Raw genomic sequence first — 72,089 nt, 5'->3', positions numbered from 1 at the left:
TCTTCTACGTCTTGAATGATCGAGATCATCTTGCAAAATTTGATTCAAAAAGTGACAAAAGACTATTTCTTGGATACTCAATGAATAGTCAGGCCTATCGTGTATTTAATTTGAGAACTAGGATAACCATTGAATCAATTAATGCGGTGTTTGATTATTTTGCATACCTAACAAGAAAAACCAAGGAGTATGACACTGAAGGACTGCTGAATGTAAATGAATCTCCGACCAAAAATGGTGTTGAGTTTGGTGTTGAGACCAGTGAGACAACACCCAGCACAAAATCTTCACTGAACCGAACAGAAACACTAGATGATGAGGACAATGATGATGGAGTTAATAATGACGGAAAGGACATTCCCAGAAAGATTCAGAAAAATCACCCATCATCTCAAATCATTGGTGAAGTGCATGATGACATTCAAAGAAAGAAGAAAGAAAAGGTTGACTTCCGCAAAATAATTGGATTAGTCTGCATGAGCTCCACATTCTCTCAGGTAAGTGACTCTTGTTTTGTGTCTCAAATTGAACCTAAAAATATTAATGATGCACTAAAAGATGAATTCTGGGTCAAAGCAATGCATGAATAACTTGAACAATTTGTGCGCAATGATGTATGGGATCTAGTTCCTAGATACCAATGTGACAGGATCGATTAGGGGGTAATCGTTGAGCTACAATAGCTCGTTTCTTGAAATATTGAACATCGATGAATTAAATCGAGTTTGGTGTCAAACCAAGCGGAAAATACTCGAAATAATCATTCGTAGAAACCGATTAAATATTTTGTAAACCATTTAAAATATATGCAAGTTGAATGAGTAAAACTATTTTAGTTGAAGCATTTTATCAAACACTTGGTATGCAATATTTTGATATTTGAAGAACATATAAAATGCCTCAACAATTCTTCTTTAAAACTATCAAAATGATAAGTAAATGCAATAAACAAATAGACACGAATTTGTTTATGGATGTTCGGAGACTTCAAATGCTCCTACGTCACCCCTTCTTCCCCTTGGGAAGGATATTCACTAGAAGGCTTTGATTTATACAACTCTTTGTACAAACCCACTCAGCTAGGACTTACCCACTGCCTAAACTGAACTCCTAGCACTCAAGATTGTAGGCAACACCTCACAATTAGCATATTGTTTAATGTCTTATATGCAAAAACTACAAACAAATTGTTTTACGTCTTTGTGTGAAGACTCACTCAACTAAACTTTGAAGTTCAACTCTCTTGTATATGTGTGAGTGATTGTGTGTGAGGAATTTATCCTTTACAGTGTACATCTCAAATGTATCCTCACACAAGGGCTTGTGCTCTCAACTAGCTGATTTCTTCATGCTAACTACCCATGCTTTGAATCCTCTTCCAAAAGCTCTTGTTTGATCTTCAAGATGTTGTATTTATATGCTCCAACAATGATATATACGTTAGACACAAGAATATGACCGTTTGAAAAGTTTCTGTACTGTTTCTGGAATTGCAACGGTCAAATTCTTCTTGCTGGACATTTTCCCGAGTGGTCAACTCAACTGGTCGTTCAGTTCAGTTCAGTTGGTCAACTGTTGGTTCAGTTCAGTTCAGTTTCAGTTGGTGTGCTGAAATCAACCTAACTGATTTCAGTTTGCGCAGAACCAATAACTTCATCTTCATTTATCAGCATTTTAAGATTCGATTCAGACTTTGACTTCTGAAGATGATTTGTAGATCATTGTCTTATCTTTCCAACGCATACTGAATCGCTTCATTTCGATAACCGAGCTGAGAGATATTATCAAAATACAGCAACTGATTAAACCCAACTGATTGTTGTTTTCATGTGATTAGTTTGGTAATTAAGCGATCAGTTAGACCATGATAACATCCGAATTTTCCCAACTGACGTGAAATACGACTTGTTCCAAATTGAGTTTTCTAATCAGTCAATTAGCGGATTTTCATTTGGATCATGCAGTTGAGAGATGTTGTCAAAACACCGAAGCTTGCCAGAAATTCAGTTTGTGCAGAATTCATTTCCAGTTTGCTTCTTGTGTTAATAACTTCACACTTGAGTAAATATGTTAGAAACACAATAACAAGTTTTGTTAACATCAAAATCAAGATTGCGAACTTGAAAAGTTCCAACACAATGTTATTGGAACAAAATGGATTTTCAAAAATAAAATAGATGAGTCCGGTAACATCATTCGAAACAAGGCTCGGTTGGTAGCTCAAGGGTATACACAGATTGAGGGGGTGGATTTCGATGAAACATTCACATGTAGCCTGAATTGAGTCAGTACGACTGTTTCTTGCATTGGCATGCCACATGCACATCAAATTATATCAAATGAACGTAAAGAGTGCCTTTTTTAATGGAATTTTGAATGAGGAAGTATATCTAAGTCAACCTAAAGGATTTGAAGATCCTCATCACATGAACCATATCTACAAGCTGAAGAAGGCTCTATATGGACTGAAATAGGTTCCACGAGCATGGTATAGTAGGTTGGTTGATTATTTAATCAACTTGAGCTTTAAGCGATGTGATGTTGATAAAACCATTTTTATTCAAAAATTGAAGCATGATATTTTGATTTGTCAAGTCTGTGTAGATTACATTATCTTTGGGGCTTCAACACAAAAGCTTGTTGATAACTTTGTTGAGTGCATGTCATCGCAATTTGATGAGCATGATAGGAGAGTTGAATTTCTTCATTGGATTGCAAGTTAACAATTGCATGATGGTATATATCTGTATCAATCCAAGTATGCTAAGAATCTGGTTAAAAAATTCTCAAATGATAGTTCTAAGCATATGAAACTCTCATGGGGTCAAGTGAAAAAATGTTTAAAGATGATGTTGTCGACGGTGTTAACAATATCATGTACTGCAGTATCATCGGAAGTCTTTTATACTTAACTGCTACACGCCCCGCTATTATGTTCAGTGCTGTTTGTGTTCTAGGTACCAAGCAAATCCAAAAATATCACACTTAAAAGTTGTGAAACGTATACTTAGATACATTGCAGGTACGCTAGAGTTATTATTGTGGTACACACAAGAGACAAACACAAATTTGGTAGGTTTTTCTGATGCTGACTGGGTTGGAGATTTAGATGATAGGAAGAGCACATCGGGTGGGTGTTTCTACCTAGGGAATAACCTTGTGTCTTGGTACAGTAAGAAGCAAAATTGTGTGTCCCTATCCACTGCCGAGTCTGAGTATGTAGCAGCTGCTAGTTGTTTCTCACAACTTGTTTGGATGAATAAAATGATTGAAGATTATGATTTTCAAAGTGATATCATGATTGGATATTGTGACAACTCCAGTGCTATAAACATTTCTAAGAATCATGTTCAACACTCTCGAACAAAACACATAGACATAATATATCGCTTTATTCGAGATTTGGTTGAAATTTATTAGGATTAATAACCATCTGGCTGACATATTCACGAAATATTTGGACTTTGAGAGATTTTCCAATATTCGAAAGTCTCTCAGCATGTGTGTACAATGATCACACACACACATGTTGTCATTGGTGTTGGCAACACCAGTGACAACACCTTTCATGCATGTCTATTTTTAGGATGCTAGGCATATTGCATATTCACATTTATCATGTTTCTGTGTAAAGTCTGAACGGTGAAGACAATATCTAACCCTCTGAATGTTCATACTTCCAATCAAAATACTGTAGAATGGATTATGCTCAATCCAAGACATCGAGTAGTTGAGGATGCTTATGAAAATCATGATCTTGTTCAATGTGAAAAAGTGACTTGTAGGATGCGAGCATAAAGAGAAAAACAGAAATAAGGTTAATAAAAAGGTGCCTAGAAGAAAATAGAAAAACTATCTAGAAGAGTCCATTGAAGAGCGTTTTTCTAGTGTGAGAGCTACCACTTCAAAGTAAAAATAGAAATGGAAAAAGTTACTTGGGAAGTCCTTTGAAGACCGTTCTCCTAATGTAAGAGCTGTCATATCTAAACCAAAACATTTGATTATGAAAGTGTTTACTCCTAAACAGTGGTGTTGTCAGCACCAAATTCAGACACATCATAATTTATACACTGCCTGACATTCCGATATTTCATCATATTAAAGGCATATTAAGAACATGCATATTGATTTTTGTTTCGTGAATCCATTATGAGCATTGACAATGTCAGTTGATGAAAACCTTAATTACGAGAATTTTTGAATTTGTGTGTCTAATTATGTTAGTGGGTTACAATCAACGTAGGTCTAAACTGGATAATCTTCTGGAAACGTCGTAACACAGGATTGAATCAATGTTACCGTTTGAATTAGGGGTAAAATTTTTATTAGTGTTTCGGGTGAATTTCAGAAATATTACCGTTGCACTATCTATTTATGCTGAAAGCGATTACTCTGAAATTACTTTATAATTTAGCGTTTTATTCTCAATTCCTTCACGTAATCGAACATTCCTTGCTAGTTCTTCGCATTAACTCTTTACTTCAATATTTATTCAACATATATAAATGTACGAGAATCAATTTGATCCCTTGGATATCCGCAGCGAAATGGCTGCTAGTCGTTGTGTTCCTCCGTTTGTGACAACACCACCAGCAACACCAACAGAACCCCCTATCGAGAATCCAATACAGATGGTTGTTGCTGCCCCAGAGGCCATTCCACTGGAAAAAATAGCCCCTGGCGAACCAGAAAATCCAATTTACATCGACAATCCAATAGACTCAGAGGCTTATCGGAGGGCATTTCCCCCTCAATATATGCAGAGACGACCAAAAGGCAAGCATGGTATGACCCTGACTTTGCACCTACAAAGAAGCCCCGCTCTGCCTCCTTCACAAAAAACATTTTGGACCCAGATTTCTTGTCTTGAGATGACTTCGATGACGAAGATTTTGAGTTGGTCGCAAGACCACGTGATATGAATATGATTGGGCGTGACATTCTAATGGTTGAAATGATACTCAAGGAAACATTGCATGGATTCATAAGCGGTCAAGAAGAGTTTACAAGCAAGGTTCCAAGCCTCAAAGGAGTCGTGATGCATGGGAGTGAGCTTCGAGGCCATATGAATGTTATTAGGTGTGAAACAATGTGGACGGACCAACGACACAACGCTAAAGAAGAAGCGCCACAGCGCTTGCAATAAGAAATCAAGCGCCTAGGCGCTACAATCTAGCGTTGTAGCGCCTAGGTGCTAGTTCAGCCTAGGCACTACATACCGGTGCCTAGGAGCTACCTCTGCGTAGCTTCATCGCCTAGGTGGTTCAAGATCAGCACCGCAGCGCGCCGCACTGCAAGACAAACCCTAGCTACGGATTTTGATGTATTTTTCCATATAAGAACATATTTTATACCTTGTAAACAATTATTTTGGAGTTTTAATATATTTTGTGAGTTTTTCTCTCAATTTCAGAGCTTGGCTTTGTATATACTTTTGTGTGTTTCTCAAATAAAACTTACCAAAGTTTAAAACTTTGTGACGTTTGTCGATTGTTCTTCAATCGGATTGTAAAAGACGAGTTCTTTGAAAGTTCGCTTGAGATCGATTGTTTATCTCGTTAATATTTGTTGCTATATTATTCGTAATTTAGAGGTGAATATTACAACCTTACTTGTTCAAAAAGATTGGGACAACACAACCATTTCTTTGTTTCATCGAATCGAGGGCGTGACTATGTTTTTTGAGCGTGTTTGCTTTCGTGGTCGAAGAATCGCATCATTTGTTATCAGAGCTTTAGGTTCAATTTGATTCAAGTAAGTTTATCATTTTTTATTATCAGATATGTGTTTATCATTCTTTTTTTATCAGATCTGTTTTATCCTATCGTTCTTCATCTTTCGTGAATCTTGCAATTCTCGAAATTTTTGAGTTGTGATTTTTTAAGAGTGCACAAAAAAAATCATGTTGCAATCCAAAAAAAATACCAAAAATTCCAAAATTTGTCATTGTTTGGTTTTGAATTTTGTTTTATTCTCTTGTGGGAGCTATATTCAAGTGTCCGTCACAATAAATAAATAATATTTTAAAATTTCGTGTTTTACGCAGTCCATATAAGTCAGATTGCAAGTGTCGTTAAGTTTGAATTTGTGAGTTTGATGCACACAAGCTACAGAGCCTAAAGTATACCCTACAAGAGAACTCTCAAAATCGAGTGACATACTTGAGGGCGAGCGTTTATTTCTTGGAGTGACGTGTGAGGTATTTGTAGTGAGGATAAAAAAAATGAGAGTCGAGAGAATATTCATTGGAGTGACTAGTGAGGATTCGTGGTGAGGAACTTTATTCTTTATTCTTTTCTACTAACATTTTCTTGCAGGTATAATGATCGACGCTCGTCAATTTCAAACAATGTTAAGAGGGTTGGATAGAATATGAGAGAAGGAGTTTAAGTCTCTACGTGAGAGGTATATGAGGTGTGAAGAAAGAGTAGACATATGATAGACATGTTAATGAGAATAGACGAGGTAGTGGAGTTGAAGGAAGTAGAGCGCTGCATTTGCATCGTGATGATGATAGACGATGTGAGGAAAATAGTCGGTATAGAAACCGAGAAGAGAAAATAATTGCTAGGCCAATGGAGAAGTTGAGACATGAAACTACCATATATGAATATCAAGGTATATTTAAAAATTCAATTTCTCGTACTTGTGATGTTATATGTTGTTGGTGTTTAGAGGTCGGGCATGATATCAGCCAATGTCCATGTGAGGAGGTTACCATAGTAGAATCGACTGTTGAGCTAGAAACCTCAAATTTTGGGTAAGGTTGTAGTTGAGCCTGAATCTGAGGTTGTGATTGAGAAAGTTGTTCAAGATAGTAATCCACTAACTGAAGATTCGAATGTCGTTGAAGGATGCGCTGTGGAGAGTAAATCATTAGGTAGGGAAAAGTGCCTAAGTTGTCTACTATGGAGGGGGAGAGTAGACATGTAGCAATTTTAACTCATGAACATGTTGAGGAACAAAATATTTTAGTTGTTCAATTAATTAAAAAAGAAGAAGTTCTCGACAATCAATTGACAAGCCAAAAAGTTAGTGAAAATAAATTTCAAATGACCTAAAGAAAGAGAGAACAAATAAGAAAGATAGTCATAGAAAAGAAAAAAGAGAGAAAAGATAAAAAAAAAAAAAGAGGCAAAGAAAAAGAAAAATAAATTAAAGATTCAAAGAATGAAATTGAGAGTTATTTGTTCTTGCATAAACCATTTTATGTACCTTTGTACAAAGTTATTTATTCTCGTTGTGATGATATAGCCGATTCAATCCCAAGCAATGTTATTTCTTCTTTACAGGATTTTGGAGTTGTCATAACAAGGAAACAAACGAGTCTTGTTGAAGAGAGAATCCCGTGGTTTGAGCCGGAAGAATTCAAGTGCAATCGTAATGAGATAAGGTTAGTTGTCAACGCAACAACCGAGATGTATGATTTGCTTCTTTACCTTAATTCGTTGTTTTGTTCTTTCAAGGAATTTGGAGGGAGTGTTGAAAATGTGATGTCGAAAGGGTCTAACTGTGAATTAACGTTGTTGACGAGGAGTCATGGAGGTGGGAGTGGAGAGGTATTGATTGAGTGAAGCTCTAATGTTATTGATTTTGGTTTCTCAAAAGCTTTCAAATTGAAAAACTTAGTAATGACCCAAAATAATTCAAAACTTAATAGTTTCTTCCCAAATTTAAAACTCAACTTATTCGACCCTTTCTTACCCCCGTGAGCCATGAATCAAACCACAAAAACCCATGTTCGAACCCTTTCCTTTCCTAAGCCATGATCGAGCCCTTCTTCTCTCCCCATATCCATCGCACCTCACCTTGCACCTCACCATCTACGGACCCGACCACATTCACGGCTACACCAAAGCCCAGACTACTCCTAGGACCACCACAAACCCTTGAACCAGCCTAGTCGTGCACCAAATCCAATAGCGCGCTCCTTCCCATCTTTCCCCATTCATGGTTTTCCTTTCCTTGAACCACCAGACCACCAGCGCCTAGCCATCCTGAGCCGACCCTCTAGCCCCTGCCTAGGACCCTACCGAGCCCCTAGTTCAAGCTTACATCATGCGCACTCCTTCCGGATCATAGCCTCGCCTCGCCCATAACAATGGCGCGACCTCGGCTGCTTCCCCTCCATCCATCACTGAGCCAAACATTCCTAGGACTCTTCCTAACATTGAGTCGCAGCTAGCACAGGGCCCTGACCAAGTGGTGCAGCTCCCTTAACTGAGCCTTTAAATCCAACCAAAAACCCTTAAAACCCTAGAACATAGCTCTTCATCCATGTGTTCCCATATGCCAATGTCCAGCCATCATTCTCCACTTAAATGTCTCTCCTCCCTTAAATGTATCCATATGGCAGCAATCCCCTTAGAATTCATAACACGTTTCGTATATGCATAGAATCGTCAAAACTTTGAAAATAAACCTTTAAACATTAAATAATTAGATCTAGACATTTTTCATGCTTAAAAACATAAATCATGAATAGTAAGATTTGACACGTTCATTTGCGTTTAGAACGCTCGAAATTCAGTTTTTGAGTTAGTTGTGGCTCATGATTGTAGAAATATTTTTTGAATTTTCACATTCTTGATTTAATTGAAAACTTTTGTATTTTCATATTTTTGAGTTAATGGAAAGATTAAAATGATTTTTACAGACACTTAAGATCTCTCTCAAGCATTCACTTGTATTTCATATTGTTAGCTTTTTATTTGGCCTCCGATAAATTTCGATGGTAAAGTGAATGTACGTTTTCAGTTCGCCGGTGTAGTTACTTCGTGCTAAGTTACTGCAAGGTTTTGTTGTTGTATCCCGGGAAACAGTTATCCGTCCAGATTCTCGAAGTACTGTCGTAGGGGACAAATCTGTTTTAAGAAAATTGTATTTCGAACATGCCTCGGTTTGTGTTACTGTTTTTTTGTTGTTCTTTTTATACGCGATATTCATACTTTCAATAATATACTTATATTCATTTAGTACTTTGTCTTTACAAAATTGCATTCGTTCCCTGTTTTTATATTTTTTGCTTTATATTTTTGTTATTAGCAATTTGACTAATAAAAAAAAAGTAATAAGTCAACATTCGTTAAAGGACAATAATTTATCTTCGTTTTCAAGAATAGGTTTTTTGCGAGATCGTGAGACTATGTAACAAGAGTTTTTATGCGTTTCAAAGGCAGAGCACTATTGTTAGTAATTTCAAGAGTCGTGTCAATCCCCGTCACCGACGCCAGAGCTCTATTATCAATAATTTCAAGAGTCATGTCAATCTCGTCACTGACACAACATATGTTTCGATTTTCTCTATCTTCCAATAAACCATCTCAATGAGAATTAAAAGTATTTTTATTTCTTTTCCAGTAAACCATCTCTATTTGGTTTTAAATATTGAATTTGAATTCATATATATTGATGTTGTGTATTAGATATTGCAAGCAATTGATGGATTAGAATGTAATTTAATTCTACTTTATGTACTTTCATGTATAACAATAATAATTGTGGAAACAATTTGGGCTCAGACATGGATATTGACTTGATAGTTTTATATTTGAAACTGTAACATATTTGGACAAGCTTGTCCATAGGCCCATAAAACTTGTTTCTGTAATTTGGCTATTGGGCCCAAGTAGTAAGCCCAATACAAAACATTTCTAGAAAGGCGTCTCTCACCCAACCGAGGTGTACCCCTAACACGCGACAAGCATGTGACACCGCGACAACATTTGATCCAACGGTTCAGATCATCGCGTCAGCTTAAAGCTACTCGGTTTAGCACAAATTCAAGACTACTCCGCATTAGGGCTTCCGAATCCCTATATATATGCCACGCATATAAACGCACCACCATTCGCAGATTATACGCATTCTTCCTCTTTCGAGCATCGTCTTTTTACTTTCAACCGCAGAAAATACGCATGGTATATGTTTATACGTAGATTCGTGTAGCAGAATTATATTTTTGTTGATGTGATTTTTCTGATTTTTTTTCTTTTTGTGATGTTCAGGCTTTGCCGAACCAACAAACCGTGGATTACCCGAGCTTCAAACTCGTAATTGTCGGCGATGGTGGCACTGGTAATTTTTTAGATTTATTCAAATATTTATTCTTGTTTTTGAGTGTTTGTTTAGCCGACTATGTGATTTTTGCTATGTTTCTTTCACCGATAATAGATTAATTAATGATGGTTTAGGCAACTTATGTTATATGTTCGAAGGCGTATCAGTAGTTAGTTCGGATCTGGATTTAGTTTTTTTCCAGTTTTACTAATTGATGATTATGATGTTAGACTGCTTCAAAGCCTTCAACATGTACATTGATTTGATAATTAGGGTGGTATGGTTTGCGACGACGATTGCATTTTGCTTTTTTGTTAATTTCTTAATCAATTGATTATCTGTTCTGTTTATGAAGCAGTTTTATACGCTTTAGTTCAGTAATTACGATGACGGTATCTCTGTTATAAATTCTTGTGATGTCTTGTCTAACATCTTAGAACCTTGAATTTACTGTTTTATGACAAGGTGTTTCTGAGCAGAGTAAAGTAAATTGCATTAGCAAGAGCACGTGATTGAGGATTCTTTTTTGCAACTTGGTCGTTGTGGTTTTATATATTTCTTTTACTGTTGTAGGGAAAACCACTTTCGTGAAGAGGCATTTGACTGGAGAATTTGAGAAGAAATATGAGCGTAAGTTCCAGTGGAATATGTTCTCTTTGTACTTGTTTCAGAATATTCTTTTTCTGTGTGATTTTTATTTCTGAAGAGCCTCTTTTTTTTTTGTGCAGCTACCATTGGCGTGGAAGTTCATCCACTAGATTTCCATACTAACTGCGGGAAAATCAGATTTTACTGCTGGGACACGGCCGGACAAGAGAAATTTGGTGGCCTTAGGGATGGATACTAGTAAGTGAATTTTTTTTATCTCATGAACTCATAGTTATTTATAGGAGACAAGTCGCGCTAAAGTGCTAGGGGGCCCTGGAGGCGCAAAGCTTAGCACACATTTTCTTGGAGGAAAGTGCATTTGATATAAATTTTGAAATTCAATAAAATACATTAAAACAAACCGCAGTTTGGAATTTTTGATAAAAAGGAGTAGTGGAGTACCTTACTACGTGATTCAACAATGCAAACGAGATATGGGCGTGCCTGAGTAACAAGCCAAGCACAATGTCGCCTAGGCGCACGCTTTTAACAACCATGCATGAACTGTTACTTTGCTTCTTGATTATGCTTTTGTTTGTTCACAATTGGAGACTTTTTGGGAAGAAAGGATAGCGTTTGAAATATTTAATCAGCGATTCTGTGGATGAGTTTGAATAATAAGTGAAATTAGCGTCTAGAACGGATGGTTGATATCTTTTTGAGCTGTGTGCTTCAAATCGTAGTAGGTTTGCGACATTTTCCTTGTATATTCTTCCCATATTTGTAGAAGATTATGAATTTTATAAATGAATCTGTATCTTGTATCAAAGGAGGGTGTAGTGAGTAAATTTGGTCGATGAGAAATACCAAGGTCCATTTCGTCACCTAAACTCGGTTGGATGTGGATATATTTTAGACTTCCTTGTGTATGCTATCGCTGTTTATCTTGTTTTGACCCACTGTTTTAATTTCTAAGAATGATTCTTATATTGTGTTGTTGGACTGTTTCAGCATCCATGGACAGTGTGCCATCATTATGTTTGATGTAACAGCTCGACTTACATACAAAAATGTCCCTACATGGCACCGTGACCTTTGTCGGTATGTTTTATTCTCAACTAAAATTGTGTGAGGTTTGGACTTAAAAATGGTGATGGCAAAATAACATATATAATATTTTCTACTGCCTAAAATCAAATTCAGGGTTTGTGAGAATATTCCAATAGTGCTTTGCGGAAACAAGGTTGATGTTAAGAACAGGCAAGTCAAGGCAAAGCAGGTCACCTTCCACAGGAAAAAAAATCTGCAGTATTACGAAATATCAGCGAAGAGTAATTATAATTTTGAGAAGCCCTTCTTGTATCTCGCCAGAAAACTTGCAGGGTGCGTACACAGTTTATTACATTTTGAGAAACTACTTGTTGTAGTGTTTTTTCAAAGAATTGGACTGTTTACTATGTTTCTATTTGCAGCGATGTTGCTTTGCATTTTGTTGAGTCTCCTGCTCTTGCTCCGCCAGAAGTGCACATTGATATGGCTGCACAGCAACTGTAATTATCTCTCTCTCTCTTTCTCTCATCCGGCCATTCTTGGCTAAAGTTCACACATCCACGCATAAACCTAGCCCAGTCGCATGACTAATTGTGAATTTAAACTCAATTTAAAAACAAAGACTTATTTTACCTCGTATTTAATTTTTTGCAGACATGAAGCTGAGCTTGCTCAAGCTGCTAGTCAGCCGTTACCAGACGACGACGACGAGTCATTTGACTAGAGGGAAGTTGTAGAAAGAAACTGGAGTTGAGATGTTGCAATCTTCATGGATTTAAAGACTTGGTTTTGGGATATATGTAGGTTGACTACCAACTGTGTTTGTGATTTGATTTGGTTTAAGAGAAGTTTTTACTCTTCGGAATGTTGGAGTTGTCGTTTTAGCCACTCGAGGATGTGAATGAATTGTGTCTATCATGTATTCTGCGCACTGGACAAAATAGTCGTATCAGGCCACCCACTCTGTCCGCTTTTTTCAGCATCACTTCGACAATGTTATTTTGAATGGTTGGTTGATACAACTGAAAATTCGATTGATTTTGCCTCCAAATTGAGTTGTTTTGTGGACCAGCTTATATTTTTTGACAAATATTAAGTTATATTTATAAAAATCGAGAGATTTCAATTAGTAAATTTTAGAATTTATGTTGATATTTTAATTAATTTATTCTTTCCTATTAACGTGGGAGTGGCAAATCATACATTAGCGTACGAGATGGTAATATATTGATGTTCCCAACACTATCTTGGTTGAATTATGTATACTACATTATTGAGATGTTATGACTCGATTCCAAATTTTCTGTTAAGAAATTTAAAATATTAAGCATTAAAAAAAAATATATACTCAATTATAAACGAAATATTTTGACTAAAAAATATAAATAATAGAAATAATAAAGCTAATTTGAAATTAACCAATAATATATTACCTGACAACATAAATGTTTCAATGTCATTTAAGAAAACCAATAATTGATATTTAATATAGCATCATTTAAATACATCAACTAAGATATCTTTTTTTTTAATTCTAATTATCAATGTATAATTTTACGAGTAGGTCTCTTGTGAGACGGTCTCAAAAATCTTTATCTGTGAGACGAGTCAACCCTACTGATATTCACAATAAAAAATAATATTATTAACATAAAAAGTAATACTTTTTCGTGAATGACTCAAATAAGATATTCGTCTCACAAAATAGTGACAGTTTAAACAAAAATCGTCGTCAACCAGCTCGATCTGGAACAACCATCGGACCCAGCCGATCACCAAGCTTGATATGGAATAGCCCGATCAACAATAAAATCATATCAATCTTAGAAAATGGTCAGCAACTCAAACATGGCTGTTTCAATGTCAGAAACCATACAAAACATTTCCAAACTGTCATATTCTTGAATATAATGTCTATATCATTATTTAAAGTCATATATACATCACTTTGAATATCAAACATAAGCTTTTGATGGGGATTAAAAGCATGAACATATTATTCAAGAAAAAAGCTAGAATGAGAGCAAACCCAAGAAGAGAGTGTGATGATACATTTGAGAAACATACATTGTAATATATTAAATCCTCACACAATCATTGACACATATATTTATGAAATTTGAGCTTTAAAGAATATTTGAGTGATAGTCTTTACCCAAAGACCTCAAACACCGTGTTTGTAATCTTGGCATAAGAGACGTAAAATATTGTACGGATTATGAGGTTGCGGCCTACAATCGAGAGTGTTCTAGGAGTTTTCAATTAAGAAGTGCTAAGTCTTAAGTAGAAGTGAGTTTGTATAAGGAGTTGTACCAATCAAAGTGACCAAATACCTCCGATCTCTACCGTAGGTGCCAAAGAAGAATGTCTATAGAAGCAATGACGTAGGAGTTGCTAATATCCGAATATCCATAAACAAATTCATCCATGTTTATTCATTGCATTTAATTATTATTTTTGTTTTGCTCGGAATTGTTTAAGCATTTCATATGTTCATTTTTAAACATTTCAATAACGAACTATTGTAGCTCAAGTTTTGCAAGATGCTAAAATAGTTTCACCATTATCTAAACTATTTTTCCGATCCCAACACACTCGTTGCTCGATAATTCAAAATTAAATTCCATAATAAGTTGTGTGAAAAAATATTGCTATTTAAGCAAATCAATTATATATACTAGCGGATTGTAGTATACCTAATGCATGTTTTCCTTAGAAATACTAAAGAATGAAGTAGTTTTTTAAATTTTAAAATGAAGCTTATTAATTTACAAAATTACAATAGTATGACAAAAAAATAAAATGCAAAAAAAAAAAGTGATATATATAGTTGGATTGTTAGATGATGTTTTTAAAAAATGATTAAAAAAATCAGCCCAAGTTAATTTGTATTAAATCTATTATCAATCTCAACATATATCTAACAGTTGTTTACAATCTTTTTGATCAATGACGATATTTAAATTTAAAGAAACTTAATATTATTCTTCTATTTTCTATCTTATTAGTTTTTCAATTTAATGTTTTTACAAACTAAAAAATATATAATCCCAAAAAATAAAATAAAATAACTACCAAAACGTTTATGTAATCACAAACCCAGCCGTGAATAAGTGTAATTAAGCTTTCAAGACTGTAATCCAAAATTTAAGATCAACAACTAATTGATTACATATTTCAAATCACCACTGAAAACATAGTCATTATATAATTATTATATCTTCTCTCAACTTTTTTCACATCAATCATTATATTATTATTTTTTATTTTCATAATTTAATTAAACTATGTTTCTTTTTAAATATCACACAACCTTCAATTGTATCCAAACATCATTAAAAAATAATAATAATCTCCCCCGAAATATTTTTAAATATATGATTTTTTACAAGATTTTATAATTATTTATATCTATGCTTTTTATTCGATCAAGGTCATAAATCTAGAAAATGTTTTCGGACCTAAAATTTGATTTTGGAGTCTAGTTTTCGGAATTGGGTATAAAGGTGAGACATATCATGGTCCCATAGACTATTTATGTTATTTTTACTATAAAAAAATATTTATTTTATTTGATATATATATATATATGTATATATATGAGTGTTGTCAAGGGTGCAGGGTTTTCGTGAGCGCCAGCTGTGCAGTTTCTTTTATTTATTTTTTTAAATTAAAAACTCAAATAAAAAAAAAAGCTTTTAATTTAGAAACTAAATCCTCCACCTACCGCCTTCACCAACCAGAACAGAATGAAAGAAACACACCACACGGTCGTGAGCTTCAAGTGAAGGTGATTCTGGAGATCTCGTGCAGGCTTTTTTCGGGCACCTCAAATCAGAAGGTAAACCGAACCCAATTTTTTAATGATAAGAATGGCTCATGCTCGATGTTCTCTAATACATTCACACATACACCGAACCCAATTTTTATTTCGAACAACCTCGATTTACATTCACTTGAAGCTCACGACCGTGTGGTGTGTTTCTTTCATTCTGTTCTGGTTGGTGAAGGCGGTAGGTGGAGGATTTAGTTTCTAAATTAAAAGCCTTTTTTTTATTTGAGTTTTTAATTTTTTTTAAAAAAAAAAATAAAAGAAAACTGCACAGGTGGGCGCCAGCACAACGCCCACGAAAACCCTGCACCCAAGGGTGCAGGGTAACAACACTCATATATATATATATATATATATATATATATATATATATATAAGGTGAGGATAAAAACTTGTGTGAGACGGTTTCACGAGTCGTATTTTGTGAGACATATATCTTATTTGGGTCATACATGAAAAAAATATTAATTTTTATGCTAAGAGTATTACTTTTTATTGTGAATATCAGTATGGTTGATCCGCCTCACATATAAAAATTCGTGAAACCGTGTCGCAAGAGACATTGTAAAAGATGAGACATATCATGGCCCCTTGGACTATTTATGTTATTTTTAATATAAAAAAAATATTTATTTTATTACATATATTTGTGTGTGATTGTGTGTGGTAACCATCATAAATGCGGAACCCCATTAGCCCCTATCATCATTTGTATATGATAGTTATTCACCACGCTTAAATTCTTACAATCATTGCAGCCTCAAGCCATGTGCTTGGTCATAATTTTTCACATTTTATTATATAGATCAGTAATATTGATAGCGAGATTTGGTGTGTATCCAAAGATTTTACGTATAAATTCGACAAATATATTCGGAGTTGAACAGTTGTCGTGTGAAGATAATTGGATGAAATAGAAATATATTTGTGAAGTGAAGAACAAGGTGATTGTTGTATATTGGAAGAGAAGACGTGAACATAAGATTTTGATGGGAGAATGAACGAAGTTTTGTCGGTTTTGGTCATTAATTTTAAGAAGCAAATATTATTTTTTAATGATAAAAATTAAAATGATTTGGTGTAATGAGGTCGGAGAAAAAAAAATAGCACATAAATTATATTTTATTATAAATTCCGCAAAAAGTATAAATCAAGATAAATTTTTATTTTTTCCTTTAATTTTCCAAATGTATTCAATATCATGAAGATTTCCGGGATCATGTGACATAGTTGCTAGTGACAAAAAATATGCATATGCTTGATTTTTATCTTTTTTGGGAAATTTTTTTTAAAAGATAATGTCGATAGATTTGTTACTTAGACACTGATTATGATTATAACGCAATTTTCGGCCTATTTGCATCACTGATTATGATTATACATATACATATACATGTATATATTATATATATATACAATATATATTTGCTTTTTAAAATTTTTATGAGAAATGCTGATTTAATTTGCTTTTTTCCCCTTCTAAAGTCATGAATTGGAATGTGCACCCTATGATATTAGATTAAGGGCATCCGCATCCGTCGGAATTAATCCATGTTAATAACTCTCCATCTCATCAAAAATGATGGGGTCCACGAGTCACATATTCATTACATTAACACTTCCCCATTATTAACACACACCTACATTCATTTAATTTCAACTTTCATTATTTATGGGTCCCACTGTCCACTTACTCATTTTTTTTTATTTTTAATATTTCAATATCTTTCTAATATTTTTAAAATTTTACAACAAATATTACTAAAAATTTAATTAAAAAACCGTCGCACATAGCGACGGGTGTTAAAAAACCGTCGCAAATAGCGATCTTTTTTTTAAAAAAACAGACGCTTTTCACTTTGCGACGGTTTACGAAAAACCGTCGCAAAGTTACGATGGTTTACGAAAAATCGTCGCAAATTTCGAAATAACGCCGTTCATTCTGATGAATTTCTTGGCTGCCATGTCAGCCAAGATTATTAATTCTTGCGCCCACATTGGTGGGCGAAAATTAATGGGTGTTATTAACACCCATTAACCAACCAATATGGGTGCCCTAAGTGAGGTCCCCTCCCACTTAATTTTAGGACCACTCAGAAATAAATTTAATTGCAACTCTCCTCGCGCAATTAATCTCCATTTCTCTTTAAACAAAAAAAAAATAAAAAATTCTCTCGAGAAAACAGAAGAATCTAAACTTTTATGGATAATGCTAAATGTAGAACGAATATATCAATATTTATAGCAATTATATTATGATATTTTTCTATTATTTTATGAGATTTTTATTGAATTTATCTTGAGATTTTGATAAACTAAAATTTTGAATTTTTTATATTATAAGAATTATTGTATAAATATAGTTGTATACACGAATGTAATTCGACATCTATATTTATTCAACTGCATGAAATAATTATTTATTTAGTGGAAAAAATGAAGGAATTGCAAACACAGTGGACCACAATTGAAATTTAAATCATTTCAGGTAATAATATCGACGACGGGGACCATTATTTGAGGCTAATCTGGAAACTATTATTAGAATTAGCACTTGAGATCTTTTATGTACGTAGTTGCTTTTTTAATTATTATTATTCTAAAAAAATAAATTTGAATTTTAAATTTTAAATTTTTATTAGTAAAAAATTAAGAAATTCATGTTCAATTTAAAGAATATATACTTTAATTATTTCCTCAGAATTCGTCGCCCTTCTTAAAAATATAAATGAAACCGATTTTGCAGTTCAAAATTTAAAAATTCATATTCAAATTTTTTTTCTAAAAAAATATATCTTTTTTTTGGGTTTGAAACGAAAATTCTCTCTTTTTCGCACCTAATTTTTCGATAAATATTAGTTCTCTTGTCAGACGGTCTCACGAATCTTTATCTGTGAAACGGGTCAACCCTACCGATATTCACAATAAAAAGTAATACCCTTAGCATAAAAAATAATACTTTTTCATGGATGACCCAAATAAGAGCTCATTCTCACAAAATACGACCCATGAGATCGTCTTATATAAGTTTTTGCCATTGAATAAAAAAATATTGAATTTCAGCTTTTGATTATTTCAAAATTTAAATAGATTATTATAAAATACATTTTCTCAAATTAATTTAATTCGGACACATTGGGTGGGTTACCATTTGTTGCTAAAAGCCGAAAACTTGGCTACTCTCACACACACATGCTACCTACATTATTCTCACAATATTATATATTATCTCTTTATACATACAAAGGTCTAACTCCATTTTTTTATATACACAAGTGTTCTGACATATAATGGGTGTTATATTAATTCTTTTTATTTGATAATTTTTGTTTAAAAAGTATATTATTTTATTAAGATATAATTCTTATAGATTATTAAGTAAATAAAATTTATTGAAATAATTTAAAATTTTAAGTAAATTAAAGATAAGTTGAATAAAAAATCGAAAAAAGATAAAGTAATGTATACAAATTATTAACAAACTCACAACAGCAGAGTTAGCTAACAAATATTTTGAATAGTAAAACCGTAAAGAAATTTTGGTAATATTAAACTTTAACATTTCATGCTAACTAATTTTGATATGTGATTGTGACGTCGAGAAAATATTTATATGATAAATATTAATTTTATATTTTTGATTTTTCTGAATTTTAATTCCACATGTTTCCCAAAAATAGGGTGGGGGGAGCAAAAATGGCCTTAAAAGATTAGGATTTAGGCGTGCGTCGAGGCCTGAAAGCTTTTACAAAAGAGGTTCCAATTCTCTGTTGACACCGCTAAGTCTCAGTCCAAAGGAGGGAGGGAGGAGGTCCCCCTGCCTGCGTACCACTACTCCATATACGCACACAAATAAATACACACATCGTAGGTGGTCTCTCTCTTCTGCAAAATTTCAGAATAAAGCTGAGCTATGACCATTCACAAACATGGGATACTCTTGAGATTCGCAATTTAAAGAAGAAATCTTGGAATATCAGGAGGAGTTATAACAAAGACGGCTGGAATTTAAGGACCCGTCTTTAAGTATATGAGGTTGGTGTGAAATAATCTGTCAATAGTAACGGCGTCATAGTATACATGTCATCGCAGTGATATAATGCAATGAGGTGTATGCATGTTTGATAAACTAAGACAAGATAAGAAGAAGAAGAGGAGAGTTGAAACTATTTTCTGCTGTTTAGCACGGGGGACGAGACATTATCTTAAAAGTGGTGTGGGCAAGAGAAAAAGTGAAGACATTTCTGATCCTGCTCTCGTCTGGGATTTTGTTTTATTTTTAGTTATTTTGTTTTTTCTTGTTGTGGGGTTTGTTTTGTTGTGTTTCTAGTGGTGGGTTTATTCTTGTTTTCTGGCATGGGAGAAATGGGAGAGGTCATGGGCTGAAGTAAAGTTTCAAGCTTTGGTCCTTTTCAAGCAGGGAACAAGTTCCTGTTTTTCTGTGAATTTTAGTTCATTTCTTCACTAGCTTTTATTTGTTTCCTCGAGGCCTCGTTTCTTGTCAAGTACTGTTTGCAGAGTGGGGAGTTGGTGAGATAGAAGTTAACTTTTTCTGGGGGCTGTAAATTCTTGAAATCGAAGACAGCATTTTCTTGACGGGTGAAATGAAGTATATGAAGTTGGGATCAAAGCCTGATGCTTTCCAAGCTGTAGGGAACTGTGTAAGGTGCGTTATATTCGCCCCTCGACGTATTCTGTATTTATGAATTTTTTTTGTACTTGTTTTTATTTTGATTCTTTATTAGTTCATGATCTGTTATGTACCTATATATACGTTAACTAATTTTGACAGCTCAAAGTCCAACGTTTAAATTCCTCGAAATCTCCTTTGAACGCAATAGTTAAATAGAAGCCTATTGAAACTGTGAATGTGTTTCATTCCGATTGGAGGTCAGAGGTTTGTAAATAATTTTTGTATCATAAAAGAAGTCAACTGTTCTTAGTTTTTTCTTTAATTCTTGTGTCTTTTTTTGTGGTCCCTTTGTGGGGTAATTTATTTCATGTAGATAAAAGAAGTATAACCATTGCCCCCTCACCGCTTTTAAATCATGTGTTGAGAAGAGGATAGGCATGCAGTTTAGACTTAAATGTGCTGAGCTAATGTTTTTATCCTAAGAAAATAACAATCTTGGGAGATTGTTGCAAAGGACTGCGAGTCAACTATTTGAAAGGTCCTGGACGAAATCTTATAGCATAAACAATTGGAATGTTATCGACAAAGTTACTAAATTTTGCACCTTTATCACAGTTTTGGAAAACTACTCCATTCGATGAATCGAGTTAGTGATTCCATCACCATTTTGATTGGGAAGGTCCAAGAAATTTGATTGCGGGTTATAAGTTTTTTTTAGAGAAATAACCTGAAGTTTGAAGTTTTTTTTTAGGTCACGTGGTCCAGTGATTTGTGGTGCTGGTATTCGGATTATCGTCCATGGAACATTACATAATCCAGTACTGTTTACTGTCGGTTACATATAAGTTATCGATGAAACTTATGGAAGGCATTGAATTCTGCAGGTTTGTGTCATCTGAACTGGAAACTGATGTTGTTATTAATGTTGGGGAACTGAAGTTCCATCTCCACAAGGTGACTTCTTTTGAGGCAATTCATCGGCGTATTGAACAAGTTTGCTTTATAAATATCCCAGAATGTTACCTCGAGTGCCATGTTTTGAATAGCTGATAATTTCGTAAAAATAGCTGTTTATACCCTGTCAAAATCGATGATTTTCTGTTTTTGAAATGTTGCAGTTTCCTCTGCTGTCCAAGAGCAATAAAATACAAAAACTGGTATCAAAATCCAGCGAGGAGGGGCTTGATGAAATTGAGTTGGTTGATTTTCCTGGTGGATCAAAGGAATTTGAAATATGTGCAAAATTCTGTTATGGAATGGTGGTGACTCTCAATGCCTACAATGTCGTGGCAGCACGATGTGCAGCGGAGTATCTTGAGATGACTGAGGATGTTGATAGAGGAAACCTTATTTTCAAGATCGATGTATTTCTCAATTCCAGCATTTTTCGCAGCTGGAAAGATTCTATTATCGTTTTGCAGAGCACGGATTCTCTCCTCCCATGGTCTGAGAATCAAAAGGTGATTGGAAGGAGCATAGATTCAATTGCATCTAAAACTTCAGTTGATCCCTCGTTAATTTCTTGGTCGTATACTTATAACCGGAGCACGTCATCACTGGACAAGGTAACTCAGAGTGAAATAAAGTTCCCGGATAAAACAGTGTACGCTCCTAAAGATTGGTGGGTTGAAGATGTATGCGAGTTGAACATCAATCTTTTCAAGCGAGTTATGATTGCCATAAAATTGAAAGGCAGAACGGACGGTGTCGTGATTTGTGAGGCATTGAAGACTTATGCAGCCAAATGGCTGCCAGATTCTGCCGATGCATTGGTCTCTTCTGTTAATAGGCTCAAGAACAAATCTTTAGCCGAAACAATAATTTGCTTGTTGCCTTCGGACAAGGATGTCAGCTGTTCTTGTAATTTCTTACTTAGATTACTTAAATTTGCTATCCTGTTAAATGCTGACGAGCCTTTAAAGGAAGAACTGATAAGAAGTGTGGGTTTAAAGTTGGATGAAGCTTGTGTAAGTGACCTGTTGATCCCATCAAAATCGCCTCAGACCACCATATATGATATCGAGCTTGTTCAGAAACTCGTAGATCAATTTGTGACCAAAGGAAGAAGCAACAGGAACTTGAAATTCACAGAAAAGAATGGTAGAAATGAAGGCGACTTTGTTTTAGGACATGGGTCTTGGTTAAGAGTTGGGAAGATCATAGATAGTTATCTTGCAGAGGTTGCTCGTGATCCAAGTCTCTCGGTTGTCAGTTTCATTGAGTTATCACAGTCAATTCCCGAGTCAGCAAGGCCAATTCACGACAGATTATACTGTGCCATTGACATCTACTTGAAGGTATCCTAGTTTTACCATACTCATCCCATATACGTGTTCTGTGTGCTATATATGATATATTTGATTCGAACTGCATAATATTGGACACCATGTTTAACAGGAGCACCTGAGTTTGACAAAAATCGAGAGAAAGAACTTGTGTGGGCTAATGGATGTCAAGAAATTGACAACAGATGCATCCATGCATGCAGCACAGAACGAGCAACTACCACTTCGTGTGGTGGTTCAAGTCCTATTTTGTGAACAAACTAGAGCAGCTGCCAGTATTCACACCCCAAGAAATAACGAAGAAAAATGGACGAAAGCAACCCCAGAAAACCCCAAATCCCTTCGAAAGCAAATGGATGATTTGAAGGTGAAAGAAGAGACCGGAAAGTTAACAAAGAGAGGAAGCAAGAACGCAGGATCTGGAGTGATGTTGCTGCCGTCTCGCTCAAGAAGGATCTTTGATAAGCTGTGGATCATGGGTAAAGGGCTGGGAAATGGTGATAACAAGAGTTCAGAGACGTCTGCAAGTTCTCAGAGCCCCGTTTCTATGGTACAAGGGGAGATAAAGTCCTCTAGTTCGTCTTCAAGACGGAGGAGATATTCGATTTCTTAGAGCCTCATCTTGAAGTTTGTATGAGCTTGTTAAATGAGGGAAATCAATGTAAATGTAAAGTCGTAGGATCTGTGTTGCAGTTGATTAAGGTTTGGTCAGATTTAGAGGCTTTCATTATCAGCAGGTTCTTGGATATTGTTGTCTTGTGTATCCCTGCGTCAATTGTTGTGTATTTATTTTATCGTGATCTATCTTTTTTTACTGGTGCAATTGTACTGAATCAAATATTGCCCTTGTTCTCTATCTTGTTTCAGCAATTCATGAATAAAATCTCAACACCAGATCCGATTGAATAAAATCCTAAACAACAGATCCAAACTAAATCCAAATAAAATCCTTAAATATTCACATAAATTAACGAATATCTTGTAAATTTGACAATTTATGTAACGGTTAAGCTTACTTTTGATATTGTCCGCTTTGGCTCAAACAATATTTATATACTCGAAATAAAGTCATAATATCAATTCGCAAACCTATAGCCGCACTGACCAGGATTAACACATGCAGAGCCAACAAGACTCGATCACACAATTATCAATCCAAAACATCGTAAAAGTAACTACCTGATGCTCCACCAGACGCGCCAAAGTCTCTTGGATCACTTGCTATGACATCAAAAACAACAACATATAAAAAAAGAGAAGTCAGTCCCCAATACGACGAACTAGTAAAATTACGATAAATATAAATGACATGAAATAAAATCAAGTAAAATGCAATGCATGTCAGTAAAAACGAAATAACGGATACAAAAACAAAGTCCAAACGAATCGCATCATCAACAGGAATAGTGGCCACCCATGCTAGGTATGCAATAATGCAACATGAAGCCACTGTTCATCCATGCACGTAGCATCGAGGGTCCGATAACGACCCAGTCATCCTCATATAGTCATCAGGAATGTGCTAATCCTATTACTCGCTCCATCGATGGGATGTTAGGAGTGATCTAATCTTATTACTCGTTCCATCGATGATTCAACATCTAAACAGATCAATAATGATAGCAATCAACGAAGTCAAGGGTCGAAATGCTATGCATGAATATTTAATATGACTAGTCGATAAATTTATCAAATATTCCTTTCAAAATGAATAAATTTTTATTTTATTATTTTCAAAGTATAAAAATATAGATTATTTGTCAATCTAAGCATGTCAACTCAAAAAAATTCTTGAATGCAATCACATTATTCGCATAAGTATATAATACACGCCACAACTCATTACAAAATACTTAACGTGTTGGAACTTTTCAAGTTCGCAATCTTGATTTTGATGATAACAAAACTTGTTAATTTGTGTTACTAATAATCTACCTTAGTGTGCAGAAGCTAGGATCACTCACGAGCTGTTTACATCGCAAACTGAAGATCAAACCTGATCCCACAAACTGAATCAGTTTAACTGATTACGTCAATTGAGCAGTCCAGCTGATTGTCCAGTTGATAGGTGGTTCAGCAGGAGAACCTCAGAAGCCTGGCCAGCCGAAGGAGTGTTGAAATGATGAAGAAACCCAGCTGATCAGTTCAACTGAACGAGAGTGAAATCAGTTCAACTGACGAGTCAACTGATTTCACCAGCTCAACTGAAGATCAGTTCAGCTGACCAGTTCGAAGTATCAGTCAGAATCTTTCAGTTATAGATGAAGACAAACTCTTTCAGTGGATTCCAACTGTATGTGAAGGTACAAAGCCATTGTCCAGTCAAAGGACAATAATGGACGTTGCATCAGAGCATTAAAGACAAAACGTTTCAGAAGGACAGCCGAAAAGTCGAGACACAAAGTCCAAGAAACGAATTCAAGATGCAAATGATACAATAAATGAGTCTCACTGTACGTTCAGTTTTCCCGCCTATATAAAGAGAAGATCAGTGAAGACTCAATAACAAAAGAAGAAGTTGAAGCAAAAGAAAAAGAACGATATCGAAACAAAAAGCTTCAACGCAAACAAGAGAGAAAACTTCTACGTCACTCCTTCTTCTTTTTCAAGAATGATTCCACTAAAAGACTTTGGCTTTACAAAAACTCTTTGCAACAGCCTACTCCAATCAGCACTTATCACACTGACTGTTTTGAAACTTTTAGTGATCACTATACAATTCTAGATTTTAAGAACACTCAGTTCACCAGACACCACAACTTAATCAAATAACCAAAAGGTTACTGATGTAAATAAACAATTTGATTTTGGTAGCACGAAGATGATCCTTGGATGATCAGATATCTTTTCTGTTCAGTGCGTGCTGATGAGCGATGAAGTATGTAAACTTTTGATCGCGCTCTGAATCTTTAAAGTATGCAAGCTTGTAATGATTTCACTGCTGTGAGTTTGATAATGTATCGCATTGTTGTCTTGCATACGTCTTTCTCTGTTAATATAAGCGATCGTTCCAACGGTCGGAAAGGATGAGTAACGTTAACCTGTATCAGAGAGATGTTGTGTCACTATCAGCTGCAGCTGCATTAAATGTTTTTCAGACATACATTAAATGTTCTCTTTGCTAGCATTGCCTTGAGTCTCATTCTTTGAAGAGTTGCTTCAGAGTTACCGTTTACGGCAACTGCTTTTATCCTCAGACCTTTGTAAGATAAGTGATCTTTCTTTTCTGGGATAGTGATATAATTGCAGATCATTCTCTGGACTGATGAAGGAACTAGTTATATTTGAAGCGGTACAAACCATTGAATATCTTGAACCAGTCAGAGAATGTCTTTCATTAAGTAGACAATAAATAGCCCTCTTTAATGATATCTTCGAATCAGCTGGTTTGCGAAGTTCATCAAAGTTCGAGCTTCTTTTACTTCAAGCGGTTGAATTATTAGCGGTCTGTACTTCAAGAGGTCAAGCTTCTTTAATATTATCCGGTTGATCATTTGTTTAAGCGGTTAAACTCTTTTAGATTTAACCGGTTGAGAAGCAATCCGGTTGCAAAGCTGGGCGGTTGAGCTGATACCTGTTACACATAAAATATGCAAGTGTTTCCTGAAACAGTGAAGTGTTGTCTTAATTTTGTCGATCACCAAAACTTTTGGGTAATAATAATTTCTTAACAAATGAAATTTTATTTATCGAATAAAATTTACACTTCATTTTTAAAAAAAAACTATATCTTTAATGTAATTTAAAATAAACTACACAATGTCAATATCTTAAAGCACGAGAACTTCCTAGTAGTTCATCATCCTAGTATTACTCTCATACATGTACACTTAACCCAACAAAATTGAATGATAGTAAAAGATTAATCTTTTAGTTCAAACGTTTCTTGATCTTCAGTTCAAAAGTTATATTTGTACCCAAGACATGAATTTTATTTCTTATAATTGTGATCTATCATTCAAAGTCATATACTAAGCTAATGGTGAACACAATGAGGATTGCACTAGCGTGGTTGTCAATGGCCAAACAGTAAAATCTTATGCATGACAAACACAAATAATTGATTGATGTCATAAGAGAACACTTCAAATAAATCAAAATGAGTTTAAATTGCTTTTATGTGTAATAATTATTTTTATATACATGAAAGTGATAGAAAATGCGGAATAAGAATAAATTCAAATCGTTTTTATGTGGAAAAAATAATTCTTACATCTACAGTTATTTAAAATGATTTATAAGATTTTTAAAAATTTCTTATGTTTTTAAATATATTTTTGCTCGAAAAATATTTTTTTAAAAAATATTATAATTATCTTCATGTTTTATGTCATCTCAAATTTCCATCGATAAAATAATTTGTAACTATTTTTTCAAGAACGTGATTTATGTATAGAATTTTATAACTTCAAAATATAGCATGAGAAATTTCGAAATTATGTTTGTTGTAAAAAAAATTTAATTGATATATATGTTTTTTGTTTTATTACTTTGAATACTCATAGTCTGAGTATGTTATTTTTACAATTTTAAGGTTGCAATATTAAAATAGGTGTCAGAGTGATAGTAAGAATATGTTTCTGATTATGGATCACATTAATAAATATTATATATCAATCCTAAAACAACTATAATTATATTAGTTTTCAAGAACTCAAGCAAAATAAAATCTGAATTTTATTGAGGTACCTTAGATTGGATTAATTGTTGAAAAATGAAAGATAATGAGAATAAGGTGAGATCCTCATATAATTCTTATATATTCCACACGTCCAACGAAAGTGCATATCTTCTAGTGTAGTCCCATTTCAATTTTTGATATTGAATTTAACCTAAACTCAACTATTCAATGATATATATTTCCCCCACCAATGTTTTTCGTTGACTGGATTTCGGATACCTCTATCAATCAGACTTGAAGGCGTGGCCTTGAGAGTTGAATTTACCCGGTGGGGTCGAATGCAAGAGGAGTCTCACAATTGAGGTAAAATGTGAAGAAAGGATTCTATATATTCCAACCCCCTCCGGCCCTCCGGCCTTCCCCAACACACAACACGCATATGCAGCCACCTTCTTTTTCTCCGATACTCTCTCACTTGGCTCATACCCGATTAAATCCGGGTGAATCATCGAGTGCCACGTGAAAGCATTCTGTTTTTATTCAAGTCATTAAAATTAATGCGGGTGGTTCGGTACCGTACATAGAAAATTTCTGTCAATACTCTGTATCATATGAAAATTTTCGATATGAGAGAAATTATATCGATATTGTATCCAGATTTCGATATGATATATGTAGAATACTGATACACCGAAATTTCGATACGATATATGTAGAATACTGATACACCGAAATTTCGATACGATATTATATCATTCATATCGAAACCTGATTGCTGGGAAAAGAATAAACAAATCATTTCAATATGATTACTTCAACTTAAGACAAAATTATATTCAAGTAGAAGAACAAGACCGAAAAATATACAATAGTTCTATCATACAACCGTTTTATTTTATTTTATTTATAATTTAATCATCTAAGGTACCGTTTGGTTCAAGTACTTGTAAGTACTAATATAAATATTACTATCATATCACTTGTTTCGTACAAGTATTATTTATCTCGATCAATCAAATTATTAATTATTCATTTCACATCAATCAAATTCGTAATAATTTATCTCACGGCAATCAAATCAATAATATAAAATTATGATATTACCCTTAATAAATAATATTATTAATATTCTATTAATAATTTCAACAAGGACAAAATAGTAATATTATATTATCTCAAATTTAATCAATCAAATCAATTAAATCAAACACTATATTAACTATCATTTTCTATTTATTGTATTATTACAAAATATTACTTCTCTCTATATATATATCTCTATTCTCATATCATGAACCAAACGGTACCTAAAAATACTATATTTTTTAAAATGCACAAATATTACTTCAATATTTCGGTTATACCGAAATAGTGAAAATTTCAAATTTTCATACCGACAAAATTCGGTATCTTTATCAGTACTAAATTTCTCGGTACAGTAATTTTAATATACCCCTAATTACTCTGTAGCTCCAAATCATGACACCTAGAATAAACCAGCTGTGATGAAGCACAAAATGGATTAAACAGAGGACACAAACATACATACGCAACATGCTTTTGAGGCATTCAATGCAGAAAATTGGTCCCTTTAGTTTGATTATTGTCCATCATTTTTCTGTGTTTTTTTATATATCCTCATCTAGTATTCTGCCTGTCACCGCCGCTGCAATGGCAGCTCTGAAGCTGGGGTTTCTTGTCAAGGATGCAGCCATTTGTTGAACGAAAAACTGTTGAAGATCAATGTTCTGATAATGATCAGGACTTGCAGTCGCACAATGAGTTTTGGTGCATACTTTAGGATCTGCAGATTCAAAAATTGTTGTAGGGCCCCCACACGGTGCAGAGAACGAGTCAGAGAACCAAGCTCCGGCTAGTACTGATGGTAACGTAACTGGGATCTCGGCCCTGGGAGGAAAGTGGTGGTGGTGGCAGTCACGGTGGTTGTGCTGACCTTCATACGTGACTAGTAAAAGGGATGGATCATTGGCGCTTCTCTGCACCTACACGCACAAACCCAATTAGGAGAACAAGTTATTTCATAGATGAATAGGTAAAATTGCTCATGCGACATTGAACATTACTGACATATCCGACAAAAAGACTAGAATTGAAAAAATGCACAACAATGGACTACAATCAGGAATTGATTGATAACGTTACTAAAATAAACGACGTGCGTATTTAGTATTTTTCACGAAAAGAGCTAATATGATTAAAAACACAAACTACACCATGTTAACTATTTTCACCTTCTTTTTCACAGGGCAAGTTGGGGCGAAAGAACACTTGTAGTAAGCTCTAGGGGATGGATTATCTTTGGTGACCTTCTGGCCATACTTCCTCCAGTGATATCCGTCCTTCACTATCTGCAATGTTTCCAAAGACATCGTACGCATATACATTAATGATCATCATCTAGATTTATGATATTATGAAGTAATAATCTATGAGAATTTGTTGAAATCAAGCTCTAATTAGGTGCTAACAAACTTACAAGGCTCATATCCGATGGATCGATCCTTACATAAACTGTTGAAACATTTGATTCTATTACATCTTTTGGCCTGTCTGGTGACAATATATCATCATTGAATCTTGGATTCGACGGATTATTTCCGAGGTTTTCAAAGTCGTCGTCGTGGACGCTTCTCTTTGATATTCTTGAGATTTGATTCTCAGAGCATTTCTGCATCAGGCTAATGTAATTTTTACCAACATCTTTGAGCATGACCTTCAGTCTCTTGTTCTCAGCTTTTATTTCATCCAGCTTTTCGATCAAATCAGGCTGCATATTGAATTTCAATTCACACACACACACATATAAAGATAAAAAAAAAAAAAAATGACTTGGAATCCACGTTTGATTTAAAATTTTAACATAATCTCGTTGTTAATTATAAATTTCGAATCTATCGTTTCCAAAAACTAATAAAATGCTGAAGCCAAGAAAAAAATCAAGAGTAGGTCTCTTGTGAGACGGTCTCACGAATCTTTATCTATGAGACGGTTCAACCCTACCGATATTCACAATAAAAAAGTAATACTCTTAGCATAAAAATTAATATTTTTTCATGAATGACCCAAATAAGATATCTGTCTCACAAAATACAATCCGTGAGACTGTCTCACACAAGTTTTTGCCAAAAATTTATTTATAAATTATTGGGAACTAAACTCTATGATTTCATATAACAAAAAATTTAACCATTTTTGTTGGGATACAAGAATAGAATCAAATTTGGGTTTCGATTTTTCGAGCATTCGAAATTTAGTGTTAGTCCAATAAAAAATTTTAAAAAAAACTTTTAAACTTCATTTTTCGGAGTGATGATATTGCACTAGACACATTAGAATTATATGGTGTCAAGTCTGTAATATCCGATGCACATATATACGAAAAAATTAGAAATTAAAAAGAAACAATTCATTGAATTAAGACCAAATTAAATTTTTTTCTCATGAAGTAATACATAAATCGTCCTATATTATTTATTAGTAAAAGAATTTAAAATCTCAAAATATCAGACGTACCAGGCTTTCGCTAGAGGTGTTAACATTGACGTCCATAGTAAGGGTCGTGTCCACCGGTACTTCCTCCATCTCTGCAATTTCAAAGCTTAATTTATTTTGCTACAATATAATCTTCGGTTTCAGATGGACGGGAAGGCTCTCTCTATATATATATACATATTGTACGCCCATCATGCACTTATATATTGGATGTGATGAAATATAGAAAAATTACACATCCAACAGACGAGTGTTACCTCATCGGTGCTCATACGAGTATACATGCTTATATGTATATATATGAAAAGATGAACAAATCCTAAAGTCAAGTCTTTATAGTCTTTGTATTATTAATAGAAAATCGAGAAGCTGGAACGAAATTGATCGATCGATGGCATGTAGAATTTTCATGATGGAATTAATTATTGTTCGTCTAGATGATGTTAATTTAAATCATTAAATTAGTTTAAAATTTTAAAATCGTGTCTTATATATAAATATTGAACACAAATTTTTTTATGCAGCTTACTTCGTTCAATTTGATTATTTTATGATATTGAACATATATTAATTAAAACGTTTCTAAAATTTTAGCGTGAATTTTTTTTTTTAAAAATAAACTAAGAATTATAAATAGTAAAATTGAGTATAAGCTTGCAATAAAATATTAAAATTTTTAAGTAAAAAAAATTAGTCAGAAGTTTGAGAATCAAATTAAAATGGGAAAGTTCCACGAAATCTTATATAGTCCAACGGATCATGCATGCATGTTGCCAGCAAGTTAAAAAGATTGTTGAGTTGTTCGGCCCGAAGATTGTCTTCGTGGGATCCTCTCCAGCACAAAAAGAAAAACACTTTTGTCTTATATTTTGATGTCTCTAAAATTGACACATTTAGAAGGATCTAATCTCATTTCAAAATTTGCCTAATCCTTTAAAGCTCATACCTCATTGTTGATCAAGGGTCCCAGCTATCGAGCTTAACCATATAGTAAGACGTCCGAACCCACATGTCTGAGTCCATGAATCTCTAATAAGGTCAATCTCCTCATCACTGTTTACTAAAAGTCCGAGCCCACCGAGGGGACCTGGAAATCCGAGCTCTAACGCAAATAAGGAATGTGAAGACATTCTCGTTGATAAGAGATCCCGATAAACACGAGATTCATTCAAATCTCATTGAGACAAGGCAATAGTTTTAGCCGCCATAAAGAGTCCTAGTTGTTGTAGTCAGGGAGTCCTACTATATGATGTCTCTAATCTCAGGTAGAGTTCTATCTTTAAAAGAATTCTACTATCATAAAGTAGCCAATAACTCACGCCTTTATAAATATCAGGTATTGACATACGATTTTACACATTCCCACACTCTTACTCGCTTAGCACTTTTATATCTTACTCTTAAATTTGCTATACGCGTTGATTTAAGCATCAGAAGAGTCACGTCGAAAAACTCGCTGGCGTCTTCTAACCCAATTTTTGTCTGTGTAGAACCCAAAGCACTAACCCAATTCACTCAGCCGCGAAAAATTTGAATACCCACATTCCAGTCCGAACCGAAGATAAAATTTTGATATCATCATATTTGTCGTGATTATTTAGTTGGGAACATTGTAATTTTGGTCTTACATTTTTTTTTAATTTTTGTAATTTTGGAATTCTATATTGTCGAATTTCATGTTTAATCATATCTTTTAATTTTTGACATATTTAGTTATTTTTCATCGAGAGTACTAATATGTGACACTTGCACAATGTGGCACTTTCACATGCTTGTCAGCACCATGTTTGCAGTAACATTAGTCTCACATTGGAAAAGAACTAAATTTTAAAGACAACGAAGTAATTTTTTTTTAAAAAAAATACTTTCTCATGGGCTAGTCGTCGGTCGAGTCGAAGATTCGATCAAATAAATTTTTTCGAAAGAAACATATAATTCAATCCGTGTCTGCAAAGTCAAGGAGCTCACCAGAAAAATTTAGTCAAGCCTTAGGTTACCATGATGTTTTAATAATTAATTGAATCGGCTTCAATGATTTTATTATTTATATATAAATTATTTAAAAAATTTGTTGACCAAGCTATTCTTTATTATTATTATTTTTTTCCAAAACATTGAACTTAATACATATTAAAAATATTTTATCCTATAAATTTTTTAGAAGAAATAAAATAATTAATTAAATCTTGACTGAATTACTTGACGAAGACTTTGATATCACCATTCTTTTATTGGCATGTTGCTATATGTCACCAAAGAATGGCATTATCAACGTAATTGGGATGACGCATTTTGATTGTGGCACACATGAAACGTCACATGGAAGGGAAAAAAATTAAACCACTAAACAGTATTCATACACAAAATTCTACATGACTACCTCGACTACTTAACGATAAATTTGTGAAAAATATATATGTCAATATTTGAATTAAGATTTAGTACATAATCATAATTTTTTTAAAAATTAGTACCTGACAATGCTACAATTGTAGTTTTAACTCCCTACAAGCCCACATTGACATTTTTACCTTTTTATTATTTACATAAGTTTATTATTTTATTAACAAAAAGTACACACGTCTTCTTCATTTTAAATATAATTTCAAAAAAATATTGTTCCTCAATTATCATGAAATAAGCGTAAATACTTATTTTGACATACAAAGTACTTAGTATGGGGAATCAGATATTTGATTTCGCTCTTTTATTTGATTGTTAGGTATATAATAATTGAGCAAGATCCAACGGAAACAATCGTTTTGATACGTTGCTGTGATTTCTTGTTTTATAAAATATTTATCTTTATATTATAACATATCATATTATATTATCATATTGATATTGTTGGGGGTTGAAGATCAATTGAAATATGATGATTGGACTGTTTAAAAGATTAAAATTATACTGTTACCATCAGCCTTAATTTTTGATAAAAGGACAAGTACTCGGTCTTATGATTGGCATCAGAGCTAAGATCACGAGTTTGATCATCATTATTACGATTAATGCAATTATCGAGAAAAAGATCATTGAGCGCAATAAGCCAATAATTTCCCCTGCTAAAAAAATAATTGAAACTTGACGCTTGAACTTTTATACAGTTTAAAATATTAAAATTATACTGCTCGAGGGATCTTTGGCCCTAGTCAAAACCTTTTTGAGTGCTCTCAAATTCTCGTGAGGTAGTGGAATGTTGTAGAGTAGTTGAAAAAGACGTCCAGAGAAAGGCTGAACTATCCTAGGCTCGTGTGGAATGACCAAGAACGTGACGAAGAGAGTTGAACATTCTACTAGGCTCATGTAAAATTAGCAAGAATATTGTGTAAAAGGCCGAGTGTGGAAACTTCTTGAGCAATCTAGCTATACTTGGACAATGAACAAAAGTTCCATTGATCTTGCGTGAATTTACAGAAAATGGAAAAATCAAATATAAATTAAATTTCTTTAATTTGGTTAATCGTCGTCAGGATTTAGCAAAATAACTTCGTTTTTTGTTTTAAAAAAATTATGATGATAGATCTAAAATGTAGATTTTGATGTGTATATATATTATTAATTCTATTAATACAAGGAACGCGTAGTAAATTAAGATATATGGATCGTATCATATTATGCGCACAACATTTATGTGTCCGAGATGTAGTAAATAATATGTGACAAACTTTTGACCAATATAACTAAAAAAAATTAGAGTAGGTATATTGTTAGACGGTCTCACGAATTTTTATCTGTGAGACGGTCAACCATACCGATATTCACAATAACAAGTAATACTATTAGCATAAAAAGTAATATTTTTTCATGAATGACCCAAATAAAAGATGCACCTCACAAAATACGACCCGTAAGACTGTGTCACACAAGTTTTTGTCCAAAAATTAATGTGAAATATAGTCGAAATCTGTATTAATTATATAGAACCAAATACTCGAAAGACAGATTCGTCGCGTAAAGATTAATGGAATAGGTAGAAAGTATGTTTCAGATTGCATAAATCACGATCCTTCAAAATTATATGTACACATTTACAAAATCCAATTAGAAATTTTTTTACAAGGAAAACTAATTAAATTTTTGGTTTCCTCTTGTTTTTAATAACAAGAGATTGTGGTTCAATTTCCACCACTTCAGAGTGTTAGGCAGCTGGGCGAATTTTCAAGAATCAGCAGGAGATGGCGAGTGATGCGGAACAAAATACGAGGATGCAAGAATTGGGGAACTCAGTGGAAACGAAACATATCATGTTTAAAGAGTCATTTTTAGCCATTGGATCGTTCCTTCAACGTCACTCTTCTTCTGCTTCAACTTTTCTCAAGAAATCGGTTCGAGTTCCTTCCTTCCTCTCTAATTCTTAATTTTTAATTTTATTACGTGTGGTGGGGTTTCTGAAATCAGATCTGTGGGATTTCTATATATTTGTTTTTTGTTCCAATTCAAGTGTGCTTCATCAATTATTCAATACAATTTTAAAAAAAAAAAGGAAAAGAAAAAGTAAAGAGGCGGTATTCATTTTTTGTTTTTCTTGTTGGGAAGCTAGTGAAATAAACGAGGTAACATCGCAGGACAACATCATAAGTATTATCAACAATGAATAAGATGAACACCAATATTTACAGTGGTTCGCCCCAAGATTGTGCTACGTTCACTCAAAATCTCTCATGGAGATTACTTCTTTATTAATAACAAAGAAGACAAGAGAATTGAAAATATAAAGTATTTCACCCAAAACACTTTGATTTTTACACTCATTTTCTCTCCATATTCCTTCCAAGGATAAACAATCCTTAAGAAATCCACACTAAATCATTTATCTCACTTCTACACTTATGATTTCAAATGAGGAGATTTTGTGTTTTGATATGTTTTTGAATTGAAGAATGTATGAGTATTTATAGGTGAAGTTTAGATAACAAAACAAAAAATAAAACATCATTGCTTACATAATCAAACAAACTAATTTTGACTAACACAAAACATGTGTTAATTATTTGTCAAAAATGATGTGCATTGAATTCAGATTTGTTGGCTTGATTTGTTTTAACAATTCTCCCCAGCACATTTTGTGAATTCAATCAGACCTGCAACAACTCTACAACATTCCAACTTCCATTTCGACAATGTCTTGGTCATCATATCATATCCATTTTCATACGTGTGAATCTCGACCTTTAACAACTTTTTCTTCGATACATCTCGTATCCAATGATAGCAAACATCAATATGCTTTGATCTTGAATGCAATCAAAGATTTTTTCCAAGATGAATTGCACTCTGACTGTCACAAAACAACTTGTATAGATCTTGCACCAAACTTAATTCCTCCAAAAACCCTTTCATCCATTACAGCTCCTTGCACGCCTCAGTTGCTACAATGAACTCCGTTCAGTGGTTGACAATGTTACACACTTTTGCAACTTTGACTGACACAACACAACTCCCCCTATATATGTAATCAGGTATCCTGATGTATATTTTTGGGAGTCAATATCTCTTACCATATCTGCATCTGTGTAGCTTACAAGCTCAAGTGTGGATCCTCCATAATTTAATCTATGTTTAGAGGTTCCTCGTAGATATCTGAATATCCATTTCTTTACAGCCCAATGTTCATTTCCTGGTTTTGAAAGGAATCTATTCACTACACCTACAAAATGAGCTAAATCTATCCGAGTATATACCAAGTCATACATCAGAATTCCAACTGCTGAAGCATATGATGCAATTTTCATTTCTTCTTTCTCATTCTCCGTAGTAGGACTTTACTTTGAGTTCAACATGATGTAGTTGGAAAGAGGACATCCAAATGCTTTGGCCTAGTCCATGTTAAACCTCTGAAGTAATTTCTCAATATACTTCTCCAGCGACAACCAGGTCTTACTGGCATACCTATCTTGATGGATTTCAATGCCAATAACTCTTTTTGCTGGCCCCAAGTCTTTCATAGAAAAAATCTTACTTAATTGCTTCTTTAAGCCTATGATTTCAGAAGCATCTTTGCCAACAATCAACATGTCATCTACATAGAGCAGAAGCACCATCAAATCATTATCAGAGGTATTTTTGACAAACACACAATGGTCTACAGTGATTTTCTTGAATCTCTATTGAGTTACCACTGATTCAAACTTCTTATACCATTGTCTTGGTGCTTGCTTTAGATCGTAAAAATTCTTCTTCAATCTGCACATGAGGTCCTCTTTCCTCTTTCTGCAAACCCTCTGGTTGCTCCATGTAGATTTCTTCCTCCAAATCCCCATGAAAGAATATGGTCTTGACATCCATTTGTTCCATCTCCATATCAAGCTCAGCTGCTAACCCTAGCACAATCCGAATGGATGTAATCTTCACCACATTAAAATATTTCGTCAAACTCGACCCCATGTTTCTGCCCGAAACATTTGACGACAATCCTAGATTTGAATCTTGATTGACTACCGTGTTTTTCGTGCTTCAATCTAAACACCAATTTATTCTTCAAAACTTTCTTTCTTTTGGCAACTTCACCAACACAAATGTCACATTCTCATGCAATGATTTCCTTTCATCTTGCATGGCCTTCATCCAATTATCCTTGTGTTCACTGGTAATAGCTTCATCGAAACTCTCTGGTTCTCCCCAGTCAGTTAGCATGATATATTCATTAGATGAATATCTGGTTGAGGGTCACACTTCTCTTCCAGAAAATGTGGTCGTGGTACCACGAGAACTTTTGGCTTGTGATTCACTATTAACATTGTTCTCATCATCATCCTATGATCGTTATGTGATTCTTCACCTTCAACCGGTTGTGGATTTACCATTGAAGGCCACTATTCCAGATCTTGTTCAGATACAAAATTCTTCTTTCCCACATTCTCCAAAAATTCATTCTCCTGAAATACGGCATCATGACTTCTTATAGGCATTTTTATATTTGTATTGTAAAACTTGTAACCAAGTTGAAATGTCCACTACTCCTTTTATCTTTAAAATATATTAGAATTTTTTTTTCTTCTTTAAGCTTTCGGCCGAACTATATGTATATATACATCTATGTATGTATATATATGTATGTGTGTGTCTATATATATAAATATATATATGACATTTAAAATAAACCAACCAATCAATTATTTGAAAATCCAAAAGAGCTCAGTGCAAAACATAAAATTATAAACCGTCCAACCAAACCTAAAACTAGTATTTTTCAAAATAAAGTATAAACATCTTAAATTCTCTCAAAACATACAAAAGTATACAAGTCATAAAATCTTTTAAAATCATACTAATGTGGAAAACTAGCAAAGGTCCTCGGGTTATGTGCATCATCAATCCAGCTAATTCAACCATTAAGTCCTCCAACATCATCAAAATCATGCTCAACTACATTGATCACACGTAGTAAGTCTAATGACTCAACAAACCTTAACTATGATAGTAAGTAATATATATACATTCACACGCGACATTGAAATTACTTTTAATAAAAATAGCTTTTATGAATATGCATAAACTTTAAACCATTTTCTTTTCATCATATCATTTTCCTTTCATCAAAAACATATACATATACATTTCCTTTAAGGTGAATTCCGTTCATTAACTGTGACCATTCTTTCCTCATTCGGTCGATTGATCAATCTCAACTGTAACCATGGTACCAAGCGGCGAGGCAACATTAGCCATTTTCCGTTATATGCCTTGACCTATAAATGACGGGGACATCAGTGACACTCTCACCCGTCAATTGAGCCTTAGCCTTACATATCATCATATCTTTTCGATGGAAATTCGATCGTCGAGCTCCATCTGGGTCTTCTCCCATAAACGGGATCCCTCTTATACCTTTTCCCTCACGAATCCTCATTTCTTTATCGTCACAATTAAATCACTTCTTTCAATCACTTTATAAAAATACAAGCAATAATATTTTTTTCTTTTAAACCAAGCATCCAACACGTATTTTAGCATTATCTTTTTTCATCATAAAATCTCATAAACATTCAAAATAAAATTTTTATAATTCATTACAGCATTCAGGAAACTATCAGAACGTCTAATATTTTTCAGTTGTAAAATGACCGTTTTGCTTTTGACCCTAACTTTTCCAAATTACCCCTGGACTTTAAAACGACCCAAATCCATCCATACTTAACATAACACCTTAAAATACTCATATAAACATTTCTTAGACGTAAACTCATGCTCCTTGACTAATTTCTCGATTCGATTTACAACTTAAACGTTCGTCCCGGTTTTAATCCAAATCGACTCGAAACTTAACCAAACTTGAACCATAGCTTATTAACACATAACCATACCCTATAAAACCCAAATCAAGTCAATTAACCCTTGACCAAGCCTAGAAAGCTGCTGGAAATTTCTACCCTAGTTTCGAAACCCTAGCTTTGAACAAACCCTCAACCCCCCGACTCTAGCCCATGGCCAACCAACCAGACCCTAGCTGAACATCCTAGGACCATCACTCAAACCTAGAGACCCTGCTGGACCAAGCTTAAAGAGACTAGAACCCACAGCCCCTAAACCCGATCCTACAAGCCAAGCGCGGCCACCCCTAGCGGGTTGAGCCTTAGCCCTTGCACCAGTCGTCCCTTAGACTATCAAGGACCCTGACTCAGTCCTCTTAGGACCCCTGGATGCGACCCTACAGCAGCTAGTAGCCGCACCCTTCTAGGAAACCCAAGCCAAAAACCCTAGCTTATTAAAACCTCAATTTTCGTTCATCCTTTTTCCCTCTTCTTTCCGGCCTTTAAACATGCACCTAAGGGTCCCTAATCCCTCTGAAATTCCTTCCTTATTAATGCTCTAGCATGGCACCCTCTTTGTGCAATATAAACTTGGATTTAGAAACATAAAAATCAAAGTTTTGACATGTACAAGCCATAAAAACGAAAATAATAGAAACTGTATCATATTTTTCATTCAATCATGTTAAATACACATAATATGGTATGAACGATGAATGAAGAAATATTAAGGCATGTTTTTGCGTATTTCACGAATCAAAAACAATCCTTGATGCGAAGGACGTTGGCAGAGAGACGGGGGAGAAGACCTTGCTAAAATTCCTTCAAATCCACGTGAATAGCTTAAAAAAACGTGTGGTGTGTGTTTGTGTGCTGATGGAGAAAACCCTAGGTTTCTTGTGTGATATGAAATGTTTTGTGATTTAAAAACTCTCTGATTTGATATAAATAATTGGGTAGGAGTTTAGGCCCAATAAACTTATTATAATAGACCCATTATAGTGTAGGTAAAATATTTCGTTTACGAAAGTTTTTGAAAATATTAGTCGAGTTCCCAAAAAATCCCTATTTTTCGTCAAAAATCAATACGACTCAGCGCGTAAAACACTTCAAAAGTCATCATTTTTTAATATACACTTTAAAATATATCATATATTAAATAATTAAAATAATCATTTAATAAAAATATTTTTCCTTTACAGTCTCCAATCTCCGTTCCTCAATCGCGTCCCGAATAACCTTTAAAACACAGTTTTGTGCATTCTAATATAAAACCCTATTTTAAACATGTAAACATATCGACCAAATTTAATTAATGCAATTAAAAAAATTCAATTAGTCATTTTTCATTTTCCCTATATTTGCATGCAGTTGGATTACGTTATCGCATTTTGGACCTTACACAAGTTGATCCTTGCCAAAACCTATGAATATGCGTTTTCTTGTTTCGACATACAACTTCTGTATTTCATCTTTTGGTATATGAAAATAAGCAACACGACCAAATACTCGCAAATGATTATAAGAAACTTCTTTGCCTTGCCACACCTGATCCGGGACATCGTAATTGAGAGGAACACAAGGTAAACGATTCAATATATATGCAGCAACAATCACGGCCTCAGCCCAAAATTCCTTACTTAGCTTTGCATGTGAGAGCATGCTTCTGACTCTTTCTGCCAAAGTTATATTCATCCTCTCAGTTAATCCGTTGAGTTATGGTGTCTTTGGTGGTGTCGTTTGATGTCTGATTCCGTTCTTTTTGCATATCTCATCAAAGGTTCCAATATATTCTCCTCCATTATCTGTTCGAATACATTTGAGTGTTATGCATGTTTACTGTTCAACCAAGTTTAGAAAATTGCTGAATGTTTTAGCAACTTGGTCCTTGGTTTTGAGTATCTACATCCAAATTTTCCGAGAATGATCATCGATAAAAGTTACCCAGTACCTCGCTCCTCCGAGCGACAATGGCATCGGACCACGTAGATATGAATGCACCAGATTTATAATTTTATCCGCTCTGTTAGGAGGTGAAAGTTTGAAGGATATACAGTTTTGTTTTCTGTCTAAGCAGTTTATGCATGTTTCATATGAACATGCTTTATATCGAGCAGAACTTGCTTGCTTACAAGGCGTGTAAGATACTTTTCACTTATGTGGCCAAGACGTCAATGCCACAACTTTGTTGAGTTTTCTTCCTCTGCTTAGTTCACACCTTTAGAATGATTTTCTTGAACTACATACAGCTTTGACAACGTTAATCCTTTCGCCACCACGAGTGATCTTCTTGAAATCTTACATACCCCATTTCGGAAGGTTGTGCAGAAACCTTCTTCATCGAGTTTTTCGATCGATATTAGACTCAGGCACATATCTGACACATGTCTAACGTCTTTCAGGATCAGCGTAGACTAATCCACGGTAGCCAAGCTCACATCTCCCTTTCCCACGACTCTGGACAAGTTGTTATTCCCCATCCTAACCACACCAAAGACCTCTTGTGTGTATGATGTAAAGCATTCTCTGCGAGATGTGACGTGTACTATTGCTCCACTATCGATCACCCAATTAGTTACTTGAGTTGCCAAATTTACGGTGGTGTTTGTTTGTTCATGGTCGATTTCATGTTTTTTTTCCGGTTGTCGAAAATATTTTTTAATATTTATGTTTTCTCCACAACGATAACACTTTATGTTGGCATATCTCTATGAGAACTTGCTTTTTCTTGGCTTTTGATTTATGTTTTTCTTGATCTAGCTTCTTATCTTGACTTAGCTGCCAAAACTTCTGACTGTGAGGTAGAGGCTCCTTGAGATCTCCGCCTCATCTTTTCATTCAATATGTCACCCTTGATGAAGTTTATACTCACGACTCCTCCTGATGTTGTATTCGAGAGTGATATTTATGCTCATACTTGATAACTGCTCCACGAATCCTTGAATCTCGTTTAGATGATCTACGACTAGAGTTCTTTATTTGTATCAAACCTGGACAAGCTTGCTCAAGTAGAACAATTTGTTGTTGCCACTTTTGGAGACATATAGTGTCTCCAACTTTGTCCAAAGCGTACGAGAATGTATCTTGTTATATATATGATTATACACGTTGTCATAAACAAATTTTCGGATATACCCACAGACTTGCTCGAGTATGTGTCTTGTTACAGATGAGATTTATCATCTGGTTTAGACTTGTCGAACATCGGTAGGTGCATCTTGGTGACTAATAGAAGATTTTTCATTTTACTTTTCCAAAGTTGATAATTAGAGCCATTAAGGCTAATCATCTTGCTTGTGTGTACCTCTATCTTTTGTAACTGATACTAACGAATTAATCGTCAAATACTGAACACAAATGAATCACTTCCCTAATACTGTCTAAAAAGCCTTTTCTGATGTGGAATTCAGAATAAACTGTTACCACATAGCATACGAGGAATTTCTATAGTATTTGAGAACCTCGCTCTGATACCAGTTGTTGGGATATCAGGGAATAAACAAGGTAACATCGCAATGGAATATCATAATCAATATCAACAATGAATAAGCTGGACATCAATATTTATAGTGGTTCACCCAAAAACTGGGCTACATCCACTCTATATCTCTCAAGAAGATCACTTCTTTATTAATATCAAAGAAGACAAGAGAATTGAGAATACAAATTATTTCGCTCAGAACACTTTAATTTAATATTCACTGGGCTACATCCACTCTAAATCATTTATCTCACTTCTGCACTTATGATTTTAGGTATGAGGATTTTGTGTTTTGGTGTGATTTTGAAATGAAGAATGATTATTTATAGGGTGAAGTTTAGAGAAAAACAAAAAATAAAAAATCATAGTTTACATAATCAAACAAATCATTTTTTACTAACACAAAACATGTGTTATTTATTTTTCCAAAATGACGTGTCTTGAATTCAAATTTGTTGGATTGACTTATTTAACCTTTCTTTTCACTCCACAATATATCGCTGTATATTTTGATCATGCATACAATCATATATATACAACTAAAATATATAATTTTATTTTAATATAATTTAATTATAGGTTTTACACATAAAACTATAAAATGTAGTTTTTTCAAAAATAATAATTGCTCTTTTTTTTTTTGGGATCTGAAAACTTCATGCATTATAAGAAATATTATCCTGAAAAAGAAAAATGAATTTTCTCTGCTCATTAAAAATGTATATTTTTACTTATTCATGTTCATTCAGAACCAAAATAAATAACTTATTCTTGTGCAGTTGTGCTCCGTGGTGTGTTTGGTTGCCACAATATTGAAGACAATATACACTTCACCAAGATCATGGAATGCTAGGGTTAGGGTTTTACAACAGGATGGAAATAACGTCGTCTCTAACAATAACTTGACAAGCAGCATTGCTCCGCCACCATTGCCGGAAGTAGAAAGACCACCGCCTATAATTGGGAGAGGTGAGCAAAATTTCGGTTAAACTCAATAACATATTTAATTGAAGATATTTATTAATTAGGAAATTCGGTTTTTGCTTCTTGAAAAAAAAAAACTATTTTAGTTTATTCAGTTTAACTGATATTTTTTTTTATAAACGGACTTTAATTTTTTTTATACGCACTACTGTTTTTAATTGGTGTTGACTAAGCCTCTGCTCGAATTTATTCTACCCTATATTTTCATTAATAGTTGACATAAAAAATAAAAGAAAAGTAGTGAAACAATCCAACACTCTCCTTTTTCTTACGCTCTAACTTTTGAATGTCCAAGTTCGGTCTTTCTAATTTTTTGAGATTCAAATCAATTCGATCACGGATCGGAATAACATATTTTTAATTCAAGTCGATAGGTTCGATTTTGATTAAAAATTCTTCCAGTTTAGCTTGCGCAAAAAATTCGGCCAGCTTAGTTTGTGATTGATTGATTACCTTTTTACATAATTATTATATCCACATTGCTATTATTTATTTAATTTTGTGTCAAAACCAACTTGCAGAAAACTATCTGCTAAAAGTTTTCAAAGCTTAAAAGCAAAACCGAATGCAGGAAAGTTAGACGTATAATCAATGACGTTGCATTGCGCAGGTCATACGTTTGAAAGGAATCTTGTGATGAACGATGATGTTGTCGAGCCTGTTTCTTTAATGCATCCCAACTTGCGTCGTCCCCGATCTTCAAGGGGCCAAGCAAATGATATCCGCATACGACAACTACTTACGGAATCACATCATACCATCATGGCTCGTTTGCAAGAGGTATACATATTTCACACTGTATTAACTCTAAAGATTTGCCAACCATCTCTTAGATGGATTGGCATAAACCTCTCCCTCTCCTATTCTCATGAGAGTCAGATTGACGCGGTCCATATTATAATGAAAAGTAATATTTCTGACATAAAAACTGATAAAGAATCATACGTATCTCAACATCATGAAGTGTATTTAAAAATCACATCATTTTCGGGAAAGCGATTCATGACAGCCCTGATCAAAAATCATACGTATCTCATTGTTTTAACGATCCTATCATTATGTATTCAAGACGATACGACGGGAATCCGAAGCCAGAAGAAGATCATCACAACTCTCGAGTAAAAAAGTGATTTTAATGCTGCCAATTACTTTCCTCACGGAAGAAATATTGTTGGCAAAGTTTGATAAAGATTCACAATGCTGCATTTGCCTAGAGAATTTCATCGTGAACGATGCTTTGCAAGAATTACCCTGCAACCATACTTTTCATAATCATTGCCTTGAATCATGGCTGGTAAGCATTCTAACATGATTGTTGTACATCATAATTATTTATTTATTTTTAATTTAAAACTTGATATTACACTTAGGATGCACATAATCGTTGCCCGATATGTCGACATGAACTTGAGACGGATGATCTAATGTACGAAAATTATTGGGAAGGCAGAGACACCGGAGATGTTAATGCAGCACATGTGAGTCAATCGATAGAGGAGGCGAACTAATAATTTGTGTGAAGTCTAATGCCTATTATGTTTTGGCTGAGTTGAGTTGAGTTATTTTTTTTTCACAACCTTTAATATTGGGATCCTTGATATCCTTTAGATTTGTGATTTAAACTAAAATATCATAGAAAGTAAATCTTTTTATCATTTATGAAACTATGAAGTACTATGATCTATTATATATGTTCTTATATGCTCCATTTAAGGGTGGAATCAAGAATTACGACGAGGGGATGGGATTGGCCGGGTTGAATTTATCTTGTAATATTTTTTTTGACAAAAACTTGTGTGAGACGGTTTCGTGGGTCGTATTTTGTGAGACAAATATTTTATTTGGGTTATCCATGAAAAAGTATTACTTCTTATGCTAAGAATATTACTTTTTATTGTGAATATCAGTAGGGTTGACCCGTCTCATAGATAAAGATCCGTGAGACCGTCTCACAAAGAGATTTATTTATTTTTTTCATTTAGATTTTAAAGTATTTCAAAATGAAAAGTAAAATTTTCTTTAATGCTGGCACGTGCCTGAATAATAAAACAAGGTACAGAGAATGTGTCCATGTAATTGAATCCTGGTCTTAATTGGGCATTCATTTTTGGTTACCATTTGGGCCAGCCCATTTTCTTTTGGATTCTCTGCCACGTACAGCCGTTGATTCTCATCCGTCACATCCTACCCGTCTCTCCATCAAGATGGTCCCACCTAATTCAAATTTGATTTTTTTTTTTTACTTTTTGAAAAATATTTGGACATGTGTATGCTATATATCTCAATATCAAGATGGTATTATATCGTTTCATGAGATAACGTAAAACTATACGTTTCAGTTGTTTATTATTGGACGTGAGAGCTGTGTTAAATATTCTATATCGGTTGGATTAATTACTTGAGACTTATATATAGACTTTAACAATCTTTATCTATTGAACTAGTTTTTGAGATTATTAGATTTAAATCTCAATTTTAACAAGATATTAGCTAGTAGTCAAGGAAAAAAATATATTCAATACATCTGTATAGATAAACATTAATTAAGAACGTATTGGTTTATATAATTAATACGTGATTAATAAATATATGCTTAAAATTTGATACGTGATTAATAAACATGTTTTTAATCGAACTAACGAATTGATGTGTCATTGATTTTTCTGAAATTCCAAAAAAATCTCGGTTTTCTAGATTTGTTGGGATTCATAAAAAGTTCATTTTTTAAGATTTACTAGTGATCCTTCGGTTGGAACTTGTAAGTTCAAAATCATGATCCGAACAACTAACCCGGGAGCTAGTGGAATTTCGCCAGAGCCCAGTTTCGGGCTTGTTCAGGTGCTGGTATTTTTTTTGGCAATTCTTGTGGTTGTATAGGGGGTGGACTACGGATTATATACTGTTTTTTTTTTTTTTGTAATTCTTTTGTCATATGTATTATCTTGTACCATAATAATGTCAAGGGATTGAACAATTAGGACACTCTTTTTTTTGCTTGAAATAGTATATCAATGGCAACTTTTGAATTTTAATTTATCGAGAAAAAGATAGACTATTTTATGTCATACTAGCAAGTAACAAGTGCGTTGCACGAGGTGAATAAACATTGTAATGAGTAACTAGTAAGTGGACATAAAACCCTTATATTGAGTGAAATCGAAGAACCATTTTTTATTGAATATTCATGATATGAAAAAGTGTTATCAGATTTTTTCTTGTTTAATTTTTAGTTTTTGGGTATCTCTGTGTGGCTGTTTTGTCTAAGTTTCCTCATCATTTTACTGAAATCATCTATTTTTTCATTATCTTGAATTTTATGGCTTCTCCTTTGGAACATGATGAAATTTGTTTCTTTTTATGTGGTTTTGTAATTTCATTAGTATCTCAAATTAAAATTCAAAATGTTGATTTTATGTTATATAAAAAATTATAATGAGCATAATATATAGAACGAATTGAACTGAAACAAATTTTGAAAAAAATATATATCTAAGCACCACGTATAAGGTATAATAACCTAAAAATCAACTCAATTATGGATTTTATAAATGCATAAATCATAATTTATATAAGTGAAGCACAATAATGACAAATAATTATTAATTTAAAATATTTGTGACTAACTCATCAAAATATTATCAAAACTAATGAAATAATAATATTGATAATGAAATATAACCTCTAATATTCAATTTAAATATTATTTAACCTCCTACAAAACTTTTTTACCTTTTGTTTTTAGAATTTTATATCATAGATAAATTAATTTTCATATACATTAGTTAAGGAATAAATTTTTAAAAAGTACATAATTTATATTTTTCATTAAGCCTTCAATTACGAGGTGAATAAATTCTTTAAAAAATATTAGCTTTTAAAATTTGTTTTCAATCTTTTGTAGAAGGTTGAAAAATTTTCTCATGAACTACGTGAAAAGTGCGGAAGACAGTTCAATATTTCTAATGAAATTTTCAACTGGTTGACAATCTAAACAACAAGATATAGTTCGAAATATAAGGACTTGTGAAAAGTAAAGACATGAGAATTTTATGGATGTTCGGAGAAAAACACTCATACGTCACCCCTTCTTCCTCTGTATGAAGGATTCTACTAAAGGACTTTAGCTTTACAAAACTTTTTGCAACAGCCCACTCCAATCAGGACTTATCACACTGCCTGTTTTGGAGCTTTTAGTGATCACTTTACACTTCTGGATTTTTAGAACTCTCAATTTACCAGACACCACTATTAATCAAATAACTCAAAAGATTATTGATGTAAGTAAACAATTTGTTTTAGTAGCACGAATTTGATCATTGAATGATCAGATAATTTTCTGTTGAGTGCGTGCATGATGAGCGATACATAGATGATCTTTGATTGCGTTCAAACTCTTTAAGTATGTAGGCTTGAAGATAATCACACTGCTGAAAGCTTGATGATTATGTATCGCGTTGATGTTTTTCTTACATACTTCCAGCTCTTCTTATATAAGCTATCATTTCAACGGTCGGAAAGAGATGAGTAACGTTAACCTGTAATACTTCCAGCTCTTCTTATTTTTATGTGCTTAGTGATTGTATATGTATGTCCATTGGACATTTCAAATTATATGTTTTCTATGATCCATTTTTTAATATCAAATAGATCGTAGTATTGAACATTTGAAATCATTTGCTTTTTAAGTTTTACAGTTGTATCATAGACAAATTATATGCAATATTTCTGTCACTTATTTTGTTGTTGATTTTTTTCTTAAAATTTCATAAATAGTATATATATATATATATATATATATTATATAAAAATTAAAAATCAAAAGATCACATAATACCAAATTTTATGTATTGAATTTATAAATTTTCTAAGATATAATTTTTTAAAAAATTGCGTCTATTATCCATTTTTAAATATCAAATAAAATGGTCATAAAATATGTGTAACGATGAAACTAATTGTTCTAAAATTTTGCCTTAAATTTATATATTATGAGAGTTGATTTTAGAACTGAAGCCAAGATAAGATTTTAGTTCTGATTTTGGTTTCAATGTTTTTGAAAAGCATTTTCGAGTTTCCAATACTACCAAATTTTGTTTACTTAATTTATAAATTTGTATAATATATAATTTTTTGAAAAAAAATCTATTAAAATCTTTAAATTTCTTATTATAGCTAACTCTCTGAATTTTTCTATGAGATTCATATTTTATGATATTATTAATATATTAACATTCATAATTATTGATATAAATTCTACTAAATAATTTATTAAACTCTTTGTTACTATAATCAATATATATTGTACTGATAATTCATTAGCATTTTTTAGACTACTAATTATATATTATATATTATGTGGAATAATTAGGCTACTAATTAATTATATATTAGGTGGAATAAATTAAAAAATTTGATATTTCATTTTTACTATTACAACAATTAGAAATTCATATATATATATATATATATATATCTTTATTGAATTATTGGATTTGTATTGATGAGGACTTAAAAGACAAATGTTTTGGTTATAGGTATAGATTAATATTAATAATTAATTAAAATTTATAAATTAATGAAGGGCTTAAAAGACAAATCACAATTCTAAAAAGATCGGCTCTTTTATACAGGTATAAATATAAAAAATAATAGATAATAGATATGTTATCAAAGATTAAGACCTGGACTTAACTCAATCTTAAAAGTTAGCTCAATATAGAATTGTCCAAGTCTATTTATAGTACATGCAGGAACTCTATCCAATCGATGTGAAACATCTTAACACATCCCTCTCAAGCCTAGAAACCAGCCCAACTATTAGCAGAATTCAACATATAACGGTTGAACCTGGAACTCTATCCAATCGATGTGAGACATCTTAGGACACTCTCTTACTTGAACGTGGAAACATTAACGGGTGGCCCAACTATTGGCAGCCCAACACATAGATTCTGATACTATGTTAAAGATTGAAACTTGGACATAGCTCAACTTTAAAAACTATCTCAAGGGGAAAGATTGTCCAAGTCTATTTATGTAACTCTCAAAAACTCCATCCAATCGATGTAAGACATATTAAGATAGATGCGATTGCACTAAACTAGTTAATGGAACGAGATCAATTACGTTTGAAGCTGCTCCCTTTAACAAACAAATCAGATACAGAGTCTCATCCCTCGTCAAAACCTTCTTTTAAAAAAATAATTAGTTTATCATCTTTTTCGAAATCGCATATTATTTGTTTGGTTGAAATGCAGCATTTCTCCGATGAAATGGGAAAAAAATCACGATGCCTTAGGACAAAGAAATAGGCTTTTCAGAATTTTTGGGCTGTAGTAATAGTCTCAAAAGCATTCAGCTGTGACAATAATATGAGAAGTTAGCTTGTAATTTTCATTTGTTCATTATATTTTACAGAAAACAAACTTGAACTTTATTGCTAGAAACATGGAAGATGTAGTTTTTGCAGCAAGATTTGATGCATTTGCACTTGTGGGACTTATTTTTGAGGTGATATCTTTTTAACCTTAACCGAATTTATAACTCGAGGGACTTAGTTAGAGAAAGCCCAGCAGCAACAGCGACAAGTGTATTAATTCGTTAGCTGTTGAATTCAGAGCTTTTCACAATGGTGAGTTGTTTTAAATTAAGTTTAATTGTTTGTATCTTAATATTTTCATAATACCATTATAAAAAAAAATTGTGTGTGTTTTTTACAGAATAAAAGAACACATATGTTGTCTTTGTTCAAGGGCGAAGCCATGATTCATAAGTACTGTGTTAGACAGTGATAAGTTCGGTCAAATCGAACCGAATTTTCTGAAATCGAATTAATCGAACTTTTTTTCAACAAATCGAACCAACCAAACTTTACTACGAAAACCTAACAAACCAAACTGAAAAAATCTGTTATTTCGGTCAGTAACAATTAACTGCAATTTTAAAGTTTTTAAAAATATTCAAGTTTTAAATTAAAAAATGTGCAACATAAAAATTGGATTAAATAAATTTAAATTTTATTTATTAAAAAATATTTTTTAAGTGTATTTCTAATGTCCAATAAATTTTATTAGAAATTTCAATATTCATAAAAGTTCAATTTGTTAAATTAACCGAAGTTTTATATTAAAAACTGAAATCGAACTGAACTAACCTATAATTTAAAACTTTAAACCGAGCTTTCGAATAAACCAAATGTAGGACCGATCACTTACTGCTTTATCAAAAGCTATAGCTGGTGGTAATGATGCAACTCAAATATTTTAAATCGCACAACAGCAAAAACATCATGGTTCGATCGCTCTATCCAGTAGGGACAATTATTGCATATCAACATCAAACCAAATTTTCAAATTAATTCAGTTCGGTCTACTATTTTGGTTGAAATCGATATTTTTTTTCACTTACAGACTGTAATTGATGTTTGTCCATTATTTGTTGATATATGCTCTTTTGATTTAAAATAAGTTGATAGTTTTTCTTTTCTTCGTCCCTGAGTTATCTAACTAGAAAAATCCAATTATACCAAAAATTCAAAACAAAGAATTATTTTTCAAATTTCATAATTATTCAATTTTTAGATATTATAAATAGAAAAATCACAATACTAGCCCAATAATAATCACACATCAATAATCATCAAATATTTCAAGCAATTGATTATTATTCCAAAAATATGCAACAATAGATTTTTAGGGTAAAAATTCAAACTCCAAAATTCATATACATCATAAGTCAATATTATTGCAACTCAAATAATTATAACTAAATATATATATATATATATATATATAAACAGAGTTGTTGCTAAATTTAGTAAGTTACCGCCTAAATGACATTCTAAAAATGAAAATAAACAAAAAATGTGGTAATATATATCATAATAAATGTCTAAATATATTTAATTCATTATTAAAACTGTATATTAATGTCTGTGTGTATAACTGCTTGAAAATTGAATTTCTCCTAGGAATTACAAACCAAATTAAATTACATTTCAAATTTCAAATCCAGAAATTAAATTTCATTCTGAGAATTATAAACTTAATTCAAATTGTTATTCAAAATTTAAATATGAATTCTGAAAATTTGAAACATGTTTCAAAAATTGTGCTCCGTTAAAATCATTTTATTAATTTAAAATTAATGATACATATATATAGATGTAAGGTTATTATAATTAAAATATAAGGTTATTATAATTAATAAAATTCATATATATTTTAGATGAACTAATTTTTATTTTGATTTTATTTTTGAGATCTAATATATTTATTTCAATGATAGTATAAAATCATTTTTCTCTTCAATCTATTAACTTTTATCTTAAACCAACAATTCTGGAATTATTATAAATGATTAAAAAATAATCGTATATCGATTTAATATAAACTACCATTTTTATTATTTTTTTATTTTGCAAAGTAATATAAAAAACAAGAAAAAATTGTTAATTAACATATTTAGAATTAAAATATATGTATAGAATTTGACATACTCAATGCAAATAATATAAACAAGAAAAAATTATTAATTAACATATTTAGAATTAAAATATATGTATGGAATTTGACATACTCAACAGGCAAATTTTGTTAGTTAAATTACTTCAAGGCCAAAATTGATTATGGAATTGTATAGTAGGCTATTGTTAATAATCTCTGTTAAATAAATTTATATTAAATATCAATTCAAAATTTTTTTATACTTGAATACGTTTATCTTGTGAGTTATCATTATAAATGTTTCTTTTAGAATTAGTTCCATTTATTTTAATTATTTTTTGTTGTAAATATTTAAACAGAAAATATGGATTTGAGAGCCAGAGTATCTCAACAATTTAATTTTCATGGTTTAGTCAAGATGCTGATTCCAACATCAATATATACGTTAAGTGATATTACAAATGATATGATTTCTTTTAATTAAATAAATTACATTATCTCCAACATAGATCATTCTCTTAGATTATGCAATGACACTAGATAAAATCGTGACAAGGCTCGGAAACCATGTTTTGGAAGGAAAAATTCTTCCTGAAAATAATGCAGGTCATAAAGTGCTTATTCCAAGAATGTCATTGACGTCTTCTGATCTAAGGCTTCCTTTTAAATTTCAACGAAGACAATTCTGTTTTCTTTGAATGTATCATATGCAATGATAATCAACAAAAGTCAGGGGCAATCATTGTCTCATGTAGGACTTTTTTTTAAGAACCCTGTTTTGTCATGATCAATTGTACGTTGCTGTATCTAGAGTTATGTGTAGAACCCGTAACTTAGACTACGTATAAGCCATGCATAATTCTAGTATTTAAATTTAAAATGATTTTATTGCATGAGTATTTAAATTTAATTATTTTATTATTTTATGCAGTCGTTTAAAATTTTATCATTTCAGTTAATTTAGTGAGGCCGGACTGGAGTTGAAGTTTTGAGATAGAATTTATTTTAGCTAGCAAGTAAGTTGATTTAAGTTAAAAAGGAGATTTGAGTATTTATTTTAATTACTTGAGGTGAGTAGGAAATAAATTCATTTAAGTTCCATAATTAAGGAGTTAGTTCACTAAATTATTTAAAAGATAGGTAAGGCTTTTAAGGATTATAAATTTACTAAATAATCAACATTTCCCCTCCACTTAATCTATAAATTTCGGCCACCTTAGAATATTAAGCAATTCCATTGCCAACTTACCCTTTGACCAATTCTTTGTTGTGTTAGCATGCTAATCTTTTTAATTATTAGTCAACCTTAATTAATTAATTAATGAGCATTATCCTAGTCTAGATTAGCAAGGAAAATTCGGTCACCTCATTCTAGATTCATCCAATAATCATTTGTTAGCAAACCAAATTCAAATTTCAAAATGAGGAGACTTGGTCTTGCCATACCACCTATATTGCTACCTTTTCTCCTCACTATCTCAACAACCATTTCCCCTCTCCCTCACCACCGAAATTCAGTAGCATTCAGAGCACTTTCGTGAGTCTTAGTGGGGAAAAAACCGAGAGCACTTAGAGAAAAAAAAATCGAGTAAGAAACAAGGAAGCAAGAGCGCTTCACCTCCTCCGCGCCGTATCGTCTTATTCATTCGTTTTTCGTTCAAAACGAAACCAGGCATGCATATGTTCTTCCTTGACTCTTCAATCAAGTCCTATTATCATTTATTTTCATTGCATGATCATTATTTCTATGGCAAAAACCGAAACATAGCAAGAATTTTTCAGAAAACAACATGCAGATTTTTCGATTTCTATGGCAGCTTCATGGGTTGCATTGTTTTGTGGGTTTCAGGTATTGAATCGATTCCAGGTTACCAAGGCTGCTCCTAGGCATGTAATAGGACATGTTAGGATCACATTTGTCCATTGTTTTGAGTCCCATGCTAGCCGAAAGCAAGGAATGACAGCAACTCCCCATTTCTGCCCAAGTGTGTCTCGAAAATTCAGTTTGCTGTCAAAGGAGAAATGAATCTGATCATGGTTGCCCCAAGGCCTATAGCCATGGTTAAATCACTTCCCTAGCATGTCTAAGACGTGACGAAGTCGCCCTTTTGGTGGCTTGGTCCATGGTGAATCGGTTTTTACAAAATAACTCAAGAACAGCCCCTTCCCCATTTCGGCTTCTCCTTTTTACAGCTCGTATGGTTCGAATATTGTGGAATGGTGTGGATCTTGGTTGGCCTATGGCCCTTAGCCACGGTTCATACCATGCCCCTAGATGTCTAGATCGTGCCATGGTCAATCAAATGGCCACTGGAACGACACTAGATAGCAAACGAAGCACAACACCACACACGCATGCAAGGTGTTCTCGGGTGAACTTTTCTGATGTTTGCTGGAATGTTGCGAATTGTGGCTGGCCTAGGGTCCTTAGCCATGGTTCAAATCATTCCTTGGGATGTTGGTAAGAGTCTCTGGTCGGTGGTTCAAGCCCCAATGGCCGGTAGTCTCGAAAACGACACAAGAAAAGCAAATGTGCAGCTGCTGTAATTTTGGCAGCAAGCGTGCTGTTGTTCTCAGGCGTCGTTTGAGTTCTTGGTTGGCTTTTATCCCATGGCCTTGGACTGGACAGTGCCTCATCGAGTTAGGAAGGTCATGTTTCTGGCCGTTCGTGATTCGGATCATTTTTGAGGTCGTACGAGAATTTACGGTGCGATGTGTCAAATTGACTCTCGAAAGAGCGTTTCATGTTTTGGCCTCCATTCACCTAGATTTCGACCCTCACCATTTTAGGAGCATAATCTCATCATTTTAAGCGTATTTTAATCATGACTATATGATTTTTCAGTGTTGGTTCGGGTTGATTCGGAGTCATGATTAAATACGAAGTCATTAGGCGCACTTGTCTCAGTTTTTGGATGTTATTGCATAGTTTGGTCCCATAAATCTATTGCATATTTTTCATGGCATATGTAGGTTGCAGCGAGCCTGGGAGCGATCCAATCCATTCAGTAAAATTATTACAGGATATTTAATTGTGTTAATTAATTATATTACGTGCAAAAATACTTATTTTGAGATTTATGCGATATTGTTTGTGGTCACTTTACTATCATGCTTAAGTCTGGTCGCCAGTTACCGGCCCGGTCGTCAGTTACCGGTCAGTTCAGTTGTTTCACCCAGTATACTGTGGCAGTAGTCTGATCAGACGTACATTATTAAGCCCGGTCGCCAGTCGGCCCGGTCGCCAGTTACCGGTAAGCCCAGTTCAGTTCAGTTCAGTTCAGGGACCACTTGTGTAGACCATAATCTCACCAGAAAATTATTACATGCTATTTCAGTACAGGGCTCCAAGGAGCAAACATTTTAACCATGATTTTCAATTCAGTTATGCACGTACTATAATTAATCATGACACGATATTTTCACGATATGCCTCATGACATGATATTTTCACTTGCATGAAACTTTACTATTTATTTACTTGTTATTTACGATATATGCATGTTGAGTCTTTAGACTCACTAGACTTGATTGTTGTAGGTACTGATGACGTCGGGACCGAGGGCGGGGACCAGTGAGCCAGCTTGAGTCGGCAATAGTAGGACCCGAGTACATCAGTTCAGCATTTATTATTTTATTGCTCAACAATCGTTGGATGAACTTTTTATTGTTATTTCGAAAAATGTTAATTTCTTCCGCTGTCATTTTAAACATTAAACTTTATGTATCAGTTCATTTATGATTGAGGCAATTTTAATTATTTGAAAAGAAAATTTTAAATTTCCCGCAAATTTTCAAGCTCGGATTTTTAGGCCTCTACATTATGAATCCTAAGAGTCTAAAAATTTTGATATGTGATAGTGATAGCAACTCGAAAAATTCAACGACAAATGTTGTATTTAAGGAAGTTTTTCAAAATTTAATTTGTTTTTGTTTTCTAATTGTATGATCTATAATCCATTTAGTTTATTTGTATTTTAATTTAAATTATTTATTGAAATTAAAACCACATTAAAAGTTTGTATCATGTTTATCATTTTATTTTGTTACAGTTATTGTTTTCTACATAGCACATAAATTTATATGTGAATACAATATAATTGATAAACACATTATGTCATTCATTGTCTAATATAAGCGTGATATTAATTTTCAACCGAAATACAAAAATGGTTCTTTTATCCAGTGTTTCATTGTTAAGATCAATATGTATATGAAAACAATAAACATTTCACTTTGATAAAAAGTCACGTTATAGAAAAAGTAAACAAAGTATCATACATACTAATTTTAATAATCAATTAGATAAAATAATTTTCCGTGCATCACACGAGTAAAAAACTAGTTCAATATAATTTTAGAGTTGTCAAATTTTTATCTCAAAATCACATAATTTCAGAACATACGATAATAAACCAACCAATACACAATAATAAAGTATGATTTGTGGGAGTTTTATTTTTATTTTTTAAACATGAGACTAAAAAAATAAAAAATAAAAAAAATAAAAAAATTGTTGTATTTTTAATATGAACTGAAAAAAATTTGAAAGTGGGGCTGGAGCCCACCATAGACCAAGGGTAGCTCCACCCGTGTCTTTGTTGGACGTGAATAAAGTGTTTATGACACATGGGGAGAAGCATCTTCTAAAATTAACGGACATAAGAGAGCTATAACCAATCTTCTAAACATATGTTGTCATTAAAAACTGAGGGTGCTAAACCCCAAACTAAATATCTATAGATGTTTTTGTATATAAACAATTTCATTTTGAAACTACAACCATTTGTTTTATCATGTACACATTTACCATTTGTAATTCCATTGGCCAGTTTGACTTAATAGGTTGCTCGTTCATATCAGTATGATTCGTGACTAACTCATTTTGTCTTTAGTGTCAGAGTGTCTTATTGAAACAGAATATAAAATCCATGAATGAGTTCTTGTAAGAGACGCACCTCTTGAAAAAGAATGTGAAATTTCAAATATCTGACTGCTTGACATTCCTGAAGAAAATACATGGTTGAAATAAGCTGACACCCACTTATGTCGCAACTCATACATCACTCACAACTAATCATTTTATACCAAGTTAGCATCTAACGTCCCCGACGTCCCATTCATGGTTAACCATACATTAAATGCGGAATAATTTTTCTTTTTTTAAAAAACATATGTTTCGTGCTCACGATATAAAATATCACGCATTCAAAACCAATCTTAAAATTTCGTGTGCAATCATTCCTAACCAAAATATCCATGAAAATTCATAACATGCGCACTAGAAACAAACAAAATATTTAACTCCAACTATCGAACAAATCTTGAATTAAATAAAGTATTTATGTCGTGAAAATATTCATAATTTCATGAACACGCTGCTAGAGGGTCTCAGACAGCGTGCCGTGCAACCTTCCCGCTTCCTCGGCTAATTCGTCCCTTGTCCATCTTCAAATTCGTTAATAGTATCCTCATCACCTGGACCATCCAAACAAAGTGGGTTTAAATACTCAACAATCATATTTATTTACTAACAGTACATAATAGAATCATTACACATGCATAGGACGTGATCAAAACATAAAAGTATAACACTCTTTGTTTTGGGTGATGAATTATAATGCAAATGTGATAAACATCATTAGACACATTCATTGAGTTCCATGATGCTTATGTAAATAGTTGTGCAACCTATGTATATCATTTGATACAGTTCATATTAGCCGAAGTCAATATGCATACCGTCCATTCTTGTTTGGAAAGGCCTCCCCAGAGCTCATCCTGGTGCACCAGTCCCATACTATCATCAGAAGTAAACATGAACTTCAAAATAACGTTTTCATGCTCTTCATTTCATGCTCATAAATATTCATACTTGAAAATCATTCATGCCATTTATAAGAAGAGTAAACACATCTCATAAATTTTCATAAACATCATTCTTTCATAGTTAAAATAACTTTCATAAAAAGAAATACTTATACATTCATGTATTACGTATAATTAACGATCCACGTTCTCAATGACATTTCATGCATCATGCATACAACACCATACTTGGACCCTTGCATGTTATAGGACAAAACTTGACCAAAAAGAAGTGTACAACATCTATCATACCCACGCAGGGGAGCACGCCTGGGTGCCCTTCGCGTGGGATACTATGGTGTGCACTGGCCAACCCATGCGGGTGGGCATGCCTGCATGCACCCTCGCGTGGGTGTGGATCAACAGCCAACTAAGCGAGAATCCACATGTGCAAATCCATTTCCATTCGCCATATGCGCGCACAACTCGATCCAACACATCCACACGCACAGTACATGATTTTCCAACATGGCTTAGACCCCTAATTAACATCAAAACACCCTTCTTTCAAATCATAATCAATAATTTTGACTTAAAAAGTATCACAACCTTTCTTTGAAATAAAATCAGATTTTAATCTTTTCAAACCCTATAAACTCATATTTCTAAATTTGTCAAGAACGGCTTACGTTTCACGTGTACACATCATCATGCATCTCTTCCTTTAAAATATTGATATTCCTCGCAAGAAAACATCATAACTTTAATATACACACATCAATATCAAAATATTTAACATTTCTTGGATATTACTTTCAAAATATTGAATAAAACTTGTCTTTGATCGTAGGGAATAATTTGGACTTTGGGAACGCGATTGTAGCTTTCAAATGAACAAACCACATGCAAAATCTTCCTAACCTAAGGGTGAAATTTTCGAAAATTGTAAGGCCCGAGAATTTGATTATCATAATCTGAAATGATCTGTGGATAAACTGATGTGATTATAGACGGAATGGGTCAGACTGGGAAAGACGGAAGAAAACATGAAATATGTGCGAAGATAGAACACCTCGCGCATATGCGCGACAAGGAGCCGCGCATATGCGCGAGTGCGCGAGAAGTGTGCGCGCATATGCGCGGGCTGTGCAGAAGCTAAATGCCATGTCCAGAGAACCTCGCGCATATGCGCGGAAGTGGTGCGCGCATATGCGCGAGCTGCCAAGAAGCTTATCGCGGAGGCCAGTAGGTCTCGCGCATATGCGCCGGTTTAGGTCGCATATGCGCGAGACGTGTTTGACAAAGAATGAGCCACATGGCTTGGGACATGCAAGATATATATACATATAACCATTTCATTCTTCAGAATGCAAGAAACAAGAAACGAGACTCCAGGGGAATTGAATTTTCTTCGACAACTAGAAATTGATTTACACAAAATCCGTCCGTTTGATTTGTAATCCGACTTCAGTACCGTGTTCCTATCAACGAGAACTTCAACTGGGCGTAAGTTTTCTTATGTTCTGATATGAATTGGAATTATGATATTGCCAGAATCAGATATGATTGATATATGCTGTTATTGACATAGTAGACATCGTATAATTGAAAACGGATCGAAGAACAGATACCATATGTAATTGTTATGAATTTTCAGAGTTGATTTGATTGTGATTAGACCGATTTGATATCAGAATTGTGTTGTTATCGATTATGAGATGTTGGGATTGATATCTGATTGATATTGTATTGCTGGGTATATTGATATTATTAAGATTTGGATCAGATGAGTTGTTGATTGTATATACTGATATTGTATTGCCGGTATTTCGAGATGGTACAGTTATGCCGTTAAAACAGAATTTGATTGAGTTCTGATTATATCCAGTACTGATTTGATTGAGGAGTATATTGATATCGTGTCTATTCGATATTGTCATTGCCAAATTGATATGGACAGAGCTGAATTCGAGACTTCGACTTCGTCAGACCGAGAAGAGAAATGTATAAATTAATGTTGATTCGGGATTGCACAACTCGAGTTTGATTTGACTTGAGTTTCCCAAAATCACATACTTTATCTTATTATATTTATATTTGCAATCGATAAGTTTGATATGTCTAGGCTGTGGATGTATAGTCTAGTATGAGTTGTGATGAGTCAGTGGCAGGACATGCCAGGGCGGATAGGCCTAGTCTTTGGCAGGATATTCCAAAGCACCGGACGTTTGGTCATATTGATAGTGCATAGGAGTGGAGCAACTTCTATAGCGAGATTCAATATGGACAGGACCAAAGTCCGTAATAAGAACGTACCGCCACCACGATCGGGAGAGTATGTGGGAGATTGTTGCGTTCTTATTCAGATCGGGATCCCTAGATTAGGAATGAGTCGAGTCAGAGTCTCAGAGTCACAGAGCGTGATTTACCGCTTGATATTGATTCATGTTTTCTAATTTTGATACATGTTCAGAGTGTGATTTACAGTTTGATATTGATTCATGTTTCTGACTGTGATACATGTTATAGATATCTGCTTCATGCTTTTATATCTGTTTATATGAAATGCATGTATACATGGTTTATAGTGGGAATATAATTCTCACCGAAATTATCCGGCTGTTGTCTTGTTTGTATGTGTGCATGACAATAGGTGGGACAACACCAGGGGTCAAGACGAGGACGAGAGAGGACTAGTTTAGCGTGGAGATTCGGACCCAGAAGTAGATCTGTTTCATTACCTGACATGTAGTGAATGAACAGTAGTCGTTATGATTTACTTTTGTACAGGACTTGTACTTAGATCTGGATACTGATCTTGTAAATGAAATAAGATTTATTTCATATGTTTCCGCTTTTGTATTTAAAAAAAAAAATTAGACCCTGTTTATTTAATTGTTTTAATTATTCCAAAAATGATTAAGAAATGAATTAGCGTCCGGGTCCTCACAGCAGGTGGTATCAGAGCAGTAGGTACCTTAGACTGAAATAGGAGCTAGTGAGCGGGGTAGAATGAGTTTTCTTTCCTTGCTTTTGATTGCTAGCATGATTTACTGCGTTAAAACTACATGTTTACTTGATTATCTAATTTGATTAATCACATGTGTTATTGAGAATGAATCAGAACTGATTCTTGATCAGCATTAAGATGATCAGAGGAGGACTGAAACATGTTTGTTGTATTTGGTTACTAATTCTTTTGGTAATCAGATATACCTCCTCGAAGAATTCCAAAATCAGGTGGTACTTCGGTTTATCAGATGGATGTGTCAGAAACCCCGATGGAAACAATGTTGAAGAGGTTTCAGTCATTTCAACCGCCGATTCTGAAGGGTACTGAGGCGTCTTATGATTGTGAGAGTTGGCTGAATGATATTGAAGTGCTGTTTGATTCACTTGATTACCCAGATGAACGCCGAGTTAGATTGATTTGGCACCAGTTACACGAGGTCGCAAAGAGTTGGTGGATCGCAACCAAAGAAGCATTAGAATAGCATGGTACCGTGATTACGTGGAAAATCTTTAAAGCTGAGTTTCATAAAAGATTTCTCTCAGTATCGTACCGACAAAATAAGAGTACAGAGTTTGTCAACTTGAAACAGGGCCAACTGAATATTGAAGAATATATGGCAAAATTCTCTACCCTACTACATTTTGGTCCTCAAGTGGCTGGGAATGATAAAGCTGTAGTTGATCAGTTCATCAGCGGATTGAATCCTGAAATATCTTCCTTGGTAAATGTGGAACGACCCCATTATTTTGCTAATGCCTTGAACAGGGCAAAAGGAGCTGAGGCATGTTTGATTCAACAGCGAGGAATGTCGTATGTTGCTCACCCACAGAACCAACAACCTTCAGCTCAATTCTTGCAATCAATTTCTAGATTTGATAGTGGCAGTAGTAGTGGGGGAAAGAAAGATTTCCTGAAAGCTCGCAAGAAACAGTTTAAGAAGTCAGGGAGTGGTTCCTCTAGCTCCAGTAGTTCTAGCCCAATTTATACGGGAGTTTATTGTAGCACTTGTGGAGGAAGACATTCCACAGAGCAATGCCGAGGTGTGTTTGGTAGTTGCAATGTCTGTCGTCAGCCAGGACATTTTGCTAGAGTATGTCCACAGAGAGGTTCCCGAAGATCTCAGGGAGCATAACCATCTGGATCAGTGGCACCGCCTGATAGACAATCATCGGTTGTTCACTCCTTCCAACCACCGACGACTCCTCAATCACAACCAATGCCAGGACACACCTGACGAGGTAGTGGCAGGTAATTGTTCCTGTATGGTTATTTTGCATATGTATTGATAGATACTAATGCATTCCATACGATTATCTTTGAATGAATTGCATTGATATATGCGTTGTCTATTGAGTTATTAGCTGCTGTAGTATTGATCTCTTTTCTGTTGGGGAGGGTTCTGATATCAGTGAATTCTGTGAAACATTGTATACTGCAGTAAGATGAAAATGAAATTGAGATAACTTGTATTGTACTTGTTTTGTCTGATTCGGACCGCATTAGTGATATTGATATGCTGAACAAAGTACAGAGCTACCGTAAACTGTTTCCAGAAGATGGGAAGATTCGGACCTGAATTGGTCGAAGAATGAACATTGTACGGTAAGGATTCTAGATTTAGAATTCCTTTTATATCCGTGTCATTTATGACTTGATGACTATTGAAAGGAAAAAAAAAGATTCTTTATGCATTCAGTTGATTTACTGAAATCGAGCTTAGCATCGGCTGATTTGCCCGTGATATGAGAGTTGCTACTATTTCCCAGCTGAGATTCCGGATTTGCCTTCAGTCAGGGAGATTGACTTCAGCATTGAATGAATGACAGGTACAATTCTTATTTTTGGAAATTCGTACAGAATGACACTGATTGAATTGAAAGAATGGAAAGATCAGTTAGAAGATTTCTGGCCGAGAGTTACATCTGATTGAGTGTTTCTCTTTGGGAGGTTTCAGCTATGTTTGTAAGTTGACGAATCCTGTATTCAGAAAGTATTCTGATGATTTTATGCTTGTTTTATCTATGATATCCTGAAATATTTGAAGCATATGACTGATCAGATCGAACATTTGAAAATTGTATTGAATATTCTGAGAATTGAAATGTTGTATACAGAAACTGTTGAGATGTGAATCTTGGCCTAGACAGATTGTATTCGGAACATGTTAGATCCGAATATAGTATATCGGTTGATCTTAGCACAGTTGAAGTCATGATCAGTTGGCTGAGACCGATAGCATTGTCAGAAATTACAGTTTTATGAGTTTAGCAGATCAGGATTGATGAGTGATGTTTCGAATCTGATTGAATATTGCTGTTGTTCTGAATCCGTGTTTGAAACAGATAGTAGACAGTGGAGAATTTATATTGTACAGTCCGAACCAGAGCTGATTTTGAGAATTAAAGCAGTTTCGAAAGTTGATCAGAATGTTCAAAATTCGATATCGACAGTCAGAGCAGGGCATCGATCAGAGTAATAGGTATGTGACAGTGTGTTATATGTTAATAATCGTTTTGTGTGCCGAATATTTCAAATTTGAAACGACAGATGTTGTCAGAAGCACATAGCAGTCGATTAAGCGTTCATCCTGATGGCAGAAAATGTACAATGATCTGAAAAGACAGTTTTGGTGGAAACAGATGAAAGCGGATATTGCTGAGTTTGTATCAATATGTCTGAATTGCTAGCAGGTAAATACAGAAAGATAGAAACTAGGAGGACTATTACATGATTTGCCTATTTCTGAATGGAAATGGGATCACATTTCCATAGATTTTGTAACGAAATTACCGAGATCCCGAGATCCTCCCGAGGTTGTGATGCGATTTGGGTCGTGATTGATAGATTGACTGAATTCGCATGTGTTATTTAGTACAAAATGACGTACAGATATGATCCAATGGCAGAGATCTGTGTCCAAGAGGTGGTCAGACTGCATAGAGTACCGAGGTGGATTGTTGCAGACCGTGATTTTCGGTTACTTCGCACTTTTGACAGAGTTGTAGTAGGCTCTAGGTACGAAATTATGTTTGAATACCGCATATCATCCACCGACTGACGGACAGTCAGAGTGGATTATCCGGATACTGGAGGATATGATTAGAGCTATAGTGCTTGATTTTAGCACTAATTGGCATAATTCAGTGCCACGATGTGATTGGTCGTACATCAATAGCTATCAGACGAGTATAGAGATGGCACCGTTTGAGGCGTTGTACGACAAGAAGTGCAGATTCCCTCTTTACTGGGATAATATCTCTGAGATTCCTGAGATTGGACCTGATATAATCAGAGATATGACAGAAAAAGTGAAGCTGATTCAGAAGAAAATGAAGGCAGCTCAAGATAGACAGGCCAATATGCCAAGGTTTGATATAAACCGTTAGTATTTGAGGTAGGAGACTGAATATTCTTGAAGATTTCACCTTTCAGAGGAGTTTTCAGATTTGGCAAGAAAGGAAAAGTTGTTTCCACGACATATTGGGCCGTACGAGATTCTCGAGAAGATAGGAGATCGTATCTATCGACTCGTATTACCGTCTTCATTATCGGAGATACCTGATATTTTCATGTATTGTTATTGAGGAGATATCAGTCCGATGCTTCACATGTTATTCAACCAGACGAGGCCTAACTAGATGAGACACTGAGTTACTTCGAGAAGCCGATTCAGATTTCTCGATCGTAAAGAAAAGCAACTTTGAACGAAAACTATTCCGCTTGAGAAAGCTTAGGGGAATTGTTATCACGTCGAAAAAGTTATCTGGGAGAATGACTCAGACATGAGACAAAGATTCCTAGAATTATTTTATTGATGTGAGTATTGTTATTTGGTTTCTATTCTCCATTCCTTATTGTATCTGGTGGATATCTGATTTGATATCTGATTTAATTGCCCGTGATTTCGGGGACGAAATCAGATCTTAGGGGGGAGAAATGTAAGGCCCGAGAATTTGATTATCATAATCTGAAATGATTTGTGGATAAACTAATGTGATTATAGACGAAACGGGTCAGACTGGGAAAGACGGAAGAAAACATGAAATATGTGCGAGGATAGAACACCTCGCGCATATGCGCGACAAGGAGCCGCGCATATGCGCGACAGTGGCAGAAGACCTCGCGCATATGCGCGAGAAGTGTGCGCGCATATGCGCGGGCTGTGCAGAAGCTAAATGCCATGTCCAGAGAACCTCGCGCATATGCGCGGAAGTGGTGCGCGCATATGCGCGAGCTGCCGAGAAGCTTATCGCGGAGACCAGTAGGTCTCGCGCATATGCGCCGGTTTAGGTCGCATATGCGCGAGACGTGTTTGACAAAGAATGAGCCACATGGCTTGGGACATGCAAGATATATATACATATAACCATTTCATTTTTCAGAATGCAAGAAACAAGAAACGAGACTCCAGGGGAATTGAATTTTCTTCGACAACTAGAAATTGATTTGTAATCCGACTCCAGGGGCAAAATCCGTCCGTTTGATTTGTAATCCGACTTCAGTACCGTGTTCCTATCAACGAGAACTTCAACTGGGCGTAAGTTTTCTTATGTTCTGATATGAATTGGAATTATGATATTGCCAGAATCAGATATGATTGATATATGCTGTTATTGACATAGTAGACATCGTATAATTGAAAACGGATCGAAGAACAGATACCATATGTAATTGTTATGAATTTTCAGAGTTGATTTGATTGTGATTAGACCGATTTGATATCAGAATTGTGTTGTTATCGATTATGAGATGTTGGGATTGATATCTGATTGATATTGTATTGCTGGGTATATTGATATTATTCAGATTTGGATCAGATGAGTTGTTGATTGTATATACTGATATTGTATTGCCGGTATTTCGAGATGGTACAGTTATGCCGTTAAAACAGAATTTGATTGAGTTCTGATTATATCCAGTACTGATTTGATTGAGGAGTATATTGATATCGTGTCTATTCGATATTGTCATTGCCAAATTGATATGGACAGAGCTGAATTCGAGACTTCGACTTCGTCAGACCGAGAAGAGAAATGTATAAATTAATGTTGATTCGGGATTGCACAACTCGATTTTGATTTGACTTGAGTTTCCCAAAATCACATACTTTATCTTATTATATTTATATTTTTAATTGATAAGTTTGATATGTCTAGGCTGTGGATGTATAGTCTAGTATGAGTTGTGATGAGTCAGTGGCAGGACATGCCAGGGCGGATAGGCCTAGTCTTTGGCAGGATATGCCAAAACACCGGACGTTTGGTCATATTGATAGTGCATAGGAGTGGAGCAACTTCTATAGCGAGATTCAATATGGACAGGACCAAAGTCCGTAATAAGAACGTACCGCCACCACGATCGGGAGAGTATGTGGGAGATTGTTGCGTTCTTATTCAGATCGGGATCCCTAGATTAGGAATGAGTCGAGTCAGAGTCTCAGAGTCACAGAGCGTGATTTACCGCTTGATATTGATTCATGTTTTCTAATTTTGATACATGTTCAGAGTGTGATTTACAGTTTGATATTGATTCATGTTTCTGACTGTGATACATGTTATAGATATCTGCTTCATGCTTTTATATCTGTTTATATGAAATGCATGTATACATGGTTTATACTGGGAATATAATTCTCACCGAAATTATACGGCTGTTGTCTTGTTTGTATGTGTGCATGACAATAGGTGGGACAACACCAGGGGTCAAGACGAGGACGAGAGAGGACTAGTTTAGCGTGGAGATTCGGACCCAGAAGTAGATCTGTTTCATTACCTGACATGTAGTGAATGAACAGTAGTCATTATGATTTACTTTTGTACAGGACTTGTATTTAAATCTGAATACTGATCTTGTAAATGAAATAAGATTTATTTCATATGTTTTCGCTTTTGTATTTTAAAAAAAAATTAGACCATGTTTATTTAATTGTTTTAACTATTCCCAAAGATGATTAAGAAATGAATTAGCGTCCGAGTCCCCACAAAAACCAGGGGGAAAAAAGGAGATATGCGGCTGCAATGTAAAAAATAAGATATGAGAAAAAAATTTATGCGTTACTTGGAACCTAATTATTTAATAGAAAAATCTACGGCCTGAAAGCTGGTCCATAAGTCTTAAAATTTAATCTTTTAAAATATTCCTCTTCCCTATACTTTTAAAAATTAAATAGCATACCTTGGTTTTAAATAAAAACTGCACAATAAACATATAATGCTTTAAAATTCTTAAACCTTGCTCATAGGTTACCTACAAATTGTGAGAAAATCATCTCATATTTGTTGGTATCATATGTCATATCAAACACCAGTATATCACCAAAAGCAGTATATGCCCTCCTTCATACAAGAACCGCCCAAAAACATTTGTTAAATCTATTGTCTTAAACATTCTCATGATCAAAGAAGAAATTTGAACTCTTGTCTTTCTCATACTGAAAGAAATTAATTAATGTTTCGGCATTGATATCCTTATGCTCATCTCTGAGAGTTTTCTCATCGTCTTTTCTATGCAACCTACATGTTCAGTGCCCTCCGGACTTTATCTCAAATAATTACATTTGTTGACAAGGGGGTAAATTTGCTCTGCAAATTGTTGACTCGATGCTTTCTTTGATGTAGGAACAACATGATGCGAGCGTAACAAATGTACATTTGAAGGAGTTGACAATTAATTATTATGACTTTCTTTGAAGGTACTAACAATACAACCAGGATCAATTTGTTCATTCATAACTGAAATCTTTAGTTTACATCAAGTTCTAATCTCGTCATGAGCTCTTTCCTTTCTTGGTTAATCACTTGTTGCATGTTATACTCAATCCGATTTCATCAGTATATATATATATCACAATTTGATAAGTTAATAAGAAAAATTTTAAAATGTAACATAATAGATTTATAAGTTTCAGAAACACACCAAGAAATAATACTGATACATATTAAGAAAATCATTTTTAGAATTTATTAAAGTACTAATATTTTAGTAAATAACATCATAAAATTTGTTCTAAAGTTTTCAGCTTAAAAATCTGATTAATTTATCAAATTATTAATTTCTTTAAGGTTAAGTGGGATCAAGAAAGTATTTCTTGGGTGTTAAACTGAGACAGATCGAGCATGGAGTGAATTTTCGCAGCATGGAAAATTGGTGGGCCACGTGCATAATAACATGTAATGTGAAGTTTCAAGTTCGAGATTTTAAAGTAATTTTTATTAACCAAAGATTATTATTGTTAAAATAAATAAATACTTTATTATGAGATTTCAATTCAGCAGTATAATAATGTTGGAAGGCGTGTGTGAATGGTAGGAATAAAGCGGCGGGTGTCATTGATTGGACAGTAGAGATGATAAATGGTTGGGTGAAACTGTGCAAGAATTGGATTCGTTAAGCTCCATGGCGGTGGGATTCGCTGTCTGCTCCATGTTTCAGTCGTTTTCTTATTGCATCGATATTTGGTTCGGGCTCAATTATCAGCAAGTTTGAATTCTTCGTGACTTGCTACAAGAAAAACTCCACCACAATGTAAAGAGAAATAATAATCAAGTGTTGGATTAAATATATGAGTGAGAATATATGAGTGAGGGTGAGGATAGTGCTCAAATGAGTGACATCCTAAGAATTACTCGCACGTCAAGCTGCTCTTATACTGTTTGATCTGGTTGGTTCAGTGGGTCGTAAAAGAGTGAAATCAGAGCTTAACAGGTAATACTGTATTGGCTGGAAACAAGGCCGACAATAGGAAAAAGATAAGACTGATCTTTTAAAAGATATGAGACAACACACTCTCGGAATCATGGTCTAACCGCCCAACCCATTAATACTAAAGTTAGTGCACACTTCGCTGCCACAAATATAAAAAATAAATAAAGTTGTTCTTTGGTTAACAGCTATAACTTTTGGTCTAATGGTAAGCACTTGATCTTAAGACTAAGGATGAAGAAAAATACCGAAATTTTCAGTATACAGAAGTTATTGTAACAAAAAATACTGAATTTATCGAAATTTTTTATATGCTATCGCAACACCGAAACAATATATATAAATTTAAAAATATATAATTTTTTTAGATAATAAAGTTATAAATTAAAATATATAAAATTTTTTTCGATATAAAATTGTATATACTAATATCGTATCGAAATCTTAGTTCCACAAATTTTATTGTATAAACTTTGTTCTTTCTTATTGAATATAGTGATTAGAAGTTGTTAGAATAATAAATTTTCGTGCCAATTGTTAATTTTCTAGGACGTTTGGCACTAAGCAAAAGCTGTTTGGGAAAATGTAGCAGCAAATTATAATGATGAAATCAAAACAGAATCGATGTGAGCACGGTATGGAGCATTTATATCTTCTTCACAAGTATCGACTCGCTCTGATCATGTCGACAATTAAAATATTTCATTTATATAAAATTTAAATGTTGAAAAATAAAATCCATTATTATTTTTTTCGTGACATATCGACGTATATTTATTTCGAATTCAAATCAAATAGATGTAATGAATTTGATAATCGAAGAACATTTTTCATAAATTTACGTGACGAGAATTATATCGAAATTTAGTTATGAAAACTGTGACAAAAGAAAGTTCCAAAAAATAACAATTTAAAAATTCTACACCATGTCACTATCTACTTAGAATACCCACGAGCACCTTCATCCAGACCTGCATTCTCCGAATTCTGTACTTTTGCCTACAAATAGAAAAGGGAAATGAAGTGAAAAACACACTGGACCCCCTTTCCATTTTCATCCAACCGACTGAAATTTTGAACCAAAAAGAGAAAATTAAGTGCAGTAGGAGATGAGGGCCAAATCTTCTTCGCCACACTCCGTAAGTGGTGAACCAGAAACTTCAAATCTTGAAAATATGAAAGAATTCAAAGAACCTCGCTTATCAAATGCTTACGTTGGAGCCTTTGTTAAGCAATTAACTTCTTCAAAAACCAAAGATTCAGAAAATTCCTATGAGCATAGAAATATAGAGAAAAATGTTTGTGATGATATTAAACAGGAGAAATCAAATCAGCCTGTTAAAAAGCAGGTGAGAAGGAGGCTTCACGTCAGCAGGCCCTATAAAGAAAGGCTTCTGAATATGGCAGAAGCCCGGAAAGAGATTGTTGCTGCTCTCAGGTTTCATAGAGCAAATATGAAACAGGCAGGTGAAAAACACCAGAAGTTGGAATCAGGGCCCGGAATTCAGGCACTGGAGAGTTCGACTGATGATCAAGTTTGTGCGGGCCATGAGGGTGAACTGAAATCCGGGAGCTGGAATTCAAGAATTTATGCTTCAAATTATTTGGATTCCAATCTGCCCAACTATTGTGTTCCCGATTTCTCTTACTCTGCAGGCTTTTGTTATTCTTACAGTTCTTGGCCCATTTCGCCAAATGTGCAAGAAAATCTGAATTTTGCACTTCCAAGCCGAGCATTAGGCCTGAATCTGAATCTTCATGATTTCAACAATATTGACATCATCCCTTTCCATTGTGGCGCTGACCGGTCATCAATTTACTCTTCTTCTTCCCCAGTTCCCGACGAAACTCCATGTGTGGTGGTCACGCCTTCCACTGTGGTGGAAAGTGGGGATTCATCCTTGTATCAGGTAATGGATGATGAAGAGAATGCTGATACAAGATCCACCGGGGAGCAGCATCAGATGCAGTGGAATGATGGTGTGAATTCGGTGGATTCTTCATGGTTGTTGCGGAACATGGAAATTGGGAACGAGGATCAAAAGGACGAAGATTCTGTTGCATCTCCGTTTGATGAAGTCTTGGAAGTTCCGGCGTGGCTGAATGCAAATGAGAGCTGCTTGCAACGTCTGGACGATCAATACTTGCGTGATCCTACTTTGCCTTGGTAAGAATAGGCTTGTCGAAGTACCTACATCACTAATTTAGATTAAATTAAAGATTCAATTTTTTAACCATTCCATGCTCCAAAAATCGAGCCGAGCGTTTCCCTTAACCAACAAATAATAACGTAAAGTTTTCAACAAATGTGAATTTCACTATCAATATATTAAATAACTCGTTTGTTTTGTGGCAGCACCTTTTAGTGTAAGCATATCATTGTACCCGATAATTGAATTAGCCCATCATATTTTATCGTTTTTGGATGCTTCCTTTTTTGTGTTTCTCAAATTTATGCCAACTACTAACCATATTCCCAAGAAAAATGCAGCATGGAGATGGAAGATATTGAAGGAATGGATGGGGACTGGTTTGCCTGATGAGAAAGATCGATTGTTTCTTTTTTCACATGATTATCCATTCTTGGAAAATTATATATGGGCCTAGCTAGTTAATTTTTTTCTCCCTGTTTTTATGTTGAATTTTCTGTCAACTAAAATAAGACTTGCTTGATTGTGTAATGAACTGGCAACCAGATGATTAAAACATCGGGCAATGAGGAAGCTATTTTGTACCTTTTCCCACGATTCTTGTTGAAGAATATTGGCATGTTATCCGTTGAAGTATTTATTTGATACTTACTTAAATGCGCACATGTTCTGGAAACATATTTAAGCATTTTGAAGAGAAATTACAGCCTCTCCAAGCCCGAAGATTTGGCCTTCACTGCAGTACATACGGTCTAAAGTGTGTTGGATCGAGCACCTGCACCTTTTTTAAGTCATGGTGAGTTCATGAATTTCAAAGGGAACCAGCATGATAAAAAAACATCAGAAATCATATCTAAATTTTCCCTTATTGCACACAAAATGTTTGAGAATCTCGTCATCACTGGTGGATCATGCGTACAACAATAATAGTAATTCTCGTGTAGTTCATAGTATCCTGTATTACTTTAGACATTCAAAGTAGACATTATAGCAAACTTACAAAGTCATACAAGACGTTGATTTTTTAGATCTATTTGGTGAATTCCTACTAACACTATACTTTTTCAAGAAACCCTTCAATCATGCCTAGCTAATATCCTGGTGAGGATACCTGTCAACACAATCAAGCCATGGGTTTCTTGATGGCTTCCTGATCTTGCCCAGTGATTTCCACACCGCACTGTTGCATTTAAAACAGGAACCAAATGACAGTTGCCAGATATGATCACCCCTTTGAACTCTCTCCTTTGCCTCTAAATATGCCAATTCGTACCAAATACTACTACTCGATGTGTTTCCAAACCTGTGCAAGGAAGGACGGGATGGCTCAAGATTTACATCGCTAAGTTCTAGGTTCCTCTCCAGTTCATCGAGCATGGTTTTGCTGGCAGCTTGCACACAGAAGTGCTCGAATGCAAGCTTGTAGTCTGGGATGTATGGCTTCTTGTGCTGAGAGTCGACACCATTACTGAAGAATAGCTTTGAAATTAGTGTTGAGAAGAAGATAAACTGCTCTGAGAATGGGAGGACAAGGGGGCCTAATGTGGTGATGTTGGCTTTGAGTGCGTCACCGCCAATTTCTACCAAATCTCTTCTTACTTTAACGCCCTTGAATTTTTCGATGTCTTCTTTCTGATAGATGCACCTGGTGAAACAAGAGAAAAAAAATCACCCTGGA

General features: G+C 34.1%; 5 protein-coding genes and 1 pseudogene across 5 annotated transcripts; 4 read left to right on the top strand and 2 right to left on the bottom strand.

The window, feature by feature from the left end:
* Positions 1 to 9,711: 9,711 nt before the first annotated feature.
* LOC142543024 (GTP-binding nuclear protein Ran-3-like) lies at positions 9,712 to 12,676 on the top strand. The gene is made up of 8 exons (XM_075649983.1): positions 9,712 to 9,920; positions 10,008 to 10,077; positions 10,633 to 10,689; positions 10,788 to 10,905; positions 11,659 to 11,748; positions 11,851 to 12,030; positions 12,120 to 12,197; positions 12,352 to 12,676. Exons 1-8 carry the CDS (start codon positions 9,918 to 9,920, stop codon positions 12,419 to 12,421), a joined length of 666 nt encoding a protein of 221 aa, XP_075506098.1. The 5' UTR covers positions 9,712 to 9,917; the 3' UTR covers positions 12,422 to 12,676.
* Positions 12,677 to 19,278: 6,602 nt separating this feature from the next.
* LOC142543022 (phototropic-responsive NPH3 family protein NPY1) lies at positions 19,279 to 23,261 on the top strand. The gene is made up of 4 exons (XM_075649981.1): positions 19,279 to 20,195; positions 21,047 to 21,116; positions 21,281 to 22,459; positions 22,560 to 23,261. Exons 1-4 carry the CDS (start codon positions 20,134 to 20,136, stop codon positions 23,058 to 23,060), a joined length of 1,812 nt encoding a protein of 603 aa, XP_075506096.1. The 5' UTR covers positions 19,279 to 20,133; the 3' UTR covers positions 23,061 to 23,261.
* A 5,170-nt stretch (positions 23,262 to 28,431) lies between these two features.
* On the bottom strand, positions 28,432 to 30,834 carry LOC142543023 (putative WRKY transcription factor 60). Its single transcript, XM_075649982.1, has 4 exons — positions 30,603 to 30,834; positions 29,566 to 29,856; positions 29,321 to 29,437; positions 28,432 to 29,071 (listed from the first exon to the last, which is right to left on the bottom strand). Exons 1-4 carry the CDS (start codon positions 30,669 to 30,671, stop codon positions 28,697 to 28,699), a joined length of 852 nt encoding a protein of 283 aa, XP_075506097.1. The 5' UTR covers positions 30,672 to 30,834; the 3' UTR covers positions 28,432 to 28,696.
* Positions 30,835 to 34,633: 3,799 nt separating this feature from the next.
* Positions 34,634 to 44,856, top strand: LOC142541529 (E3 ubiquitin-protein ligase AIP2-like). The gene is made up of 5 exons (XM_075648051.1): positions 34,634 to 34,906; positions 43,091 to 43,280; positions 43,906 to 44,075; positions 44,365 to 44,589; positions 44,666 to 44,856. Exons 1-5 carry the CDS (start codon positions 34,757 to 34,759, stop codon positions 44,801 to 44,803), a joined length of 873 nt encoding a protein of 290 aa, XP_075504166.1. The 5' UTR covers positions 34,634 to 34,756; the 3' UTR covers positions 44,804 to 44,856.
* Positions 44,857 to 69,166: 24,310 nt separating this feature from the next.
* On the top strand, positions 69,167 to 71,092 carry LOC142543021 (protein AAL-toxin resistant 7-like). Its single transcript, XM_075649980.1, has 2 exons — positions 69,167 to 70,428; positions 70,753 to 71,092. Exons 1-2 carry the CDS (start codon positions 69,371 to 69,373, stop codon positions 70,799 to 70,801), a joined length of 1,107 nt encoding a protein of 368 aa, XP_075506095.1. The 5' UTR covers positions 69,167 to 69,370; the 3' UTR covers positions 70,802 to 71,092.
* A 166-nt stretch (positions 71,093 to 71,258) lies between these two features.
* Positions 71,259 to 72,089, bottom strand: part of LOC142543020 (3-ketoacyl-CoA synthase 10-like) — a 1,743-nt pseudogene continuing 912 nt past the window's right edge.

This window comes from Primulina tabacum, chromosome 4 (assembly GCF_025594145.1).
Source record: "Primulina tabacum isolate GXHZ01 chromosome 4, ASM2559414v2, whole genome shotgun sequence".
Classification (NCBI taxonomy): Eukaryota; Viridiplantae; Streptophyta; class Magnoliopsida; order Lamiales; family Gesneriaceae; genus Primulina; species Primulina tabacum.
Note: the sequence above shows the minus strand (reverse complement) of the source record. Positions and strands in the feature narration are given on the sequence as shown.

Bases quoted from the DNA above. Each gene is read 5' to 3' on its own strand.
- LOC142543024 (XM_075649983.1), top strand. The intron at 10,690-10,787 runs GTAAGTTCCAGT...TTTTTTGTGCAG, and splicing joins ATTTGAGAAGAAATATGAGC to CTACCATTGGCGTGGAAGTT. The intron at 11,749-11,850 runs GTATGTTTTATT...AATCAAATTCAG, and splicing joins TGGCACCGTGACCTTTGTCG to GGTTTGTGAGAATATTCCAA.
- LOC142543022 (XM_075649981.1), top strand. From the start codon at position 20,134: ATGAAGTATATGAAGTTGGGATCAAAGCCTGATGCTTTCCAAGCTGTA. The intron at 20,196-21,046 runs GTGCGTTATATT...TGAATTCTGCAG, and splicing joins GCTGTAGGGAACTGTGTAAG to GTTTGTGTCATCTGAACTGG. The intron at 22,460-22,559 runs GTATCCTAGTTT...CATGTTTAACAG, and splicing joins CCATTGACATCTACTTGAAG to GAGCACCTGAGTTTGACAAA.
- LOC142543023 (XM_075649982.1), bottom strand. From the start codon at position 30,671: ATGGAGGAAGTACCGGTGGACACGACCCTTACTATGGACGTCAATGTT. The intron at 29,438-29,565 runs GTAAGTTTGTTA...GAAACATTGCAG, and splicing joins ATCCATCGGATATGAGCCTT to ATAGTGAAGGACGGATATCA. The intron at 29,072-29,320 runs GTGAAAATAGTT...TTGTGCGTGTAG, and splicing joins CTTGCCCTGTGAAAAAGAAG to GTGCAGAGAAGCGCCAATGA.
- LOC142541529 (XM_075648051.1), top strand. From the start codon at position 34,757: ATGGCGAGTGATGCGGAACAAAATACGAGGATGCAAGAATTGGGGAAC. The intron at 34,907-43,090 runs GTTCGAGTTCCT...ATTCTTGTGCAG, and splicing joins CAACTTTTCTCAAGAAATCG to TTGTGCTCCGTGGTGTGTTT. The intron at 44,076-44,364 runs GTATACATATTT...TATGTATTCAAG, and splicing joins TCATGGCTCGTTTGCAAGAG to ACGATACGACGGGAATCCGA.
- LOC142543021 (XM_075649980.1), top strand. From the start codon at position 69,371: ATGAGGGCCAAATCTTCTTCGCCACACTCCGTAAGTGGTGAACCAGAA. The intron at 70,429-70,752 runs GTAAGAATAGGC...AGAAAAATGCAG, and splicing joins CGTGATCCTACTTTGCCTTG to CATGGAGATGGAAGATATTG.